This window comes from Bidens hawaiensis, unplaced genomic scaffold (assembly GCF_021521415.1).
Source record: "Bidens hawaiensis isolate Kalapana, Puna unplaced genomic scaffold, B.hawaiensis_p1.1 tig00013876_1, whole genome shotgun sequence".
Lineage (NCBI taxonomy): Eukaryota > Viridiplantae > Streptophyta > Magnoliopsida > Asterales > Asteraceae > Bidens > Bidens hawaiensis.
The window spans coordinates 412,575-473,522 of NW_027492189.1; the positions used below are offsets into that span (position 1 = coordinate 412,575).

Genomic DNA, 60,948 nt, shown 5'->3' on the forward strand with positions numbered 1-60,948 from the left:
GATCCGGAGAAAAAACTGACTATGGGTCGAACCGCTGAATCGGATCAGAAATTCGGTCTTGTTGACCTCTATACAATATTTTTTGACCCTACGAAAGAATCGGATCAATATTATGCCCTGACGCCACCATGCGGCCGGTTCGAAATTTTGCCATTATTGCCAAAGGGGTATGTTCACTGATCCGGAGAAAAAACTGATTATGGGTTGAAACGTTGAATCGGATCAGAAATTCGGTCTTGTTGACCTCCATACAATATTTGTTACTCTACGAAAGAATGGGATCAATAATTAAGCCCTGCCGCCACAATGCGGCCCGTTCTAAATTTTGCCGTTATTGCCAAAGAGGTATTTTAACTGATCCGGAGAAAAAACTGATTATGGGTCGAACTGCTGAATCGAATCATAAATTCGGTCTTGTTGACCTCCACACAATATTTTTTGACCGTACCAAAGTATCGGATCAATAATTATGCCCTGACGTCACCATGCGGCCTGTTCGAAATTTTGCCATTATTGCCAAAGTGTATGTTCACTAATCCGAAGAAAAAATTAACTATGTGTCGAACCACTTAATCGGATCAGAAATTTTGTCTTTATAACCTCCATACAATATTTTTTGACCCTACCAAAGAATCGGATCAATAATTATGCCCTGACGCCACCATGCGGCGCGTTCGAAATTTTGCCATTATTGCCAAAGGGGTATGTTTACTGATCCGGAGAAAAAACTGAGTATGGGTCGAACCACTAAATCGAATAAGAAATTCGGTCTTGGTGACCTCAATACAATATTTTATGACCCCACGAAAGAATCAGATCAATTGATATGCCCTGACGCCACAATGCAGCCCGTTCGAAATTTTACCATTATTGCCAAAGGGGTATGTTCACTGATCCGGAGAAATAACCTATTATGGGTCGAACCCCTGATCGGATCAGAAATTTGGTCTTGGTAACCTCAATACAATATTTTATGACCCTACGAAAGAATCGGATCAATGATTATGCCCTTAATACACGCCGAGGCCCGTTCGAAATTTTGCCCGTATGCCAAAGGGGTATGTTCACTGATCCAGAGAAAAAACTGACTATGGGTCGAACCGCTGAATCGGATCAGAAATTCGGTCTTTTGACCTCCATACAATATTTTTTGACCCTACGAAAGAATTGGATCAATAATTATGCCCTGACGCAACGATGCAGCCCGTTCGAAATTTTACCATTATTGCCAAAGGGGTATGTTCACTGATCCGGAGAAATATCCTATTATGGGTCGAACCCTTGAATCGGATCAGAAATTCGGTCTTGGTAACCTCCATACAGTATTTTTTGAACCTATGAAAGAATCAGATCAATAATTATGCCCTGACGCCACAATGCGGACCGTTCGAAATTTTACCATTATTGCCAAAGAGGTATGTTCACTGATCCGGAGAAAAACCTGAGCATGGGTCGAACCACTGAATTGAATCAGAAATTCAGTCTTGATGACCTCCATATAATATTTTATGACCCTATGAAAGAATCAGATCAATAATTATGCCCTGACGCCACCGTGTGGCCCGTTCGAAATTTTGCCATTATTGCCAAAAGAGTATGTTCACTAAACTAAAGAAAAAACTGAGTAAGGGTCGAACCGCTGAATCAGATCATAAATTCGTTCTTGGTGATCTCCATACAATATTTTATGACCCTAGAAAAGGATCGGATCAATGATTATGCCCTTAAGCCACGCCGCGGCTCGTTTGAAATTTTGCTAGTATGCCAAAGGGGTATGTTCACTGATCCGGAGAAAAAACTGACTATGGGTCGAACCGCTGAATCGGATCAGAAATTCGGTTTTGTTGACCTCTATACAATATTTTTTCACCCTATTAAAGAATCGGATAAATAGTTATGCCCTGACGCCACCATGCGGCCCGTTCTAAATTTTGCCATTATTGCCAAAGGGGTATGTTCACTGATCCGATGAAAAAACTGACTATGGGTCGAACCGCTTAATCGGATCAAAAATTCGGTCTTTTTGATCTTCACACAATATTTTTTGACCCTACGAAAGAATCGGATCAATAATTATGCCCTGACGCAACGATGCGGCCCGTTCGAAATTTTTGCCATTATTGCCAAAGGGGTATGTATGTTCACTGATCCGGAGAAAAATCTAAATATGAGTCGAGCCACTGAATCGGATCTGAAATACGGTTTTGGTGACCTCCATACAATATTTTATGACCCTATGAAAGAAATCAAATCGATAATTATGCCCTGACGCAACAATGCGGCCCGTTTGAAATTTTACCATTATTGCCAAAGAGGTATGTTCACTGATCCGGAGAAATAACCTATTATGGGTCGAACCCTTGAATCGGATCAGAATTTCGGTCTTGGTGACCTCCATACAGTATTTTATGACCCTTTGAAAGAATCTGATCAATAATTATGCCCTGACGCCACAATGCGGCCCGTTCGAAATTTTACCATTATTGCCAAAGAGGTATGTTCACTGATCCGGAGAAAAACCAGAGTATGGTTCGAACCACTGAATCGAATCAGAAATTCAGTCTTGATGACCTCCATACAATATTTTATGACCTTATGAAAGAATCAGATCAATAAATATGCCCTGACGCCACCGTGTGTCCCGTTCGAAATTTTGCCATTATTGCCAAAAGGGTATGTTCAGTAAACTAAAGAAAAAACTGAGTAAGAGTCGAACCGCTGAATCAGATCATAAATTCGTTCTTGATGATCTCTATACAATATTTTATGACCCTAAGAAAGGATCGGATCAATGATTATGCCCTGAAGCCACGCCGCGGCCTGTTTGAAATTTTGCTAGTTTGCAAAAGGGGTATGTTCACTGATCCGGAGAAAAAACTGACTGTGGATCGAACCGCTGAATCGGATCAGAAATTCGGTCTTGTTGACCTCTATACAATATTTTTTGACCCTACGAAAGAATCGGATCAATATTATGCCCTGACGCCACCATGCGGCCCGTTCGAAATTTTGCCATTATTGCCAAAGGGGTATGTTCACTGATCCGGAGAAAAAACTGATTATGGGTCGAAACGTTGAATCGGATCAGAAATTTGGTCTTGTTGACCTCCATACAATATTTTTTACTCTACGAAAGAATGGGATCAATAATTAAGCCCTGCCGCCACAATGCAGCCCGTTCTAAATTTTGCCGTTATTGCCAAAGAGGTATTTTAACTGATCCGGAGAAAAAACTGATTATGGGTCGAAACGCTTAATCGGATCAGAAATTCGGTCTTGTTGACCTCCATACAATATTTTTTACTCTACGAAAGAATGGGATCAATAATTATGCCCTGACGCCACAATGCGGCCCGTTCGAAATTTTGCCATTATTGCCAAAAGGGTATGTTCAATGATCCGGAGAAAAAACTGATTATGGGTCGAAACGTTGAATCGGATCAGAAATTCGGTCTTGTTGACCTCCATACAATATTTTTTACTCTACGAAAGAATGGGATCAATAATTAAGCCCTGCCGCCACAATGCAGCCCGTTCTAAATTTTGCCGTTATTGCCAAAGAGGTATTTTAACTGATCCGGAGAAAAAACTGATTATGGGTCGAAACGCTGAATCGGATCAGAAATTCGGTCTTGTTGACCTCCATACAATATTTTTTACTCTACGAAAGAATGGGATCAATAATTATGCCCTGACGCCACAATGCGGCCCGTTCGAAATTTTGCCATTATTGCCAAAAGGGTATGTTCAATGATCCGGAGAAAAAACCTATTACGGGTCGAACCCCTGAATCGGATCAGAAATTCGGTCTTGGTGATCTCCATACAGTATTTTATGACCCTACGAAAGAGTCGGATCAATGATTATGCCCTGAATACACGGCGTGGCCCGTTTGAAATTTTGCTAGTATGCAAAAGGGGTATGTTCACTGATCCGGAGAAAAAACTGACTATGGGTCGAACCGCCGAATCAGATCAGAAATTCGGTCTTGTTGACCTCTATACAATATTTTTTGACCCTACGAAAGAATCGGATCAATAATTATGCCCTAACGCCACCATGCGGCCCGTTCGAAATTTTGTCATTATTGGCAAATGGGTATGTTCACTTATCCGGAGAAAAAACTGATTATGGGTCGAAACGTTGAATCGGATCAGAAATTCGGTCTTGTTGACCTCCATACAATATTTTTTGACCCTACGAAATAATCGGATCAATAATTATGCCCTGACGCAACGATGCGGCCCGTTCGATATTTTACCATTGTTGCTAAAGGGGTGTGTTCACTGATCCGGAGAAAAAACTGATTATAGGTCGAAACGATGAATCGGATCAGAAATTCATTCTTCGTAAACTCAATACAATATTTCATGACCCTACGAAAGAATCGGATGAATGATTATGCCCTGACGCCACCATGCGGCCTGTTCGAAATTTTGCCATTATTGCCAAAGGGGTATGTTCATTGATCCGGAGAAAAAAAAGACTATGTGTCGAACCACTGAATCGGATCATAAATTCGGCCTTGGTGACCACAATACAATATTTCATACGAAAGAATCGGATGAATGATTATGCTCTGCTGCCACCATGCGGCCTTTTCGAAATTTTGCCATTATTGCCAAAGGGGTATGTTCTTTGATCCGAAGAAAAAACTGACTATGTGTCGAACCACTGAATCGGATCAGAAATTTTGTCTTGGTAACCTCCATACAATATTTTTTGACACTACGAAAAAATCGGATCAATAATTATGCCCTGACGCCACCATGCGGCCCGTTCTAAATTATGCCATTATTGCCAAAGGGGTATGTTTACTGATCCTGAGAAAAACTGAGTATGGGTCGAACCACTAAATCGAATCCGAAATTCGGTCTTTGTGACCTACATAAAATATTTTATGACCCTATGAAATAATCAGATCAATAGATATGCCTTGACGCCACAATGCGGCCCGTTCGAAATTTTACCATTATTGCCAAAGGGGTATGTTCACTGATCCGGAGAAAAAACTGACTATGGGTCGAACCGCCGAATCAGATCAGAAATTCGGTCTTGTTGACCTCTATACAATATTTTTTGACCCTACGAAAGAATCGGATCAATAATTATGCCCTGACGCCACCATGCGGCCAGTTCGAAATTTTGCCATTATTGCCAAAGGGGTATGTTCACTGATCCGGAGAAAAAACTTATTATGGGTCGAAACGCTGAATCGGATCAGAAATTCGGTCTTGGTGACCTCAATACAATATTTTATGACCCTACGAAAGAATCGGATGAATGATTATGCCCTGAATCCACGTCGTGGCCCGTTCAAAATTTTGCCAGTATACTAAAGGGGTATGTTCACTGATCCGGAGAAAAACTGACTATGGATCGAACCGCTGAATCTGATCAAAAATTCGGTCATGTTAACCTATATACAATATTTTTTGACCCTACGAAAGAATCGGATCAATAATTATGCCCTGACGCAACGTTGCGGCCCGTTCGAAATTTTTGCCACTATTGTCAAAGGGGTATGTATGTTCACTGATCCGGAGAAAAATCTAAGTATGGGTCGAACTACGAAAGAATCGGATCAATAATTATGCACTAAAGCCACGCCGCGGCCCGTTCGAAATTTTGCCAGTATGCCAAAGGGGTATGTTCACTGATCCGGAGAAAAAACTGAGTATGGGTCGAACCACTGAATTGAATCAGAAATACGGTCTTGGTGACCTCCATACAATATTTTATGACCCTATGAAAGAATCAAATCGATAATTATGTCTTGACGCCACAATGCGGCCCGTTCGAAATTTTACCATTATTGCCAAAGGGGTATTTTCACTGATCCGGAGAAAAAACTGATAATGGGTCGAACCGCTAAATCGAATCAGAAATTCGGTCTTGTTGACCTCCATACAATATTTTTTGACCGTACCAAATAATCGGATCAATAATTCTGCCCTGACGCCACCATGCGGCAAGTTCGAAATTTTGCCATTATTGCCAAAGGGGTATGTTTACTGATCCGGAGAAAAAACTGAGTATGGGTCGAACCACTGAATCAAATCAGAAATTCAGTCTTGGTGAGCTCAATACATTATTTTATGACCCTACGAAAGAATCGGATCAATGATTATGCCCTGAATCCACGCCGAGGCCCGTTCGAAATTTTGCCAGTATGCCAAAGGGGTATGTTCACTGATCCGGAGAAAAAACTGACTATGTGTCGAACCACTGAATCAGATCAGAAATTCTATCTTACTAACCTCCATACAATATTTTTTGACCATACGAAAGAATCGGATCAATAATTATGCCCTGACGCCACCATGCGGCCCGTTCGAAATTTGGCATTATTGCCAAAGGGGTATGTTCACTGATCCGGAGAAAAAACTGATTACGGATCGAACCACTGAATCGGATCAGAAATTCGGTCTTGGTGACCTCCATACAAAATTTACGACCATACGAAGAGATCGGATCAATAATTATGCCCTGACGTTATTATGCAGCCTGTTCGAAATTTTGCCAGTATTGCCAATTAGGTATGTACCCTGATCCGGAAAAAACCTCAGTATGGGTCGAACCGCTGAATCGGATCAGAAGTTCGGTCTTGGTGACCTCTATACAATATTTTATGTCCCTACGAAAGAATCAGATCAATGATTATGCACTAAAGCCACGCCGCGGCCCGTTCGAAATTTTGCCAGTATGCCAAAGGGGTATGTTCACTGATCCGGAGAAAAAACTGAGTATGGGTCGAACCACTGAATCGAATCAGAAATTCGGTCTTGGTGACCTCCATACAATATTTTATGACCCTATGAAAGAATCAGATCAATAATTATGCCCAGACGCCACCGTGTGGCCCGTTCGAAATTTTGCCATTATTGCCAAAGGGTATTTTCACTAAACCATAGAAAAAACTGAGTAAGGGTCGAATCGCTGAATCAGATCATAAATTCGTTCTGGGTGATATCCATACAATATTTTATGACCCTACGAAAGAATTGGATCAATGATTATGCCCTAAAGCCACGCCGCGGCCCGTTTGAAATTTAGCCAGTATGCCAAAGGGGTATGTCCACTGATCCGGAGAAAAAACTGTCTATGGGTCGAACCGCTGAATCGGATCTGAAATTCGGTCTTGTTGACCTCTATACAATATTTTTTGACCCTACGAAAGAATCGGATCAATAATTATAACCTGACGCCACCATGCGGCCCGTTCGAAATTTCACCATTATTACCAAAGGGGTATGTTCACTGATCCGGAGAAATAACTGATTACGGGTCGAACCGCTGAATCGGATCAGAAATTCGGTCTTTGTGACCTCCATACAATATTTTTTGACCGTACCAAAGAATCGAATCAATAATTATGCCCTGACACCACCATGCGGCCTTTTTGAAATTTTGACATTATTATTAAAGGAGTATGTTCACTGATCCGGAGAAAAACTGACTACGTGTCGAACCACTGAATCGGATCAGAAATTCGGTCTTGTTGACCTCTATACAATATTTTTTGACCCTACGAAAGAATCGAATCAATAATTATGCCCTGACGCCACCATGCGGCCCCTTCGAAATTTTGTCATTATTGCCAAAGGTTCACTGATCCGGAGAAAAAACTGATTATGGGTCGAAACGCTGAACTGGATCAGAAATTCGGTCTTGTTAACCTCCATACAATATTTTTTACTCTACGAAAGAATGGGATCAATAATTATGCCCTGACGCTATAATGCGGCCCGTTTGAAATTTTGCCATTATTGCCAAAGGGGTATCTTCACTGATCCGGAGAAAAAACTGATTATGGGTCGAAACGCTAAATCGGATCAGAAATTCGGTCTTTTTGACCTCCATATAATATTTTTTGACCGTACCAAAGAATCGGATCAATAATCATGCCCTGACGCCACCATGCGTCCTGTTCGAAATTTTGAAATTATTGCCAAAGGGGTATGTTCACAGCTCCGGAGAAAAACTGACTACGTGCGAACCACTGAATCGGATCAGATTTTCTGTCTTGGTAACTTCCATACGATATTTTTTGACCCTACGAAAGAATCGGATCAATAATTATGCCCTAACGCCACCATGCGTCCCGTTCGAAATTTAGCATTATTGCCAAAGGTGTATGTTTACTGATCCAAAGAAAAAACTGATTACGGGTCGAACCGCTGAATCGGATCAGAAATTCGGTCTTGGTGACCTCAATACAATATTTTATGACCCTACAAAAAGAATCGGATCAATGATTATGCCCTGAATCCACGCCGAGGCCCGTTCGAAATTTTGCCAGTATGCCAAAGGGGTATGTTCACTAATCCGGAGAAAAAACTAACTATGGGTCGAACCGCTGAATCGGATCAGAAATTCGGTCTTGTTGACATCCATACAATATTTTTTGACCCTACGAAAAAATCGGATACTTAACTATGCCCTGACGCCACTATGCGGCCGGTTCGAAATTTTGCCATTATTTCCAAAGGGGTATGTTCACTGATCCGGAGAAATAACTAATTGTGGGTCGAACCGCTGAGTCGGATTAGAATTTCGGTCTTGGTGACCTCCATACAATATTTTTTGACCGTACCAATGAACCGGGTCAATAATTATGCCCTGACGCCACCATGCGGCATGTTCGAAATTTTGCCATTATTGCCAAAGGGGTATGTTCAATGATCCGGAGAAAAAACTGACTATGTGTCGAACCACTAAATCGGATCAGAAATTCGGGACCTCTATACGGTATTTTTTGACCCTACGAAAGAATCGTATCAATATATATGCCATGACGCCACCATGCGGCCCGTTCGAAGTTTTGCCATTATTGCCAAAGGGGTATGTTCACTGATCCGGAAAAAAATTGATTATGGGTCGAACCGCTGAATCGGATCAGAAATTCGGTCTTGGTGACCTCGATATTTTTTGACATTACCAAATAATCAGATCAATAATTATGCCCTGACGCCACCCTGCGGCCTGTTCGAAATTTTGTCATTATTGCCAAAGGGGTATGTTCACTGTTCCGGAGAAAAAACTGACTATGGGTCGAACCGCTGAATCGGATCAGAAATTCGGTCTTGGTGACATCCATACAATATTTTATGACCCTACCAAATAATCGGATCAATAATTATGCACTGACGCCACCTCGCGACCCGTTCGAATAATTTTAGTATTGCTAAAGCGATATATTTACTGAGCCGGAGAAAAACCTGAGTATTGATCGAACCACTGAATCGGATCAGAAATTAGGTCTTGGTGACCTCCATACAATATTTTATAACTCTACGAAAGAATCGGATCAATAATTATGGTCTGACGCCAACTCGCGGCCCGTTCGAAATTTTGCCAGTATTGTCAATGAGGTATGTTCACTAAGCCGGAGAGAAAACTGAGTATGGGTTGAACCACTAAATCGGATCCGAAATTCGGTCTTAGTGATCTCCATACAATATTTTATGACCCTACGAAAGAATAGGATCAATAATTATGCCATGACGCCGCCCCGCGGCCCGTTCGAAATTTTGCTTGTATTGTTAAAGGGGTAGGTTCACTAAGCTAGAGAAAAATCTTAGTATGGTTCGAATCACTGATTCGGATCAGAAATTATGTGTTGGTGACCTCCATACAATATTTTATGACTTTATGAAAGAAAACAATAATTATGCACTGACGCCACCTTGCGGCTCGTACAAAATTTTTCCAATATTGCCTAAGGGGTATGTTAACTGAGGCGGAGAAAAAACTGAGTATGGGTCGAACCATCTAATCGGATTAGAAATTCAGTCTTGGTGACCTATAATATTTTATGACCCTACGAAAAAATTGGATCAATAATTATGCCTTGACGCCACCTCGCGGGCCGTTCGAAATTTTGCCAGTATTACCAAAGGGGTATGTTCACTGATCCGGAGAAAAAACTGAGTATGGGTAGAACCGCTGAATCGGATCAGGATTTCGGTCTTGGTGACCTCCATACAATATTTTTTGACCCTACGAAAGAATCGGATCAATAATTATGCCCTGACGCCACAGCGTGGCTTGTTTGAAATTTTGCTAGTATTACCAAAGGAGTATGTTCACTGAGCCGGAGAAAAAACTGAGTGTGGGTCGAACCACTGTATCGGATCAGAAATTCGTTGTTTTCCATACAATATTTCATAACCTTACGAAAGAATCGGATCAATAATTATGCCCTGACGCCACCACGCGGCCCGTTCGAAATTTTGCCAGTATTGCCAAAGGGGTATGTTCACTGAGGCGGAGAAAAATCTGAGTATGGGTCGAACCACTGAATCGGATCAGAATTTCGGTCCTGTTGACCTCCATACAATATTTTATAACCTTACGAAAGAATCTGATCAATAATTATGCCCTGACGCCACCCCGCGGCCCGTTCGAAATTTGCCAGTATTACTAAAAGGGTATATTCACTTAGCCGGATAAAAAACTTAGCATGGGTCGAATCACTGAATCGGATCCGAAATTCGGTCTTGGTGACCTCCATACAATATTTTATGACCCTACGAAATAATCGGATCGATAATTATACCCTGACGCCACCTCGCGGCTCGTTCGAAAATTTTCCAGTATTGCTAAAGGGGTATGTTAACTGAGCCGGAGAAAAAACTGAGTATGGGTCGAACCACTGAATCGGATCAGAAATTCGGTCTTTGTGACCTCCATACAATATTTTATGAACCTACGAAAAAATCGAATCAATAATTATGTCATGACGCCACTTCACTGCCCGTTCGAAATTTTGGTAGTATTGCCAAATGGGCAAATTATTAAATTTTCCATATTTTATATTTAATAAAAATAACGAGGGGCGCGCGTTACCTTTATAGGTCATCTAAAAATTGGTTTGTACACAGTAGATATGGCGAGGAAGTGAGGAGCGGTGGTCAGACGTTGCATTTGCATTTGGCCGTAAATCGTAATGGTTTGTACATTTCAACAGTTTACGTTGTCGGTGGTGTTCATATGTGTTCGAGTGTTCGACTATCGGTAGGTTTACAGCGATTGTAAGTTGTTTAACTTTTTTAATTTAGCAACTGGTGGTAACAATATTTTGTAACATTGATAGTCATTGCCAAATAGGTGGGTACTAAAACAGATAGTAAAATGCTTGCTTCTCGTATTTTTCCACCAATACATGTTTATCTATACACTCAAGCAGTACTATATATTGTGCTACCAAGGACACTTATTCTTTTTAAATCATCATCATCGTACTCAGTAAATCTCATCAATAGCAAAGCTATGGTAGGGTATGAGGAGGGTAAGATGTAGACAATCTTACCTCTATCCCGTAGGAAAAGAGAGGCTGCTTCCAGTGAGACCCCCGGCTCGATAGTAGTTTTGAATCAAGTCTTGGACATAAGGCATATAACACTCAACCATCAGAGCTGTCCTAGCTGACTGGTGTATGTACCATTGTCTTTCGGCTATCAACGCTACCACCTGATTAACCTTCCGCCACTTTTAACGTTATTTTCACGAAATTAGTAAAATAACGTCAAAATTAGTGCAATTTCACTTTTTCCCACCTGAGGGCCCGCACATATATGCGTTATATGCACGCACCGCAAGCAGGGCTAGTTCTTTTTAAAACGCGTCGCTAATTAAATTAATTAGACCATAATAACTTCTGGATGCTATCAACCTAAAGATGAAGGCATGATGATTAGGCTATGATAACATCAACGTAACATATCGTTTTCTCTATGAAGACGAAGTTTCTGCCTTTTTAGTTATCACCAACGTCTTCAACGTATTATGATTAGTCGTAAACAAATCGACATGTTGAAGTAAACTTCATATATATATAATTATGAAATTCGCCACGAAAGTCCAAAACAACTATGTTCTTCGGTTCTTCCTATACAACATAAAAAAAACAAAACGACACAAAAGAAACTCACGAAACTGTTTTTAACATTTGAGGTTGACGGTCCTCACTCCTCACAATCTTTGACAGATTTTGAATGTTGTTTAACCTCCAAAGCAACCGAATACCTTTTTTGGAACGGTGCCAGTAGCGCGATATTTGGCAGCCAATTCCTCAGCTTTCATATTATCTTCACTTTTCTGGGCCACAACCATGGCTCGTTTTTCCTCTGCTTGTTGATGAATCAACCCGACTTTGTTTTTCATCTTTTCTGCATATTCTGCTTTCTTCTTCTCATATTTCTCCTGCTCATATCAACATATAATGAGCATTTAATTTATATATGTTATAAGTTTCTCTAAAATGCTATGTTACAAAAATATGAAGGATGTTATTTAAGTTAAAGTAGTGTTTTTTATGCATAACGAGTACCTCGATTTGTTTCAGTTTAGCTTCGATATCCGCTTTCTTTGTGTTTTCCCATGCAGTTATAGAGGATAGCTCCTTCTGTGCCCTGTTGATATATTTACAAATTAGTCACTGTAACCATACACGATAAATATAATTCACTCGGTTAACACTTCTGCAGGCGAAAGTCATATGAAGACTCTATAACCATTTGATATCATAACACATCTTGAGATGAGGCTAATGCGTCGTTCTCCTTTTAACTCGAGTCAAATAAGTAACAACCAAAATTTCATAAACAAGTAAACTTACTTGTTTTCGGCCTTACTCTTTTCGGTTTCCTCCCACGCCTTGATAAAAGACAATTTCTTCTCCTTCTCAACCTCAGCTAACACGACATCTAAATAAAAAAATTCAAAAAAAAAAATCTTATCAAAATAAGCATCAAACGGAACATATATCTACAAACACCATGTAAATGGTGTTTGATATCCACGTGTAAGGGTGCAAACAAGTCGAGCTACTCGAGCCGAGCCTGAGGCTCTAATAAATTTTGTTTAGTCCTTCAGTTATCAAGCACGAGCACAAGCCTTTTATGGGAAGCTCGTTTAGGCTCGTCGAGCCTTAACAGGTTGCCTTGTGTATTTTCTTCAAGTTTTACGGACTTCTATGTATTAATTTCACACTACACACTTAAATAGCCAAGCTTTGCCTCATTTAAGATACTACACGAGCTCAAGCCAAGCTTAGGCTCGTTAGCTCGTTTAAGTTTTTTTTTTTTCAAAATATATAAAATAACTAAAAACGTATATAAGTTAATTAATAAATAAAAAACGAGCCGAGCCCGAGTTGCAAAAACAACTCATGAGCCGAGCTTTAGAAAAAGAGCTCGAAACGGGCTGAGTTCGAGCTCGAGCACTTGTAAGTCAAACAAGCCGAGCTCGAGCTTTCAAAAACAACTCATGAGATCAAGCTTTAGAAAAAGAGCTCGAAACGGGCTGAGTTCGAGCTCGAGCACTTGTAAGTCAAACGAGCCAAGCTCGAGCTTGCAAAAACAACTCATGAGATCAAGCTTTACAAAAAGAGCTTGAACTCGAACTCTCGTAAGTCAAACCGAGCCTAGTCAAGCTCATTCAAGGCTCGTTTACACCGCATGCTTACCTCTATCATGGGAGCTCTTTGAACCTTTCTTCTCCACAGGAGCTGCAGTCTCTAAGATCATATTACAAATCTCAAATTAATCAAAAACAAGTTTATAAACAAGAATCTTGACACCGAAAAATAATCATTTAATTTTGATCTTGCATACCTTTAATTGCAAGAGCCATAACTGATTATTACAGCAAACACTATAAGTTTCTATTTCTTTGTCAGTATGCTAATAATACTAACTAGAATGAACAAAGATCACTGTTTATAATGGCAACATATGCTTTCTATTATTTGACTTAATAAAGACTAATTTGTGGGGCTATATAATCTTTTGATAATCAATTTATTCTAGAATATAGAATTAATCCTATTTTTTTTTCAAAAGGTAGGGCATCAAACAGATACAAAGGTAGCATATTATTTGTCTAGAATCCAATACAGATAAGCAGCACCTTCTAGTGGCCATCAATTTATGAAAAGGTAGCATAATACATCTGTTAAATCTGATTGTAAAATCTAAATTTAGCTATAAAAAGTGAGAATTCAGATTCAAAAATCTGACAGAATAGTATTCGAATTTAAGTTCACAACTCGCTAAAATCGAAAAGTGTCATGCTATAGCTACACCACACCAATCTTATTTCATGACATCTAACGGCCATCCACTAAACACTCAGAATGTCGTTTTGAACAAAAAAAATCAAAACTTTGAAAATCATTGGTTAGAACGGCCGTTTGAACGATATTTGTACATCCGTTTTGATCATTATCTTATTTCATGTCATCAAACGGCCATCCATAAAACACTCAAGACAACCGTTTTGATCAAAAAAGTCAACTTTTTAAATTATTGGTTAGAACAACCGCTTGAACAATATTTGGACGATTGTCACGTCATCAAATGGCTATCCACTAGACACTCTGAAGGCCGTTTTGACGAGAAAAAGCCCAACTATCAAAATTGTTGGTCAAAACGGCCTTTTGAATGATATTGGACGATCGTTCTGACCACTAGAGGTCGAACTTTTGAAATTGTCTGCCATAATGACCATTATACCAATATCAGGATGACTAGGGGTGTGCAAGAAACCCAAAAAACCAAAAATCAACGGTTTTGTTTTATGTTTTGTTATGTTCGGTTTTGGTTTTGCATTTAATTAATCCGAACCGAATTTCTAGATTTTTATTTTTATTTTAAGTAATTTATAAGATTTATATAAATATGTAACTCAAATAATTTTAACAAAATATATAATAGTCAATTACTTAATAATCAACAAAATTATTCATACTTAATTTCTACCAACCTTTTTTTTTCAATCTAACATTTTTCAAGCTTAAATGACAAAACAGAAACAAACCAAAACAAGGTTTTAGCCCAAAACCGCATCCCCAACGACCGTCAAAATTTGAAAACTTTTGGTCAAAACAACCTTCCGACCTCTATCTGGACGTCTGTTTGAAATAATGTGAGATTAGATAATTTATAACATTTTTATAAACATGTAACTCAAATTTTGACCAAATATATAATCATCAATTAGTTAATAATCAACAAAAGTATTCATACCGAAATTCATTAATTTCTACCAACTTTTTTTTCAATCTAAACATTTTCAAGCTCAAATGACAAAACAACCAAAACGAGGTTTTAGCCCAAAACCGCACCGCAAACAATAGACCGTCAAAATCTACCTCTATCTAGACAGCTGTTTGAAATGATGTGAGATTAGATGTGTGTGATTTGATCAAAAAAGCATAAAAACTAAAACGCGGGAGGAAACGCATACTTTCAGTTACCGTCGGAGGATCCACCGGCTTCTCCGGCACAATCTCCACCGGCACCGGTACCGGTGCTGTTACAGGTACTTCAGTTGCCATGATAACAATAACAATAATAATAATAATAATAATAACAACAAGCGAATAACGAATTATTAAATTAAATGTATCGTTGGATAATAACAGATTCGCTGTGTTGGCGGAATATTATAAGAACTGTGGAAGCCGTGTGTGAGCCGTTAAAAAAGATATTAATAATAATAATAATGATGATGATCGGAGTGTGTGTGTATGTATATATGTGTCACGTTCTCCACTCTGTGTTATTGTTGCCGACAGGTAAAACGGGTAAAACACGCGGATTAACTCCGCCGAATGCGCCAATACGCCGTCGTTTCGGCTTTTTGAGTTGGTTGTATCGAGGATTATTCGTGTTTAAAGTTATTGGAGTTAAATCTTATCTTATTAAAATTAAAATTAAAATAAAAAAATAAGCTACATTAGAAAACGAGTGTAAATAGAAAAAAAATAAAATAAAAGTTTAGTAGGTCGGTCACCTCCATTTGATTTACGTTTTTAACTTTATTTCCATGATTTATTATTATTATTATTATTATTATTATTATTATTATACATGTCAATAACAAAATTGATGATTTGATTTTCTTTTTCTAAGTTATGGGGTAAACGAGCTAAGCTACTAGCTACTCTAGATATGTTCGATAAAAGCTTTAATCAAGTTGAGTTTTGAAGATTTGGGTGGATCGTCCTTCCTAGCGGCTAAGGTCAGCTTGCAAACAGATGAGCAGTTAACTACTAATTGGCTATATTTGAGAAGGAAGATTCGGGTGGATTGTCCTTCCTAGCGATTGCACTCTGACACGGGCCATTTATACACATGTATTAATTCTTATTTTGTAAAAATACATGATTGTGTTATTTATAAAGTTGGGATTAAAGTAACTAATTGTATATTTTTTAATATAAAATTACTATTTAAAATATAGAGTAATTAAATAACTAATAAATAGTAAACTAAAAGAGATCGAATCAAGCTCGTGCTTGAAATACTTAACGATTTAATTCGTTGACATGCCTACCCTATAATACCTCACAATATATAGTACATTAGTATGGAAAGAAAACTATCGTGTTCTTGGATGATCTAGAAGAATGTGAAACATATTCATAACATATATACCTTGAATAGTTGAACTCTTGAAGAGGATTGCTTGACAATTGTTTCTGACAACTTTGTATAACGTAGTATGTACATGATTAACATCATGTTTTTTACTTTGAAACTTTATATAATCTTAAGTTGTATTTTGTACAATCACAATGAGGTTAGTAAACATCATGTTTTATTAATTAGTTGGAAGCTTTATATAGTAATGTAAGGATAATCTAATTCATAAGTAACGTCATGGATTGTTGTAAGCAAATTGTACAAAAATATAATTTAAAAACATATACATGGAACACATGTTGTAAAATTCAAAGTTATTAAACATCAAAAGATAAACATTTGATACCATTATTATTAAACTTAATACTTTTATATGGTTGTATCATACATTTTCAACACTAACCAACATGTAAGTTAAAACTTAAAACACAATAGAAATTAGTGTACAAATGTTAGAGACGTGATGGACCTATGCATATTTTGTTTTGAAGTTAACATCAACTATGTTTATACTTGTTTATTTAACCAAAATAGATAAAACCGATGAAAACAGATAATCATGTTATCGCTTAGATGGTTGCCCTTCAATTAAAATATTTCTGGTTTGTTGAAACAAAAACCAGCAAAGTTTCGATTCTACTCAATAAGTGATTCTATCCTTCGAATTTAAAAAACCGTGTATGATTGTTAACCATGCATGGTGTTACAAGTTGAGAGAAAAAAATACCGACATTGATTGTTTTTTTCCTTAGATAGCGTAACATGTGCTCAATCAATCATAACCTTGGTTCCTACTTCCTATTAGTCTTTATGTCATATCATTTGGAACCCTTTTGACAATACAAAAACAAAACATGAATAAAGTTGATCAAAGTTAATATTTATAAACAGTTAAATCATCCTTAATTTTATTCATATAATTTAGTTAAAAATAGTTACTAATTGAATTTGTTTATCTTCTAAATCCCCGGAAATTCCTCATATTCATCTCTACTTAATTAAATAATACAAACATAAAATGAACAAGAGCATGGTGATTAAGGTGTTGTTTGTTTTGTGAAAAGACCTGCGCAACCTCTTTTAAACGTGTGACGCAGACATTACTGTCTGCATACTATTTATTTTCTCGAAAACGTTTCATTAAAAAACGTTTGCGTAAGCACTTTATGGTGCAGACTTGATCTATTCACTTCTGAGATCTTCTAAAGTCCGCAAAGGGTTAAAACACCACACCCAACCAACATTCACTGTCCACCACCACCTACCCATCATCCGCCCCACCACCACCCCCACCCACCATCGCCACCATCACTGTCCACCGCCACCCACTGTCTGCCACCCAGCTTCTACCCACCATCGTCAACCACCACCACCCACCACTACCACCATCACCATTCAACACCACCGTCACTCACTATCACAGTTCGTACACCACAATCAGTTTATCCTAGCAACTTACAGACGTTAAAAAATCAGTACTTCTTACAGACTGCAAAGGTTTGACCCATCTCCCTAATAAAGAGTTCTCTCATGATCCTCTCCCTATATGTATATATATATATATATATATATATATATATATATATATATATATATGTATGCATATGTGGTTCGTAGACTGCTGACATTTATCTCTAAAAACAAACAGCACACAAAACTTTGCTCTGAGACAAATAATCCGAGCATAAATACCGTTAAACCAAAAGCACGTTGGGGCATAAATTACTAGTTACACACTATATTTTTATTGATTGTAAACAACTTTAACAAATCAGAATTATAATTTCAAGCTATATCAAAAATAAGTTTGCAAAAAAACATGGAGCATCTTGGACAAATGTGAGTCATAAAAAATGATAAAAAAAATATCGTAAAACAAGAAAAGCAAAGTAGCAAATTACGTGTATCCCATACTCGGGGTTGTGAAGAAATTGGGTCCCGAAGATACATGATAGGTCATGACTCATGTGCACACCTCATTTAAATGACTAAATGCCATAAATTGTGTGATAGGGGTAGTTGTATTTTACGTTATAATAATATACACATTAAAATTTAAATAATTGCTTACAAAAAAATAAATTTACTTTTGATATAAAGAAAATTGGACCACTGTGTCAGTTTGGTCAAATGGAGGCTTCAACATGTTATATATCCCATTGAAGGTCACAAGAATAATATGTCCTCATCAATCGTAATGCATCCTCTTTGTTAGATACATTATACATATATAAAATATATAGAGCGGGTTTTTTGAAATAATATTATGTAAATAAACTGTAAGAATCACATAATATATTTTGTCTGTGTATGTTATATAGATTCACATAAATATAGATTAAACAAAGATCATCACGAGAATCGTATATTGTCACAGTTTTCACATTAATTATTTTGGTTCCACTAAAGGTCATCTGCTTTTGTTTTTGTATGCTTCAAAATTGTATTATGCTCGCTTGTAATCCTGCTTATTGAGGTGCGTCTACCCGTTGCAGTTTTGGCCTTTTTGTGATGCAGTTGAGGAAAAAGCGGGTCATATTTTCTTCGGTTGTAAATTCTCGGTTGTTGTTTGAAGTCCGTTTAGCTAATGGAGTGGTTTATTACAATATTCTTCGATCTATAGGTATGATCTCATCCGGATACTGATACTAGGGGTGTGCTCTTATATATCAGGTTTTTGGCTCATCTAAAAAACATTGAATATGCCGGTGTTTGGGAGAGAAACTTGTTTTTATACAAAGATGACGGATGATGTTAAACTTTCTTCGTTCAACTAGATTGAATATAGACGAACGTTTGTAATATATTTTGGTTAGATTGGTGTAAGTTCTTCGCGTAATTATTATATTTATTATTGTATGATAATTTAAATGTTGAATACATGTAAATACAACTTTTTAGGCTGTAAATATAATAAACTACTTTGATAAATATCTACACAAACTTATATTTAAAAACACTCGTATAGTTGTCGGCTGATTGGGTCCATGTATGCTCTCAATTGGACTAAACACTCCAAGCACGTCTAGTGGCCCATGTGTGGGCCCCATTGCCAACGAATCCAATGTGTCAAGTTTAATACCAACAAATTAATCTCCTCAATAATATCTTCTTGGGGCAATTTCATATATACCCTTACAAATATTGAAAATATCATATATACCCATGCAAAACTAAAAATATCATATATGCCCTTATAAAGTTATTAATATATCATATATACTCAATTCATTAAAAACCTTAAAAAATGACCATATTACTCTAGGTTGATTATATGCGATAAAAGGTTTTACAATGTAGACCATTCGATGTGATAAATCTTCGAATGGTTTGCAATTTTGAAAAAGTTACGAGAGACAATTTGGTTGTCGTTAAAGGCGAGAAACGTCGATTAAAATTAGAATAATAACATAGGGTATAAACAAATTATCTAATAGAAAGGGTAGAATGGTTTATTCGTTAAAATTGAGCATATATGAAAGTTAAAATTTTTAAAAATAACGGTAAATGATCATTTATTAAATTATTATTAATTATTAGGGGTATATATGATACTTTAATTGAGTTTATAAGGGCATAAATGATATTTTAGTTACTTTGTAAGGGTATATATGATATTTTAAGTTTTGCTTGGGTATATATAATATTTGTATTATTTGTAAGGGTATATATGAAATTAATCCTATCTTCTTTGGACCCCTATCATAATTATGGAGTTTTTTTACTAAAATGGGGTGAGAGGGAAAAATATTTACCAAAATAGGTTATTTAAAAAATATTTACCAAAATGGGGTTTCTTTATAAACTTATCTTTTTCCACTATCATTCTCATTAAATAAAACAATTTTTATATATAAACATAGATAAAAAAAATAAGTTAAAAATAATAAATTATATTTTTTATTTCATTTAAAACAAAAATATTCAAAAAAATGTTTTTGGAAACTGTGCTTCCCTATATTCATATTATTATTCTTTTTTCTTGGGTTTTTTCATTGCGTACATCTTGGACACACGATAAAGTAGACGCATACGTTGCACAACTACGGCGCAACGCGCTGGGGTCTACTAGTTACATTAAAGCAAACTCTATGAACATTACATGACTTTGAGTAACAACATAGACAACCGAACCACAATAACATTATATTAAATGTATGCAAGTATGAGGTGTCAAAAGAGTCTAGCCTCGTAAGTCGTAACTCAAGTAAAAAAAGCAAGTTGGTTCATTCACAAAGCTTTCCATAATCTTTTAATAACTAAATCACTAACACTAAACGACTTATAGTTATTAAAGATAGATCAAATACAACTGTAACATATAATAATAGAAAGAAACCAATAGCAAGAAATGCCTTATCAAAATATGTGATTTGGGGTTTCTAATGGGTTGCGATTTGAACTCATTGTCGTCTTTCTTCTTGCCTCTTGGTTGCAAATGGATCTGTCCCGAGAGATGAAGAACTTATGTTTCCTATCCGGACATGGACACTAGGGATGTATATTAATAGATGTATTCAATATCGTCCCGTTCTTATAGTTTTAATCCCTCAAATTGTTATCGATACAGTAGTGGAACCAAATAAAATATATTACGAAACTAAGGTTGAAATTTATGGTTTCGTAAAAGTAAGGAAAATGGTAAAAAAAAAATATATTAAAAAAATGAAATCATTTAAACATGCTAGTGCTAAAGTAGAAAAGAAGTTGATCACTCAATATAATTTTTCTAACAATATATAGTTGGTTGTTGGTAGTTAATAACTCAATACGTAAAAATTTGGTATTTTTCGGTATTAGCAATTTTAAAGTATATATCTCGACCCAATAAAAAGCCCACATAATATATTGGTAATGGGCCATTAAAATTTTGTAACAAGTGATCCATTTAAATTGAGCAATTAGTGGGTCAATACAATATGTTGGCATTGGATCCTATAAGTTACAACCCATTAGGCCATTAACAAATGACAATCAATCTATGATGACGTTATATAATCCTACAATGAAATCTAAGTTAACTCAATAACAAACGTTGAACCAAAAATAGAAAAATGGTATAATTCGATAATACGTGTAGTGCAAGTTAATCCCAAACATATTGCCTGACTAAATAAACGGGCCAGGTAGGCTATGGTGGATTTGGAATTATCTTTAACCAAAAGCGACCCACTGGTTATGTCGGTTATCTATTAAAATCGGTTCGGTTATGTCAGTTATGATCCGGTTAAGGATTATGTCGGTTATCTACTAAAATCAGTTCGGTTATGTCAGTTAGGATTTGGTTAACGATTATGCCGGTTAAGTTAGTCACGCCTAAATGTAGAGGTGCACAAAAACCCGAACCCGAAAAAAAAATTTGGAACCGGTTTTTAATAACTGGGTTTTTAATACCTAAACACGTACCCGACCCTACCGTTAAGGTACATATAGAGTATGCGTTTTAGTACCAAAACCTGTACCCGAACTGGACCCTAATTGTACGTGGTAATACCCGAAAACAAAAACCGGTTCCATACCAAGAACCGGGTTTTTCCAATACCCGAAAAACACCTGAAATGTACTCGAAAACTACACATAAAAAGTGAAATCCCTTAAAAAAATCAAATCTATACATGAAAAAAACTTGAAAAAACCCAAAAAATAGGGTTTTTTCAATACCCGGTTTAGAATACCAACCTTAACCCGATACATAGAGTATGGTTTTTAGAGAGAATACTTGGACGCGAACCCAACCCGAGTATTGCCAATACTTGATTTTTCAATACCTGGTCATACCCATATCCGAAACTAGGTATTTGATCTGCACACCTTACGGCTAAATGTATTAATAAATCATAACCGAACGCATTTGTTTATGAAATAAGAATAGTAGAACTAGAGGTGCTACTTGTGAAAATTACTATGACATATAAATAGTCAACTCACACTATCTATCAATATTATTATCCACTTTATCATCACCCTTCATTTCCCTCCATCACCATCCAATCCAATCCAATCCAATGGAGAAGAAGAAGAAAGAATGGGGAGAGAAGGTTTCGCAGACGGTGTTTACGGCGTATAACCGCCTCCCGAAGAAAGGAAAGCCTCAAGGCCGTGAAGTCACCGTCCTTGCAGCTTTCCTTACTTCTTCTCCCACTCAAGGTATACTCAATTACCTCCAAAACCTATAATTTTAATTTTAATTTCAATTTGTTATTAATTACATTGTTGTTTTATTGAATTGTCTAATTTAGGGAGAATTGAACTTTATTTGATGTTAGTGTTGTACAACTAGCTCCGGTGGTGGGGTACTGACTAACGATTAATCGGATTGGGATTGGGATTTTATATGTACTTTGTCAAACTTTTGTGTGCAAATTTTTTCAAAATGCTATATATAATTTTGAAAATTTGTTAATAGGATTGGGATTTTGTATGTAATTTTTCAACCTTATGTATATACTATATTTGTGCTATATATATAATACTATATTTGTGCCCTGCTTGCGGTGCGCGCATATAATGTATATATGTGTGAACCCTCGGGTGGGCAAAAGTAAAATTGCACTAATTTTGACGTTATTTTACTAATTTTGTGAAAATAACGTTAAAAGTGATGGAAGGTTAATCAGGCATCATGTAAGGGTACATGCACCAATCAGCCGGCGTCCCGATGATTGAGTGCTATGTGCCTTATGTAATATGTCCAAGGCTTGATGCAAAACTACTATCGAGCCGGGGGTCTCACCGGAAGCAGCCTCTCTATCCCCATGGGGTAGAGGTAAGGCTGTCTACATCTTACCCTCCTCAGACCCTACCATAGCTTTGCTATTGGTGGGATATACTGAGTACGATGATGATGATGATGATATATACAAAAAAATTTCAAAATTTTGTATATGATTTTTTAAAACTTATGTACAAAAATTTTATGTATAATTTTTTACTCAAACTGTAACATTATATGTAATTTTCGAACTTATGCATATATATATATACACAAAATTTTTTAAAAAATTATATATAATTTTTAAAAATTTTAATCGGATTGGAATTTTATATCTAATTTTCCAAAATTATGTATATATGTACACAAAAAATTTGATATTTTTTGTGTATAATTTTTTCTGAAATCTAAAATTAATATAATATTAATTCTATTCAACATTTGATTTTCAGTTTGTTATCGGTTATAGTGTAGTGTGATTGAATTCACTTGAGGATTTGCTTTAATTGTGATAAACTGGGGGAATTGAGGTTGAGCTGACGTGTGTTGTGAATTTGCAGAGTTGAAAGTGGTTGCACTGGGGACAGGAACAAAATGTATTGGGCGTTCGCGTCTTAGTGTTCGTGGTGATGTGCTGAATGATTCTCATGCTGAGATTGTAGCTAGAAGAGCTTTGTTAAGGTGTGTAAATTCTGTTTATTGGTTTTGTGACTGACTCTGTTTTTGGCTTTCATCATCATTAAAACTGTAAATATAGCACTTTCATCTAGGGGTGTAAACGAGCCAAGCCAAGCCCAGGCAGATTAATTTAATATTTATTTAACTATATCTATATATATTTTGAGAAAGCCTTAATGAGCCAAGCTCATGTGTGGTACCTTAAACGAGCCAAAGCTCAGATCGAGCTCGGCTATGCAGTGTGAAACTAATTCATAAAAGTTTAAAAGAGTTAAAATTTACAAATATACTTGGCTTGTTTAGGCTTGACGAGCCTAAACGATCTTCCCATATAAGGCTCGAGCTCGGCATCGATAACTAAACAAACTTTGTTTGAGGCTTGGGCTCGATAAGGATCAGCTCGTTTTAAGCTTTTTATCGATCTGATCTCGAGTTGCTCGGCTAGTTTGCACCCCTACTTTCATCCGATATCTTGGTTAATGCATTCTCACACTCTAAATTAGATATATGATTACTGATTTTATAAAAAAGGACAAACAATTGTAAATTCTGACTGCTTTTTTTTTTTGGATTTCATAGTCAGACAGATAAATATTGACTTCTAATTTATTTAACTGTTGAAAAATAGAAAGTTTGCAAAAGCTTAATTTATAAGTTCTCGGTAATTATTAGGCTATTAGTATTGACCAAAAAAGTCAAAACACTTACCTTTTATGTGAGTTTGTGTAATGATTTTGAGTACTTGACTGATTTAGCAATAACTGTCACAGCGTTATAGTTGGGAATACCGACTTTGTTTTTTCAAGTAGAAGATACTTGATAAATGATAAATTATAATAATAATATCTTATGTAACTTCATATATCGTTACTACTTCGATATTATCTTCACAAAACTGAAAAATCAATCTTTTGTCAGATACTTCTATACAGAGATTCAAGGTGCGGCTTCCACAGACTCCCTTTTCCATCAAGAAGCTGGTGGCAAATACAAAATGAGACCGGGCTGGCAGTTGCACTTATACATATCACAGTTGCCTTGTAAGTCATTTCATTTTTATTCTTTATTTTATTCAAACGTTTTATATATATATTTAACTTGTTGTAGGTGGAGACGCGTCCCTGAATTCACAGCTTTTCCCGTGCTTGAATAGTTCTGTAAAAGAAGGTTATGCAATATCCTCAACTAGCAAACTCAATGATCTTATGGAAGAATTCTTGGAGTCATCAATGAAGAACAATGGTATTTTTATATTTAAATATTTAAAAAATCAAGATTTTATTGCTTAACTATTTGAATTTTTAGGTGATTGTTCACATGCCATTGGCACTGTGCAAAGGAAACCAGGCCGAGGTGATGCAACTTTGTCAGTTAGCTGTTCTGATAAAATTTCTCGTTGGAACGTTGTTGGCGTCCAAGGTTCGTTATTTAAAATAATATTTTAGATAAAAAAGTATAATCTTAATAAAACCCTGTTTATGTGTTTTAGGGGCGTTACTGTCTCACTTTCTACAACCGGTTTACATTTCTTCAATAACCGTGGGACAGTCTCGTAATTATTCTGATACGGAAGTTGAAGAGCAGTTGACCAGGGCTTTGACTGACAGAGTGCTACCGTTATCAAAGAAACTAACAAGTCCTTTTAAAGTTAATAAGGTTGTAAGGTGCTTATTAGATAATCCTTTTAATTAATTTCTTCATTAATTAATCATTTAAAAATTATATCCCACTAAATATGGATTATGTTTATGCTTTTCGCAGCCATTATTTGCTGTAGCTTCAATACCTCTTGAGGTGTTTCGCCATGCTGAAACTGCTGCATCCACTTTAACTTGCGGGTACGGTTCGTCTAATTAGAGTTTAATTGTGAATAAGCTAAAACTTAAAACCTTTCTGTTATTCCTATTCTTAAAAGTGAATCACTGAATTCAGATATTCAATAAGCTGGAATAAATCTGGTCTGCATGAAGTTATTCTCGGAACCACTGGTCGAAAACAGGGGACCTCTGCAAAAGGCGCAATGCATGCTTCTTCAGAGTCAACTTTATGCAAGTAAGCTAACAACTTTGTTACTAGTATTTATGTATTTATGCTTTTGTAATTTTTTGTTTAACTTTAATTTTTGTTTTGTAAACCAGGAAGAGGATGTTGGATTCGTTCGTGTCACTGAGTCGATCGTTACACAATTTTCCGTCATATGACACGTCATACCAGAGGTTAAAAGTAAGAGTTTTAATGGCTCGGTTTACTATATGTAAAAATGTAAAAGTTCACTAGTTGAATTTTTTAGTTTATTATGTTTGTTTGATGGATTCAATCGTTTTACAGGAGAAGGCGGAAGAGTATAATTCAGCCTTGAAAGCATTTAAAGAAAGCCCACAGTTTAGCAATTGGCTTGTGAAGCCGTTACAGTTTGAGCCTCAAGCAGCTCTTATCGGATAGTGAGTTGAACTTCAGGTATTTCATTTTCTTCCAAAAAATCTAGCTAAAAGGGAACGTGTTAAATGGGTCAAACGGGTTATTAGAAATTATAAGCGAGTTTAACTTTGACAGTGAAATTTCACATTTTGTAGATGGGTGTTGGGATGACTTGTTTTCCAGGCCTCAAGTCTTTGCATCTTCTTTGCCATTTTCATTGTTATGTCATTCTTTTGGAGATCTTATGTTTTTATGTAATTTAAAGTTATTGTAATATCTACTTTGTCAAAAGAATACCTTTTGCAATTTAATTTAAATTAGTTTTTGTTTCCGGCCTTACATTGTTCAAAATTAGGTAGCGCTAGATATTGGTCGGTTTTTGGAAGACAAACGACCAGGTGGATGCTTGCCATGAATGTTACATTACACGGTTCCATTATAGTTGCTTTCTAATGTTGTGTTTGCCACGGATGCTACATTACACATCCGTTTTGGCTCGGTTTCTAAGGTTGTGTTTGTTTAGACGGTTGCCCATGGATATGAAAATGCGTGGGTTACTTCAAGTTATAAACTTTTTTCACCGCTTTCTAATTTGTAAGCTTTTTAAAAAAATAGAGAAAAACTTGAAAGAAGCTACCATAGGTAGTGCAACAAAATCCTCTTAGACGTGCACAAATCGGGTTCACCTTGAAAACCCGAACCGGTTCGGAACCGGTTTTTTTCAAACCGGGTAGAAAATGACACCGGTTCCAGTCAGGAACCGGTTCGGTTCCCGACCCGAACCGATGCCCAGAAATGCAAACTTTTAGGAACCGGGTAGGGTTGGAACCGGAACCGGTTTTTACGTAAAAACCGGTTCCACCGGTTTTTTTTGAAATTTAAATATTATAGCCGTTAGGAACCGGTTCCAACGGCTATATAGCCGTTTTTGACCGTTGGAACCGGTTTTTTAACTACAAATAGGTTATTTTCTTACTATAAATAGCAAGGTTTGTTTGTGTACTTGTTAAACCACTTTCAAAACTATAAAACACACTCCAAACCACAATTAACCTTAAATCGACAACAAATGGCAACTAATGATGACGTTATGGTGATCGAAACAACAAGATGCCCCGATGTTTGGGTTCATTACGATTTGTGTCTCATGACCGACTCACATGAGTTGGCACGTTGCAAATATTGCTCGAAGTTTCTTAAAGCAGAGTCCAACTCGACATTACGAAAACATACGAATAAGTATTGTCGAGAGAAAAGAAGTTTGGAAGCTAAAAAAACGGAAGTGGGAGAGTCGTCCGGCTCTACAACCCAAAAATAAGTATTCCCGGATTAAAACGACGGACTTTGTTTTTTATGTTTTAGTTGTTATGTTTAGTATCGTTTAGGTTTTAATAATGTTTGTAACAGTTATTTTTTAAATAAATAAAATGTTCGTCATTAAAAAAGTAACAAAAATTAATCATGAGTAACAAAAGTAATTATAATAAAACAAATCAAAACTAAATATTAGTTGAACAAGTTACAAATAATTTTACCAAAACAAATAATTACAACTCTTCTTCGTCTTCATTCTCGTCTTCACCCTCGTCTTCGTTATCGGAAGAAAACCCGTCCTCCGCCTCCTCATCATGAATATTACCGTTAGAACCGGTTCCAACGGATCTATTGTCTCAAAAACCGGTTCCAACGGCTATATTACCGTTGGAACCGGTTCCAACGGCTATATTACCGTTGGAACCGGTTCCAACGGCTAGTTTGACTTTTGTTTGACCCTTCAAAAAAAACCCGTCGGAACCGGTTTTTCCAGGTACGAACCGAACCGGTTCCAATTAAGAACCGGGTAGGAACCGGGTTGGAACTGATACTGACATACAAATAGGAGAACCGGGTACGATTTTCGGATACAAAAATACCCAAACCGGGTATTGTACCAACCGGGTTGGAACTGGAACCGGTTCCGGTTCGGTTCCACCAGTTAGGTTCCGGAACCGGTTTTTTTGTGCACGTCTAGGTGTGTATATACAATACATTCATCATCAATCCATTATTTTACGGGTACAATAAAACATTCACATTAACTAAAAAGCAATTACAAATACACGATAAACTTGATACGGGTAACTAGTAAATTTAACTTTGATGAAAACACGATCGAAAAAAAATAAGAATATACATTTTAAACATACTGCAAAGTTAAAACTCACATCTTTGGATCTTAATTTGAGAAGCAGATAACTTACCACAAAAAATACAAATACAAAATTTTGTAACATTTATTGCCACATTGTGCATTTTGCAAAAAAGCAAACACTACATTCAAACAACTAACAAATCTTTTAAGTTAAACAAAACAAGATTACATCTCTCTCGTTGTCGACTAGAAGGGGCAAGCTGACACGAGTACATTAATGTCATAGTTCAAAAAAGAGATCACCTCAAGTTATGGATTCTTTTGGCCGACAAAAGAGTGTTGGATAAAAGCATTGCTATCGTCATCGGCCCAACTCCACCAGGAACCGGGGTGATTGCTGAAGCCACCTTACTCGCCTCCTCATAACATATATCCCCCACCAACCGATATCCTCTCGCACATTCTGCATCCTGTAAACACAATAATAAACAAACTCGTGACTGTCATCTCATAACTCAAATAATTTCATAGCTTTAGTGCTTTACACTTTTTAATAAAAGTTAATCGGATACATGAACAAAAGAAATAAAAGAGTTAATTAAACAAATTGTCCATTCGGTTTGGGTACTAACTTCGAAAAGTTGCATGTTTGGGGTTCGGGGTTTTAATTTGGTCATGAGTTTGGGTATTAACACTAGCTTCTGTTAAGTCTATGACCAAAACACCCTTACTAACAAAAAAAACAAAAAATTAAAAAAGATTAAGAAAAACCCACTTTTCTGTTAACTTTTTTAAATTTTAGGGTTTTTTTTTTCTATTTTCTTTAAATCTTTTCATTTTTATTAGTAAGGGTGTTTGTTCATTTTATTTAAGACTTAACAGAAAAGTTAACATAAGTTAGTGGTAATATGTAAGACTTTAACAGAATAGCTAACATAAGTTAGTGTAATACTCAAAATCGTGACAAAACTAAAACCACGCAACTCAAAACATGCAGCTTTCAAAGTTAGTGCCTAAACCTGTTACTTTGCTCAAACCACAAATACCATCTATGTAATTAACTTGAAATGAAAAAACACTATTCGTTAATACTAACCTCAACAGGATTGATACCAACATCAATTAAAACCGCACCAGGTTTCACCCAACTACCCCTGACCATGTTCGGTTGCCCCACCGCTGATATAATAATATCAGCCTGTCTAGTGATCTCCTCTGGATTCTTCGTTCTTGAGTGAACAATACTCACAGTAGCATCTTCTCTCTACAACAATAAAAACAATATAAAATACGTTTAAGCATAACTTCAAACTGTTAACTTATTATTGACGCGTATGACTTACTTGAAGTAACAATGCAGCAGGCATTCCAACAATGTTGCTTCTTCCAATCACAACCGCTCGTTTCCCTTTAATAGGGATGTCATATCTATGCAACAACTCAATGCATCCTTTCGGTGTGCACGGGACAAACAATGGGTCTCTTCCTCGCATAGCTAAACGACCAATATTCAGAGGGTGGAATCCATCAACGTCTTTCTCTATGCAAACAGCATTTAAAACATTCTGCTCGTTCATATGCTGGTCCAGAAAACGCATTATATCTTATCAGAACAACGCAAATCAACAAAGAATGAAAGAAACAAACAATAAGAACATGAATTTAGAAGCTTACAGAAGGTAAAGGTAGTTGAACAAGTATTCCATGAACAGACGGGTCATCATTGAACTTCGAGATGTGGTTGAGGACTTCTTCTTCAGTGCAATCCTCAGGTAACCGTGCTTCATACGAGTTAATACCCACAGAGTCACATGCTTTCTTTTTGTTACGTACGTAAGTAGCAGAATCTTTTCTGTCTCCAACAAGAATAACTGCTAAACCAGGAACAATCCCGATCTCTTCCTTCATTTTGGATATTTCAACAGTAATCTCATCCCTTATGTCTTTTGCAACACGCTTTCCATCAATAACCTTTGCAGAGGTCTCGTTGTCTACCTGTATAGCTGCAAGATGAATAACTAGTGTCAAGTGAAGAGACACTTTTAAAAATCTATAACTCAAAAGGTATCTCAATGTTTATCTTGTAGGTATTTCGTTCTTAGCTCTAAGTCAAATGCATCTTGGTGAACATTTAGGCATATTCTAACTATTATGTCTTATTTCAGCCATCTGAGAGTATAAGCTTGCATCTTACTACAATTTTTGAGTCAGCGTTCATTTAGCCTGTTTTGATCTTGTTTCCTTCCGTTACTAGACCCAAAATCCATGGAAAAGTACCCAAATTGGTAGGAGGCACCCATAGAGAAGTGCCCAAATTCTTTTATTTTTCATATTTTAAATTTAAACTAAATTATTTATCTAAAAACACAAATATAAACAATTTTATTAAGTCAAAATAATTTAAAAAATTACAATAAAATAAATAAAAAATCATCTAAAATTTAAAATTAATATATATACCCAAAGTATCCAAATTCTATTTTTAAAATATTAAAATTAAGTTATATATTTAAAAAACCAAAAAAATAAATAAATAAATAAAGAGGATCCAAATTCTGTTTTATATCCTGTAATGATTTCCATCACTGACTGTTGAGCAGTTAGTAGGGCTGCAAACAAACCAAACATCCAGTGAACTGTTTGGCAGGAAGTTCATTTGTTTAATAAAAGAACGAACATGAAAAACAAATATCGTTCAATTAACTATATGAACGAACACGAACAGAGGCCATGTTCGTTCAATTGGGTTCGTAAACGTTCGATAATGTGCTCATTTACGCCTGTTTATGTTCGCTAATGTTTGTTCATTAAATATAATACTATTTAATGACTTTTCTAATCTTCTCATATAGATTTAAGCAAAAATATTAACTACAAAACAAAATTATATACATATAGTACGTGATAAATTTATATGTAAATTAATATATGTACCTGACTTAGTAGTCAGACCTAATTGTTGACACCGAACCATTTTTGGTTAGCAAAATCAAATATAACGTTGTATGTGTTCATTTCTGTCTGTAAACCGTTCACGAACAAGTTCATTTTCTTAACGAACGAAAACGAACAAAGCGTTGTTCGGTTCGTTTACAAATTACAACCCTAGCGATTAAAAGTAACAAACTCAATCAAATTGAGCTATGTTAACCGTACACAAGTACATGCAGGTTGAATTAAAACCAAAAATTAACTCCAAATTATTATTATTATTATTATTATCATAAAAGTAATTAAAAAGTTACCGCTTGCAGATGACGATGAACAGTGAGTGATGATGCTTCTGGAAGACGTACGGCTTGAGACACCAAACTGAACGGAATTAGAACTGCCAAAATATGAAATATTATTATTTGAAAGCTTCTTCTGATGTTTGGTGTGATTGAAAAGAAGAAGCCGTGCAGTTGAAGATGATGATGAACAGTCGGTGAAGATGGTAGTATTGATTAATGCCATTTTATTATTATGTAATAATTTACAGACTGATTGTAGCAGCCTCACACCTATAATTGCTCTGGAATTTAAGCTATTAGGGTTTAAGCTAGTTGAGTGAAGGTTAGGGTTTTGGAAAGTGGCGTAGAATCTTAACCATGGAAAAGATGTTATGTTATGCTCACAAATGTTGCAAATGCATTGGACTACTTGTACGGTACCGATATGTTTTTCTTTGTTTTGTTATTTGTATATTTCTCATATATTATTCCCTAATAATAATAATAATATTTCTCTAGCAAACTTGGTAAATTACTTAAATCGAAATAATGTTAGGGTACTAGGGGCATCCTTCGGGGTTTCCATCGGTTTATGATTGCCCCTCAAGCAAAGTCAGTTAAACCCGAATCTTTAAAAGTAAATGAATGATTATATGTATGATTGGTTGGAACACATTCGGGTAGTTTGGTATAGATGGAACTCCAGCCCATTAAATAATTATTGTTTTACTTTGGTAAATAGTGAGATGTCATAATTTGATTGGATGATGTTTATAGGGTAATTTGGGTAGTTCTCCATTGATCAGCTTATCGTTAGTTTCATTTTTAGGTTCCAAATTTTATATGAAGAGAAAAAAAAAAATCATATATGATGCTTTGTATTTAAATTCAATTCTCACGTAACAATTTTGTTATATGATATAATTATTGACAACTAAAATATAGTTTTCTAACATGAGGATCACTTCATTAAATTCACTAATACCAACCATTCTACCGGAGAGGTAGCCTTCACAAATAAGGAGTGTTAATATTCGCTTTATTTCTAGTTTTACCTTCTATTATATTATCATAAATAAATGTTGCTCGTCATTATAGAGTAAAAATAACGTACCACTTAAAGGAAACTCCGTTAAATACAAATATCTTATATTATGTTTTTTTTTGTAAACAATAAATTAGATGAATTGGTTTATAGTAGTAGTAATGTAGTATGTTGAAAGCAAAGATATATTAGTTTGTAGTTCTCAAAATATATGAACCTATATTATTCTCAAATTCCAATATGATATTTCTACTATTTGTTAGAAGATAGTATATATTTTTATAACTTATTCAGACTAAAACCTGGACTGTGAAGTTTATACTTTATATTTAAGTTCAAATTTTAACGATTAACAAAAGGTTTATTGTACAAAATGGTGTTGTTTCATGAAGCAATAAAGAATAAATTCAGCTGTATGCTTCTGTACAATCTGTACCGGAGGGGCAATGGATTGTTATCCACTGCATGAAAAATTCCGTTTCATTTCTCATTTTCTCTGTTCGGGTTTTTAGTTCATGCTGCTAGTGTTCCTTCACTGATCTGGTTATCATCAGACGAAGAATCTGACTGAGGTTTAGGTTTTGACATGATCCGTGAGAAACCGTAACCAAGAGAACTTCCGCTTGTTTCCGACAGCTGCATAATCATCACCAAACCAATATGGTCAACTTTTTTTCAAATTAATAATCATTTGTTGTAGACGTGACGACATCAACCCATTTAGTTACCTCTGATTTATGAATGAGTTGGTTCGAGTTATGTTATATCTCTAACCAGTAATATAGATCAAACGATTCAAAATGTATATTTAATGCATAAAACCTCCTAAAATTTTATATAAAAAAATAAAGTATCTAATGGACACTAATTATTTATAAAGAACTTGTTTTGACCCACCCGTTTTGAGATGCAACAGAGTAAGATTGGATACCTCGGTAAGCTCTGACAGGTGGCGGGATCTGAACTCATTGATAGCTGCTGCTATCTCTGACATTGGCAATTTAGCCTATAAAACAAAATGAGTTAAAAACATTCAAAAAGCAACCTTCAGAAACCAATAAAGATATTAATCATATTTTAAACAATAAACTACATGGCAAAAACCAAGATAAAAATATATAAAATCTAGATTTCCTATTTTGTTTGATCATATTTAGGCAAACCAACTAATTACTTACTTCTGCAAGAACAGCAGATGCTAACTGTAAGCTTGGTTCTAAGGTCTCGGGCACAACCTGCAACATTTTTTTAACTAAAAGTCAGCGGCATTACGTAACCTTGATCATGCTTTTCAACATTATTTTTTAATTTAAAAAAAAAAGGTAAGACGGTAACAGGAGAAATACCGCGGTAGCCCCAGCCTTTTCCAAATTAAGCCCATGATCGACATCATGAGCACGCACATATGTCTTGACATTTGGGAAATACTTGCTGAGAGCCCAAACGGTTCTGTAATTTGCACCAGGAGAATCTAAAGTTACCGCTGCAGCGCATGCTCTATGAGCACCAACTTTATGCAACACCTATATAGGTTCGGTGAACAGATAACCGGTTCAGAATTTGAGTTTTCAGATTGTGTTTTTTTTTACTTATAATTGCATATAGCTTCACCTCTCGACTACCAGCATCACCAAAATACACAGGTAGGTCAAGTGCACGTCCCACTGATACTCGATCACTTACCATTATAACAATATTTAGATGTTAGTATGCTTGCTATGTACTTAACTCGTGCTAATAAAATAAACAAATGACTTTATAGTTTAAACCTCTTCACATCAAGAGCAACGAATGGAATCAATCTTTCCGAAAGAAGCTGGGCAATGATCTGAAAGAACATTAAGTGGAAACATAAGTTATATAAAACATTAAATTCAAATACCAAAAAGTCGTGTTCGTGTTTGTTTTAATAATAAATGTAGCTGGCAATGGTGCTGCACCTGGCCAACACGACCGAACCCACATATAATGATATGATCTTGTAAATCATCTGTCTGAAAAAAGTGAAATAACAAAACCATATTAATACAATGAACCAGGAATAAATTACTGCACAAGTGAATAACAGCAGAAGTTACTCGATTTTACCTCACTCTCGTTAGGTAATAAACTACGGACATCATGCTGTTCAAAACGAGAGGCTATTAACTGGCCGCCAGCAGCTAACCATGGAGTAAGCGCCATTGAAATTCCGACCACAAGAAACAACAAAGAAGATAACTGAGGAGTCATTATACCCTGCAAAACGAAAGAATGGCAAATATTATTTTCAAATCTGAAAAAAGTAGTAGCATAAAAAATAAAATAAAAAAAACGTCTGCAACAGTGAGCAACTTAGACCGATGAGACTCACCTGATTCACAGCTTCACCAAAGGCAACAAATGCAAATTCTCCACCAGGTGCAAGTAAAAGACCAACTCTAATGGCGGATATTAATGAAACACCAAAAAGTCTACCAACTACAGCTACCAGTATGGTCTTCCCAGCAATTAGAACCCCTAATGACCCCATAATAACAGGAAAGTTTGAGACAAGAAGCTTTGGATCAATAGACATTCCAACCTGAGAAAAACAATGTGAGATTATTAGGAAAACAAAGAATACAAGTTTTTTTAACAAAGTATAAAAGAAATACCGTCATGAAGAAGAGGCCTAATAGAAGGCCACGATACGGAGCAATATCTGATTCGACTTGTAAAGAGAATTCAGTTTCTGCAAGTAGCAAACCAGCAAGAAAAGCTCCGAGTGCCATTGAAAGACCAGCCTGTACATTTGTTATGGAAAAAAAAGATATTAACATTGTGTCATTACATATGCAATGACCAATGATGTAATCTACTTACACGGGCAGTGAGTAGACTAGTACCCAGAATAACCAAAAGCGTATTTGCAGAAAATATTTCAGCATTTTGCATCTCTGCTATTTGCTTGTAAATTGGGCGAAGCAGCTGCAAACAGCACCAGAGAGAAACTTATTTACTTTATTAAGCTGTTTAACTGTAGCAACCCAGTGAGTTAAGTATATATATCAATCAATCAATCATACCCAGTAAAGTCCCACCAATAGCATAGCTATAAGTAGGGTCTGGGGAGGGTGGGATGTAGGCACACCGTACCTCTATCCACATGGATAAAGAGGTGGCTTCTAGAGAGACCCTCAGCTCTAAAGTACATAAGTATGGATCAATACTTATGTTGGTGCTTCAAATAGAATTCAGTTGGTCAGTACTTTCAGAACTTACCAATCGTCCTCCAGCAATAATGGCACTGATAGCAACAAGTGCCTTTACAGCAGCCAATCCAAGAGCTTCGGCAATCGCAAAGAAGCCAATCTATAAAATCAAAAACATGAATAATGTCAAAGAATAAAACAACATAGGAACCAAAATGAAGTGTGTAGATCTTTCATTTGCAGATGGCGTGTATTAAAGTACATATTTACCCCTCCTTTAGATGAATTTGGTGAAATGAGAGGTATGAGAATCAGCAGGACAACAACGGCTAAATCCTGGCAGAAAAAGACCATTTTAGATGCGATGTTTTTCAAAAATGTTATAAAACTTATAAAAAATTTACTCTCACACAAATAAACATAAGTTCAGATGATCTGATTGGATGCGTATACCTGGAAAAGTAAAACAGAAAATGTGGCTCGTCCATGACGTGATGTGCTTTCCCCTCGCTCCTGCAATACCTGTAATACAATTTCATCTTGTAAAACTATATGATAAGGAAAAACTATAAACGCATAATTGCAGTACTATATTTTCCTTTGCTTACCTGAAGGACAACTGCTGTAGAAGATAATGCCAAACCATTACCAATGACAATTGCAGCAGGTCCTAGCTGTCCAAATCCAAAATGAGCAACTAATCCTAACACAACAGCTGTCACCAACACCTGTGTCACCAACAAAGGTTTAAATGTCTGGCAATACAACAGCAAATTAATAAATTATAATGCAGAATATATATTGCAATTACCTGAGCAGAACCCAATCCAAAAACATATTTCTTCATGGAACTCAGCCTTTCAACAGAAAGCTGTAAACAATATATAGTTTCAATTTTCAGCTCTCTGATTATGTGAATGTAACTATGTAATATACAATTAAAATCTCAAAATAGACTTTTATTTAAACCTCAAGGCCGATGTTAAAAAGAAGAAAAACTACTCCAAACTCGGCTATTGCTTTTGTCGCATGAACATTACGTATAATTGAAAGACCGTAAGGTCCAATCAGGATGCCAGCTGTTAAATACCCAAGAACAGGACTTCCTGAAAAGGATGGGCCCCGTTAGTGATCAGACGAAATATTTTAATATTAAATTAATATTGAAGTACCTCCAGGAAGTTTCTGAAATATGGGCACGAATATTACACTGCCCAACAATAACCACAACATATCAAAAAGAGAAGCTTCTTCCTCATTAACCTGCAGATATTAAACACAAAATAAAACAGAAGATAAATATTACATTAGAGATCATTAAAGACAAATGTGCTTGTTAAGCAAGGAGCATCAAACCTCTTGGTGTGGAAGCATTTCAATTAGTTTTTTAGCTTTTTCAGGTAACTTCATAATCCGTCTAACCAATGGCTGAGCATTTGATGAAACTTCATCCAGATTGGTAGTTATAATGTTTGGCTGCTGAAATATTTTACCAATCCGTTCTCGTTTAGCGTAGAAAGTAAAACTGTCAATATACCATAAATATTCTACAAATTAGTAGCCAATAATGTTTAACAGGCATTCTCCTAATTTCATTTAATTCTTCATACATGTTAGTCAGAAAATTTAATTATACCTTGCACCAACAAGCAAAGACCAAACTAACAGTTTAGGCAAATTCTTTCTTGCAGATTCACCAAGCTCCTGAAATACTTGAGCTGGTGTAAACTCAATACCATCTCCTTCCAATGAGAAAAAGGATGCTTGAAAGAAACGAGAGGATTTCATCAGTAACGCTTTTGGTGAATCTGATTGAGAGCTGTCCTTTGTGAAATCTTTTTGTGTTTCTTGTTTTTTTGTTTGAGCCACACTTTTCTTCTTTTCTATATCACTTTCATTGTCTTTAGATGTTTGTTCACTCCCTTTGTCATTAACATCAGAAAGTCTAGAATCTTCTGACATCTGACCAAGAAAACCTAGCCCGTTATCTTGTATGGGCCCACTCAAAGGATCTTCAATTGTTCCATCACTGTCTTTGTCAGCTATGATTTCAACTGAAGTCCCTTCAAGGGCATTTTCGTCACCGAGTGTTTCCCCATCTGAAACTATACTCTCAGAAGTATCTACAAGGGACTTGGCAAGAACTTTTTCAGCTTTTTGTAATGCGATTTCAGCATCACTAACACGTTTCAAAGCCTCGAGTTCAAAAGCAACAGCTTCTTCTGCTAGAAGCATTATGTTAGCCACATCTTCTTCGGCTTTTAACGCATCCGCTTGTGCTTTCTCTGCAAGATCATTCAGTATCACAACTTCTTTTTGCAACTCATCTTTTCTATTTTGCAACCGAATCAATACTGTCTCACAATTTTCCAAATTCGCCCTACACTCCTTCATATCCTTCTGAGCAGATCTTAGAGTTTCTTCTTCTTTATATAAATTTTCATATTCATTTTCATTTTTCTCTTTTGCAACTATCAATGATTCAAGGGCCACTTGATGCCTAGCTTCAGCTAAAGAAAGGGCCATTTTGGCTCTCTTAATGGATTCTTTAACGGGATCCTCTTCTTTAATGACCTCTTCAATAGCAATTAAAGCTGAATTGACATCATCCCATGCAGTTAAAGCTTTGTCTTTTAGTGCTATTGCTGCTTCTGATATCCTTTGAGCTTTATCCTCAAACATGATACTATTAAGTTGTGCTATCTCCAATTCTTTACGTGCCTTTTGTAACAACTCCTTTAACTCATCTAAAGTGGGTCCCACCACTTCTGCTTCCTCTCCCTTGTCTCTTGAATCATTTTTAGCTGCTTCTTTTGAATTCTCTACATTTTTAATCTCGGTAGATTCTAGATCCCTTCCATTCCCATTCATAAAGGTGAGTGAATCATTTCCCTGACAAGCTGTTTTTAGATTCCTCCTTGAACTGAAACCTTCATGAATTTTAATTGAACTGAAACCATATTTACTAGAAGTAATAAGTTTCTTTCGAGAGCAAACTTTTGACACAGGTCGTGGATTTCTTAAAAAACTATAGCCAAAACTTGACTGCAAATTTAACTGCTCAAATGTTCCATGACTAATACTTTGACAACCACCAATCTGGAAACTAGATGATACAGTCATATCTCGCCTTGTTTCCTCAGTTTTTAACTACTAACTGGTTGTAAAAGAATTACACATCAGGCTGTAAGATCAAACTCCTGCAATACAAGCACATAACATAACAAATCAGTTACCATTGTGACCTGTTACTTTCAGTCGACCACGACCCTTTAGTTTCATGTTTCTTCACCACACTTAACCACATTTATAGATGTCCTATTAACATACTTTCAGTCGACCAAAAGATAACACATAAAATTAACTAATCGTACCTTCACCCAATGTAAGTTCAATACAAGAAGACAATTCCTAGAATGTAAAAAGTATCCATCATGCATGATGCATGAGATGTCTGAAGATCAAAATCAAATTCCAGTTACCATAAATATTGTTCCTGGTCTGTTAACTCATCATATTTATATGCGACCTTATAAGAAAATTCAACAGTCTAAGGGTACTTCTCTCATTTAGACCTCATTATCTACTAAATGCAGACTCAATGTCAATTGAGTTTCCAATCTAAGACCGCTGTAAGCAGTTATCCTAGATTCTATTCCAAAAAGGCCTACACGCTGTCAAATTAAACTCCACTAATCTAAAATCCAGTTTCTAATGAGTCTACTTCAGTGTTAAGTCAAACTTTACCTAGATACATTAAAATAATCAATTGTTCAAGATCAACCATATCCATACATGTCCTAAGCATATAATTAATTTAAATCACCTGACTTCTAATTTCAGCATTATACTCAAATGTCTACTAAATGTGCACACTGTCTCAACTGATTTGACTGTAACAACTTAACTTACGAAACCTTAGCAAATATTTACAGTACACACTATACACTACTCCAAATTAGCCAAACGCAGTACGCACATACATCTGTGCTCATACAATGTGTGTCAGATTCTCAAATCAAGTTTTAATAACCTAAATTCTAATTCTAATTCTAATAAATCAACTCTCAACTATTTATCAAAAATGCACCTTAGAAACATTACGCCAACCAATTACTCAAACTGAATCACACATATATCGTATAAATACGAATACACACCAATACACACAAACAAACATATCTGTGCTCATTAGTCATTATCATTACACGCGTGCCAGATTCTCAAATCAAAGTTCAATAACCTAAATTCAAATTCTAATCAATCGACACTTAAATCTCAATTATTCCTCAAAATGTTCCCTAGAAACACTACAACAACTAATTACTCAAGCTAAATTACACACATCGTATAAGTACAAATATACACCTATACACACAAACAACACATACCTGTGCTCAATTTAAAATTCTAATCAATCGAGTTTCAATTATTCCTCAAAATGTGCCCTAGAAACATTACAACAACCAAATGACTCAAACGTAATTACACTAGTATCGTATAAGTACAATTACACACCTATACACACAAAATTGCACAACCGTGCGTGATACTACAGATGTACGAGTGTTTAAATGAAGTAATGAGGAGTTAACACTTACCTGATTGATCGCAACAGATACTAGTGAGCATAATATTGAGCTTGAAGCACAATCAATGGCGGATTATTACAGTAAGAGCCAGGTTAGATATGGAAAACAAATAACAGTCGATGCCGTAAGAGCGAGAGAGAGTATCAGATTCTCAAATCAAATTTCAATAACCTAATTTCAATTTCTAATGAATCTAATCCATCGAATTTCACTTATTCCTCAAAATGTAACCTAATAACATTACTCAAGCTAAATTACACATGTATCATTTGTTTAAGTACAATTACAGTACTGCACACCTATACACACAAAATAGCATAACCGTGCGTGATAAAACATATGTATGAGTGTTTAAATGAAGTAATGAGGAGTTAACACTTACCTGATTGATCGTAACAGATACTAGTGAGCATAACTTTGAGCTTGAAGCACAATCAATGGCGGAATATAGAGGAAAAAAAAACGGTTGATGAATGATGACGTAAGAGAGAGAGTTTCAGTTAGCAAGTGGTTTGTTAGTTGCCTGAAGCAACAAGCAATGAAGGATTAACCGTTTTCTAGTGTTCGCTGATATTTTGTTGATTGGGTTTGTATTGTGATGAAGAAAGCTGAAACCAAAATTTTGGGTGGTGGGAAAGAGAGTAAATATAATAAAAAGTATGTGTATGTACTGAAATGCCCTTGGGAGTAGAGACTAATTACTTAAAAGTTTAAAAGTTGTTTGTTTGTGGAAGGTTATTTACGGAAACTAATGTAATGTAACGGTCAGACGGAGGAGTAGTTATAGTCGGTAGGGTTGAGATCGGGACCGTACTGGTACCGACCGGTCCTGGTCTTAAAAATCGTGAATTTTTTATACCGGTCTTGAAAATCATCATATACTGATTTTGTTCATCCCTAGTAGTCAGTAGTGTACACGAATATTGTTCGGTGTTCCGGCGCTCTCGTGACTATTCAAACCGATTTCACATTCCGTTGGCTTCATTTTGGCTTTTGTTCTTTGGGATCTTGGGGTAGCTACTTCATTTTGGCGGTACTAGTGGCTATCCCGACCCATTCTGTCTACCCTAATCCGATTAATGGATAAATGATGTCCGGGTTAGTTAAGCATGTGATTTAAATATATGAATCTATTAACATGTTTAATGGCAAACTGAATTTTAATAATCTCAACTTAATGCAGTTGACCGATAATAATAGCAACTTAGAAAATAGTTGTCAGCGGTTCCAACTTTCACACAATTTGTTTTTGTTGGACTTCCATTAAAAAAAACTTAACGACATTAAGTTTTTTCTTTTTTCAAATTTTAAACTGATATTTTAGGGTTTTTGATCGGAATGAGGATACGGGTCAATTTATGTAAAACTTACCTCAAAACGGTGGTCCAAACAACTAAATGATGTTTCAATTCCGGTGTTTAAACTTTTAATAAACAAAAATCAAGCTGTTTGGAGAACCGCTTCGAGTTATGTTTTACATCAATCGATTCGTATTCTCGTTCCAATCAAGAGCCCTAAAACATGAATTTGAAATTTGGAAAAAAACTTGACGTTAAGTTTTTTATTAACGGGGGTCAAATGAAAACAAATAGTGTTAAAGTTAGGAACGGTGACAGTTATTTTCTAAGTTGAAATTATTATCAGCCAACTACACTAAGTTGAGATTATTAAAATCCAATTTGCCAATATTAAATGATAAAAAAAATATTTTTTTCGAAGCTCAACTCGTTTAATCATTTGTTGCAACATGTTTACAAGTTGGTCATAACTTGTGAATCAAGGGGCGGTTCGACTAGAGGCAGTAACAAAGCTTGGGCCAAAACTCCGAGGGGGTCAGGTGAAAATGTGTATAAAAAATTCCATAAACGAAGGGGGGGTATTCATATTTTAGAGTGAAAACATGTAAGTTATACTACGTATACAAATTTTCGGATGAAAATGAGTAAATTTACACTATTGAGCAAAAACACAGAGTAGGTCGGGGACACCCTGGCCTAAAAAAAGCTTCGCCCATGACTATTAGAAACCGAGTTTGTCGGGGACCTCCTGGCCCTAAAGAAGCTTCGCCCATTACTATAAGAATAAGTTGAGGCTTGAAACTTAATATATTTGAATAATTTATTTTTTACTAAAACTCACGTAAACTCTAATACATGTGATCATATGTATTTTATAAATTGTATAAAAAATGTATGTTTTTATACTTCTAGGTGTTCAGCAAAGTATATTTGTATTTTTATAAAAGAGCCCTTAGCCTCTTATACAAAAGTCCCCTTGGATCAAGTTTCTAAAATGGTTGAGCCGAGCATGTGTCACTAGTTTAAATAACTTAGGGTCTGTTTGGTATGACGTAATGGAATCAACGAATGAATGGAATAGAGAATGGAATGGAATAGACAAAGGAATGAAATGAATCATTACCATTCTATTATCTTGTTTGGTTACCACATAAGAATGAAATAAATAATCACTTTATTATTATTTTATTATTAAATAGTAAACTATATACACATATTATTTTTTTTAGTTAATGAAACGATAATAACATAATACGATATAATAATAAAAAATATAATAATTATTATAATTAAATAATAGTTATACTATAAGAGAATAATAATAATAATAATAATAATAATAATAATAATACTAATAATAATAATTGTTGATCATTTCATTTCATTCCTTGAAGGAATGAAAAGAAAAGCACCTCTTACTAAGGAATAAAAAATGTTATAAATGGAAGGTTTTTCATTCCTTAGTGATAATTCATTCAATTGATAAAGACAACCAAACATATTTTATTTTATTCCTTTGAAATGATCAATTCCATTCCACCCACCATTACTTCATACCAAACGCTACATTAGTCATAGAGGTTGTCTTTGAGTTATACATTATTTTTTATTTTTTAGTTTGTTGTTGCTGAAAATACCAAGAAAAAAAATATCATTTTCTTCTATGTGAAACATGTGATTTGTATAACATCAACCAAGGATCATAAACATCAATATCGCAAAATAAGAATCTTAAAATAGGATATTCTTCTATAGTTCTATTATCAAATCATCATTTATTTTCTGTTTATAGTGTTGGAGTAAATTACCATGGATGATTCTTGGTTTTGTTAAAATTTTGGATTAACTAGCTTCATATAAATGATTAAAAAAATATAGTGAAAATAGAATAATTAACTAGCTTTGATGGCTAAATGAACGTATCCAATTATAATTACTAAGGTTATGGGGTATGGGTTATGAAAGACTCTTGAATGATCTTACGTGGCATGCTCCCTCTTTCAAGGGTGAAAGAGGAGCATTGCGCTGTCCAAATTATCAAGTGTGAAATCACGAGAATGAGGGTGGTCATGCGCATCCTTTAAAGGATGGTGGAGAACAATCCAATGAGATTTTTTTTTGTTTTTTTTTCTTTTTCATTCTTTTAAATTATTAAATAATATAATGATGGAGAATGTGGGTGAACAATAATAAGGATTGAGTGGCGAAGTTGAATGATGAAAGAAAAACTAAGTTGACACTAAAGTGACGCAAATATGACGAATGATAGAAAATAAGGAGAATGACTTATAACACATTATCAAATAAATACAATGTAAGAGATTATTGTTACTATTGTGTGTTGGTATTGTTTATACACAACATGGGCTGTAGGAAATTATAAGAGATTAATACCATGTTCGCAAGGTAGCTCGTATATGATTTATACCTCACTAATTCCCTTGTTAATTGAACCAAAAATATATAAAAGATCTTCATTCAAGTAAATAAATTAGGAGTGGAAATTTTCAACTCGACATAAGCTTAATACGAAGCTCATGGGTTTACTTTAGTCATAATGAGTTTCGGTTCAAGTCAGCTTGGGTCGTGAACATGCTTGGAAAACACATCATTTTGGGGCCAACCAAATGGTTTAAGGGGTTGACTGTTTTATAATCTTAAGGTTGAAATTTCATTTGTGTTTTTCTGATGCGAATCTTTCATTTATAGTAAATTAAATATGTAAAGAAAACGCAAAGGTTGAAAAGATTGTCATCGTATCAACTCACGACTACATAAATCATTTCAGGTTTTTATGTCTAGCATGTTTGTGTGGTCCGTGTATCATGTCCGGATAATAGCCCCAAATACACCACAAACCGTCCAAAAAAGTGAGGAAAATGATGTACAATAGAAGGTGACACTATATGATATGACTTACCCCTAACTCTTCAAGCCCTCCAAAGGACCCTTAAAAAACTCCCATTCACTTACTCAAATAGCCCCAAAATTTTAACATACAATAAACTAAGGACATTTTTAGTATATTTTTTTGTTGTAATCATTTTTTTTAAATACATAAATTCAATTGATATGTAATCATTAAACAATTTATAAGAATTCAACCTAAACTCACATAGTGACTAGAACTCACCAAGCTTATGAAATAAGGACTAAAATGTTTAACAAGATATCACTGTTTATACAATTATTTTTTATTTATTTACTTGTCAACTAATAACATAATTGTAAATAGTAGTTTTAAGGTGGTTTAATACATAACCAATTTTAAGTAGAGAATGACTTATATTATTCGATTACACAACCAACTTATGTATACAATTAAAGTAAATAAAATACATGCATGCGTTTATACAATTCCTGCTATTCTCTCTAAAATATTTTGCATTTTAACTTCCTCTACATAAATACATAATCACACTCTAAATAAGGTTTCATGTACATGATGAAATTGTCATTAATTCATGTATATCAAAGTTTTACATATATACATACATCAAAACTGGAAATTTATTTGTGACCATCATATGTCTCACACTCTAGTTAGTGATCAAGAAATATAAAGAACTTAAAGGTGTTTCCCTTTATGGGAATTAATGTGAATTCTTTTTCTTATATATACAAACTAATCCATGTGATTGTGACTTTTTGTATTGGTGTAGGATTAATCTGTTTTGGATTGCTCCTCTTCTTTTTCATTTTCTTCTTCTTTTTCTTCCCTTTCCGGTTGTTCATCCTCCGGTGCTGGCGTTGGTGCCGGTGGTGATTGTGGTGCTTCGGGTTGGTTATCATTAGCGGCTTCACCTTCATCAGCTGTTGGTTGTTGCTCTGGTTTCTCTTCTGATGAGGTGGGCCCATTTTTCTTTTGGTTTGCCGCCTCGAGGACATGAGAATAAGTACCTTTCTCCATGAAAAGTTGGGCAAAATGATGCCTACAATATAAAACACCATCAAGGGCAGCATATGATGAGTGTGTTAGAGGACACCCTCCATGAGCACATTTGAAGCAACACTTGTGGTATGGTTCTCCTTCCATTGTCACCTACGATCACAACACCATTCATGCATTAGCATGTTGTACCATGGAATGTATAGGTTAATGTCGGTCTTTTGGGACATATTTATAAGAGCATCCATAGCCATGAACCGTCACATAAGCTCCACATGAATTTCAAATCAGATTCCAAACCGTATTCAAAAACCTTCTAAACAAATCCCATACTGCGTATAACTTGCAATGCACAATGTACAACTAGGGATGCACAATATACAAATCGTTACAACATGACTTTGTGGACAACCTACAACGTACAACTTTTGATACACAAGGTGCAAATTGGTATAGCATGATGGCATTGGTTAACATTGCTAGGCCAATTAATATAATCGTTTTATTAGTCCTTGAGACCTTGACTTAGCACAGGACCATCGTGGGCCCTAAAACTATTTTTAATTTGTTAAAACGTATGTTAAGTTTTTTTTTCAAATACATATATATTTTAGGGGCCTATTTTTTCTACTTTATTGGGCCACCGAACTCTTGGGGATGACCGACTTGATGGAACACAAAGTATAAGTTTCAATGCATAGTACAAACCTTTTCAAGAGGATAAACGGTCTTATTACAAGCTCTACATTTGTCTTGAGTTCCGCAAAACATTTGAGATAGTTTGCTATTAGTCCTTGTCTACATTACATTATTAAATAGGTTAGATTTAAAAAAAATAAAGTTAATTTCTAAACATTATAAAATATATGAACATACCAGTTCTCTTTCTGGTTTTGCTGCTGCAAGATTGAAGAAAAATGTTTAGGTGAACATAAACAAAGAACCATGGCAATTTAGGATGCGCTATAAAAAAAAAGTAAGCTTCGGTTCGCCGCCTTCAAATTTTTACGCTTTGAAATATTTGATTCTTTTTTATTGGTCGCAGCCTACTCATCTTTTAATCTCTTTAAAACTTTTGTGATTTTGTGAAATCGTATATAAAAAAATCGTGTCACATTCCAATGTGTTAAAATCTTAAGAATTTTTTTCCCTTTTTCATGAAAAAGACCTTGATTTTTAGAATTGACTTAAAAAAAACTCCTAAAATTGTTTAGTTTGCTGACATAGCCGGTGATTGTACAATTATTATTATTTAATATTGTTTATATAATTTTTTTAAAATTACTTACTTTTTTTTTTGTTTTTGTATATAGTTTGTTATAAAAGAATAAGGAAAAAACAAATTGATATAGAAGATTAACTTTTGAAAAAAAGTTACTGCTAAAAAAATAAATACTAATAAGAAAAACTCACTAGTTTGAAAGTTCTTGCTAAAATTCCCAGATTCCTTAAAAAGTTGTTCAAAATGAGTCTTGCAATAGAGGACTCCATCCATGGAAGAGTAGTTGCTCATCTGCCAAAAGAAGTTTATATTAATTTCATTATATATAATTAATAATAATAGATTACATATTATTTTTATGTTTAGTTTTTAATTCATATTAATTTCTCCATTGTTTTTATGCATGAAAAACAATATTGAACCACACAACATGAGAGAGACTAAAATTATCGGTACAAGTATACGTTATTTTTATAAAAATAAAAATACAAGCTACATACATATATAATTAATTTAATTAATTAATATAGAGCTAATCAAGAGAGAGAAGGGATTGAAACACGAACCACGAGCGTTCCATTGCAATGGCTACATTTGAAGCATGTTTTATGGAAAGTGGCTCCATCCGCAGTCAATAAATCAACAAAATAAACCGTTTTATCACAAGCTTTGCATTTGTCTGTAGTTCCCGTGAACGACATTTTCTTGGCTTTCGGTTTTGTTGTTTGGTTTTCAAACAAGATAAAATGTTGTTAACAATAGGAAAGGAACAATTGAATAAGTCCTTTCCTTTTGAATGGACAAAAAGGAATACAAATCACACAAAAACAATTTGGTTTTATTGTTTAGAGGTTGAATTCTCAATGAATTTATAAAGAACCAACACGTGATTGGAGATTTTAATCATTTTTGAGAAAATAACGGACAATTTGTTCGATTTTTATGCAATGAAAATAGGATGGTGTTTTCTATTTTTCAAAGATATTATTAATAAAAAAAACATATATGTCACTTTATTTTGTCTTCTTTCCAAAATATAAACACAAAATAAATGTGTATTTTTGTATTCACAGAAATGATATTTAATTTTATGTGAATATCTTGTGACTTTTAATAAAATTAAATTTTATGTCAATTTTAGACGTTTAAGATTGACGAATGGCGAAATAGAAACACATAAACATTGTCAAAATCCGTCAAAACATTTTATCTCCTCCTTTTACTCACAAAAACTCGTTTGAGGGTGTTATGTCACAAACAGACCCTCTCTCCCACACATCATACTCTTCATTTTCAAAAACACGTCAAAACCAACTACTAAAGATGCTCTTATATAACCATATTTGAAGAATTTATAAACTTGTAATATATCGTAAACCTTAAACTATAAATCAATATGTTCATTAAGCTTGAAGCTCACAACACATTTGTTCAGTTTAGAGGTGCACAAAGCGGGTATTTTTAGAAACCGGAACCGACTCCGGGTATGGTCTACAACAATCAAAACCGGGTCAGGTAGGAACTGGTTCTGGGTATAATCGAGCTTAGAGGTGCACAAAGCGGGTATTTTTAGGAACCAGAACCAGTTCCGGGTATGGTCAACAAAAGTCAAAACCGGGCCTGGTGGAAACTTGTTCCAGGTATAGTCGGGTATTTGACTGGGTTTTAACCGGGCTTTTTTTCGGATAAAGTCGGGTCAGGTTTTGACCGGGTATTACCGGTACTGGTTCCGGCTCCGACTCGAGGAGAAATCTAATATCAGGTCGTACCCGCGGGTCAGGTATGGGTAGGAACCAGTTCCGGGTCGGGTCAGGTCTGGAACCGGGTATTTTGTGCACCTCTAGTTCAGTTACATTCATTTTTGCATTTCATAATTAGACCAACAATCACAACAGTTAAAATGGTGCATCAAGCCACATGAAAGTCAAATCATAATTTATAATTCATATATACAATATAGTGATATACTACACAACAGTTGATCATATGGGCAACACAACCTCTTGGCATAGTATGAGATCAGATATAGTTTTCCCATGCCTGTCAATTCTTCTAGAACAGTTAACACCGCCGTCTAGAACGTTCCTCACGACAACATTTAAGGAAGAGATACCTCGTACCTCATAGACCTCCACACTAACATGTTCATCGACCCATTTGTCTCTCGCTTCTATATCATCCACTTTCGGGAAAGATGACTGGTTTAGAAGAGGTGAAACAACTCTTTTGACCCAATCTGGTGTTATGACGGTTTTGAGACGTTTTATGTCTGGTGGGAAATGTGGGATTATGGAGAAGTTTATGTCGTTACCTTTGTCACCGGCTCGACTATGAGCTATGTCATATAGATGGACCTTTTGGTTTGATGGTGCAGGTGCAGGTGCAGGTGCAGGTGCAGGTGAAGGTGAAGGTGAAGGTGAGACGTGAGTCTCGAGAGATGATAACGCGTTTAGATGATTAGATTTCGGTTCTGTATGGTGTATGTTGATTTGATCGCTTGATTTTGTTAGTTGGTTTTGCTTTGCTGATATTTTCCAGTAAATATGTTCACGCCCGACCTGATTATTTAAACAAATAAACAATAGTCAGTAACTTACAATTGCTGATTACTGTTAATACTATAAGTTAAATAGTGATGATTATTACACATACCAATCCTTTTTCAAGCAGGATCTCTTTCTTGTGCCCGGTGCTGCATTTTGTAATACACGAGTTTAACATTTTCATGAGAAAAGATAGAATACAATAACTGCTTAACGTACATTAGGTACAAGAATACTTATATTCATGAAATTGATCCATGAAATCACATCACAAGATCTCGAAATCGTCAATACATATCCAATTAATCATTGGTTCACCGAAATATACAGTTTTGGATCGTTAATCGATCAATTTTTTACTTTTCTTCACAAAAACCGTTTTTGAGCGTTTCGCGTACCTATCGTGCGTTAAGCAATTATTGTACAGCAACCTCACCCGCATTTTCATTATGCGGGTCCCATTAACATTAATATGCGATTAATGTTAAAATGAAGTGAGAAATGGGTCAGACCTGATACCACCACCACCAGCCGGTCCATTCGTGTAAAGAGCTGTGAACTCTTTGGTAAACTGAACAGCATGTTTTTCTTGCTCAAATAAACCATCCATTCTTAACCGAATGTCGTTGGTTGCTAAAGGGATATTTTTAAGACTAGTTGTTTTGAGGCTGTCTAATCCGATTATATACGACATTATACACGCACTAGTGCCTGGATATACTTCTTCCATCCATGCCTTCACCTACCAAATTAGTAACATACAATTATGTCACATAAGCAGTGGGACCGTATTATATTCATTATATATGGAGTTTAAAATACCAATAATTCAGCAGCCTTTGCCCTTTCCACACATTTATATCCACCATATGATATCTCTCCCCAACCTTTCCATCCGGCTTCCTAAAAGCAAACACACGGCAAGAGCAAGATTCTAGTTAATCCTTGTAGATTCTAAACCAACAAACTGATTAATCATGTATTACAATTATTTATTCACTACAAGTAGGCCTGTAAACGAACCAAACGTTTAGTGTACAGTCTGTGAATCGTTCAGCTGGAAGTTCGTTTAACTAATTAACAAACGGACATGAACATAATATTTGTTCATTGAGTTAATTGAACGAACATGGACACGTGTCTCATTCGTTCATTTATGTTCGTGAATGTTCATTCATCTAAATTCGTGTATGCCCATTCATTTATTTTCATTTATGTTCGTTAGTTTAGTTTGTTAAGTTCGTTCATTTACGTTCGCTAATATACTCATTTAAACTTTTTTAGGCCAATTACAACTTAGTCTAGTTTGAATAGCTTATAAGGCCAAAACATTGTTATTCACATTACTTTTAACTGGATTTAGCTTGGTTATGTTCGTTCATTTACTTTCAGTTACGTTCGTCCGTTTATAGTATAAACGAACATGAACATGTTCATTTTAATAACGAATGGACACGAACAAGAAAACCCTGTTCATTTAATTGTTCGTGTTCGTTTGGTTCGTTTACACGCCTAACTACAAGAATCACATTTTGATTTGGATACAAATATTTAAGACTTCCTAACTTGTTTATAATGTTATTTCACGGTTTTTAACTTATCGGTTACAAAGAATGAGATTCCAGACTGAAAAAGAAAATAATATTCCAATAATACCTTTGAAGCTAGTGCTAAAAGATTATCGGGTACAGAGGTTGCAGCTGGTTTTGCTCCAGTACAAGCAACTTTATCAGTTGATAACGAGTGAAACGAAACGTCTTGGAAGTCTATAACCTGCTTCCAGAATTTTTCGATCAGTTCATTTTCTTTTATATTCAATTAATAAATAAAAAATAGGATGTAGAGATGCAACTCACCACATCGGGTGTAATATAAGCACCTGGATCCCCAACTTCATAAAGAAGTTGTTGAGCACAAGTACTCAAATTTAATACGCCACCGCTCCCGTTTGCTTTTGCTACACACACTTTCCCATCGTAACTAACTTCAGCAAAGGGAAGAGAAAGTTCTAGCAGATTTTGAAAAGACATGTTTCTGTACTTGTCTCCTGCAATCACAATATAAATTTGACTTTTTAGGTCAAAACATCAATTCTTCAACTTCACACTAAAGAAGTATCGCTAGACTTTTGAATGTATTGTTCGCATACATTAGACGGTTATAATAGACTACAAATATAAATTATTTCTGGAACTACAAATTTACTAACCGATATCGTTATAAAAAAAAATAACAATCGGTTTGACCATAAAAGTCAAAGTGCGTGCATTTGAAAGAACTAGTCACCTGGATGCATAAAATATCCTCCAGTGAGCTGGCAGCCACATTCTAGAAGGTGTCCAGCTAACGAGCCTTGGGCTAGCAGTTGGTATTCATCCCAGTTCCACCCTAGCTCATAAACCTTGAAAAACACCAACAAAGACGATGATTTCTTTTAAAATGATAAACATGTCATATATAAGGGAAAAAAATCATTTTATACCATTGGAGCTAGAAATAAGGACGCATCAGCAACCCTAGAAGTGATGACAACATTGGGATTGTACTTATCGAGACACTCCACAATAGGCGCTGCTCCTAGGTACATGCTTATACCCTGTATGCGGTAAATATGAATGTAGCCAGTAGTAATCATGATATTCAAAATTACTGCTAAATGAGGTTATAATACAAGAGTCAAGAGTACTGAATTCTTACATTGTTTACATTTCTCAAGTTAGAACAAAGACCTGAATATGCATTAAATTTTTAAAGAATATGGTCAGTGATGAAATATATTTAAATAAAAAAAAAGATCTTGCATATGTAAACTATAAGAATGAAATTAGACATTTAGACCTGCTTTGGCAATATCAAACTGGTGAGCTACACCTACAGTAATCTTAATACTCAACCTGCTTGCAATTTCCAAAACCTTATCCTGAGCAGCCGATGCATTTGCTTTCAAGAAAAACAAAAGGCGCATTTAAAAAAGCCGACAAAAGATTAAGCGCTCGAAAGCGTTGAGGCTGGGTCTAGCGCCCAGGCGATAAGCGCAAAAAAAGCGCCCGATTTAAAAAAAACGCACATTAAAAAAACAAATGTTTTAACTTAGATAGAACATCTTATGAAGAACACATACATTCATTCTTCAAATAGTTTATAAAACAACCAAAAACCAAAATCCAAAACATGAAGTAGTACCAAGTACATCATAATAATCAGAAAAACCAAAATGGTTTTTAAAACGCATGGAACAAGTTTTTAAATGGAGTTTTAGGGACTCCTAGATAATAGAAACATGTTTTTAAATGGTATTTAATACACATGTGAAGGTTTGGGAAAAGATGACTGCGCTATAAATGTCTGTGGCATGCAAATCGCAATTAATGCGCCTGACGCTTTAAATGCGCTTAAGCGCAAAAAACGCTCGCTTTTAATAACTATGGATTAAAGAACATAACAAAATATGATTAATGTTTCTTACTTGCACCCATATTAGTAATAATGCAAACTCCTTTCTCAACTGCCAAAGGAAGAAGCAACTGCATCCACTCCGAAACTGCAAACAGAAACAGAAAATGGTCAATGGATATGTAATGTATATATTTCTTATATCTACAATTTAATAGAGAAAAAATGTGGTGAACAAAAACATACTACGGGGGTCAAAACCATCACCGCCTGACATCAACGCCTGGTAGCGATCAGCAAGGGTGCGTTCCGCTAAGCATTCAAGTACAAGGTAGTTAAGATCATTGACTTTTTGAAGTAACTTAAGAGCTGCCAATGGTCTATCACCACCAAAACCAGCTCCACAACCAACATATACTTTTTCCCTTCGCCTCGTAGGATTTATTCTCTGCATTTCAATACCAACTTATTGTAATAAGATATATAACTTTTTCATCCAAAACACCAATGAAAGATAAATATAACTTATTGTACATGCAAATATGCTTTACTAAAGGTTACTATATACTAACCAGCTTGATCTCACAGTTACGAGTCTCGGGTTCACCAACATCAATGTATCCATCTGACTGCTGCAAATATTCAAGTAAGCTTGCATTACTTAAACAGAAATCATATGGATGCGCATTTTGAATGTGAATATGTGATATTGGAGAAGAAAATCACATCTATTAATAATCATTTTCAAAACAAAAACTATACAGTAACATTTCGAGAGTTACAGCAACTGATTCTGGGGTGTGCACGACTGCACGGTTCGGTTTGGGTCAGTTTTTGGCAAAAATATAACCAAAAACCAAAACCTCGGTTTAATCTTGAAAACCATCAATTTCTGTTTTGGTTTTCGGTTTTTGGCTTGTGTTCTGTTTAGGGCTGTAAACGAGTCGAGCCAGCGTGGGTTCGAGCTCAAACTCGAACTCAAACGAGCCAGCTCGACTCAGCTCGAGCTCGAGTTCAAGCTTGAAGTTAAAGAAGCCTAAGAGCGGGCCAACGAACCAAGACATGAGCCGATCTGAGCTACCTCTGCTTGGTTACAAAAATGAGCCAACTCGGCGCAGGTCGTATTAAATAAAGTTTTTTAGCTAGCTTAATTTGAGCTTTTATCGAGCAAGCTACGGAAAAAAAAAACAAATATTGGCCCACAATAATAAATATGGGCCGAAATAATGTTGTTAATAAATATTAAATTCTTATAAATTATTTAAAATAATAAATAATTAAATTCTTATAAATTATTTAAAAATTTTGGGCTGAAATAATTATTTATTACATTTTGGTTAAAATATATGAGTTGCATATTTATATTAAATTCTTATAAATCATTTTTTTTTAAATAAAGTTCTATTTATTTAGAAACATAAATTATTTATAATTTTATTTTAAATTATAAATCATTTAAAATAAAATAAAAAAACCGAAAATCTATAAATTCGGTTAGTCTTTTTTCGGTTTCTATTACATGCAAAACCAAAAACAAACGGTAAGTTCAGTGTTTACAAAAACATAAAACCAAACCGTCGGTTTCCGTTCGGTCTTTCCGGTTACCGGTTTTCCAGTTACTGATTACAGAAAACAAAAGTTCAATTGATTACAATTTGTTCAATTGTAATAACTTCATATCAACAAACGAAGACTAAATTCGACCTAATTTCACCAAACACATACCGAATTAAATACGAAATATAAACATAATTCAATTCAATTGAGTCAATTACAATTCACAATCACTAATTAAAGCATAAATAATAGAAAATTGGCTAATTCTAACAATATAATTAGCAGCTTACAGGTTTATAATTTTCAACCATAGCTTTGAGTTGTAAATGAAGCTGAATGAATTTAATTATATTTTATAATTAATGATTATTTGATTATGATCAACAGCATTTTGTATCGGATAATAACAATTTCAGTCCTTGCTTATTTGTTTAATTACAAATTAGTCCTTGACAAGCGTTGCCGTTACAACGAACTACACACGATTATGTTCTTGGTAGCGAGAGATGTTGTCCTCGTGGCACGTTATTTGTACTCGTTTACAGGGGTGCTCATGGTCTGGTTTAACTAGTTTTGACGAAAATTCAAGGCTAAAGTGAACCGGATGACCAGCAGTATTCAGCGGGTTAATTGTTTGGCTTTAATTGTTGTGAACTGTATTTAAAATTTTTCCTCAATATTGTTCATTTGTGTTAGTTTTTTTTACATGATAAAGACGTTAATGGTTATAATACATGTACAAAACTAAATAATATTAAAATGTTTTTTTTCTTTTATTCGGCTCATGCCAAACCGTCCCAGGCCTATCATGAGAAAGATGAATCAGCCTCACTCAGCGGATATTAAAATGTTTTGGGAGACCATATTGACGGACATTGCAAGTGAAAATTCAAGTTTGGAGTAGACTTGACATAAAGAAAGTGAAAAACACGCTACTCCTATAGATTCAAAGGACGCGGTGTATTTTAATTATCCCGTATCATGTGATTTGGTGTTTCCTTTGAAGTCCTGGAATTATCCTATGGACTATTTGTGTATGTACGTAACACTTGACTATTAGAGTCTAGTTATGTTTTAGCTTGAACAGTTCGGTAGGTTTTAACTACTTTGATGAAATCTCTAGATTCATCCAATAAGATAAATCGCTGAAGAAAACATTACCAGTTAAAGTTACTATTTTTTTATAAAATCAATACAAGAATCAGTGTATGAAAAGATTCGACCTTTCTAGCAAGAGATCGTTGTCTCTTAGCCGGTTAGCCACGCTTTATTATTGTTTTTATAGAAAATGCAACGCGCCAAGAGTTCTCACACTTCTTTACCAATGTTGGGTTTGCAACCCAAGTGGTCAAAGATGGACAAACTTGTCTACTTCGTCACATACAACTTTACGATGTATACACGTATACGTATGAATTCACACATACGAAAATATGTATGTGTGTGATTAAAACAACTGCATAATTAAAAAGTTAGATACATGTTTCTTCCCATTCAACTCATTGTCAACTTAAAATGCAATATAAGTGCATTACTCTTGTTCTGACTTTTATATAATTACCAAAACCGAAAAAACCAACCTCAGTTATAATATGAAGCAAAAAGATTACATACGACGACAGACGACTTTTCTTCCCAAACCTTACGATGTTAAAATCGTAAAGAACAATGAGTCGGGTATCTCAGACTTGCTTGTTGAGGAACAAAGTAGTACATTGACTCAGAGTATCATCGGGACTCGTAACTGAAAAGCAAACAACAGGATGGCAAGTTTTAGTGTCATTCGACCCAAAACTAGGGGTGTAAACGAGCCGTGCCCGAGCTTGGCTCATTTTGACTTACTAGACCTCGAGCTCGGCTCGTGAATTTTTTTTCAAGCTCGGGCTCGAATTGTTTATTATTTGTTAAATAATTTATATACATTTTTAATTATTTTTATATACTTTTTAAAAACTTTTAAACGAGCCAAAGCTCGGCTCGACTCGGCTATGCAGTGTGAAATTTATATATAGAAGTCTAAAATAGGTAAAACTTAGAAATACACAAAGCTCGTTAAGGCTCGACAAGCCTAAACGAGCTAATGATGCAAGGCTCGAGCTCTAGCTTGATAACTGAATGAGCTTTATTTGAGGCTCAGGCTCGGCTCTAGCTCAAAAAAGCTTGGCATTTTTCGAGCTTTTTATCGATTTGAGCTCGAGCAGCTCACGAGCAGCCCGGCTCGTTTGCACCCCTACCCAAAACTAGAAGTTAGATCAGATTTTGTGATGAAAATGAAATATGCTAACCTGTGTGACCAACGGTTCGTTCGGATTCATAAATCTCATGGTCATTTCCCCCCTGCCAAAAAAGTTAATGAACATTATATTCAAGTGTCAGGCAATTACATTTACTAGTAGTCTTATAAAAACATATTAAAAAAATGTAATGGGAACTAAAAAGAGTTACCTTGTAAGTCTTGTCTCCAAAGAAGTGAATCTCTTGAAATTCTTCCAAGTATTTCAAACAATATGTTTTGTCCCAACCTTGAGGGAAGGCCTATTAAAACCATTTTTCATAAGAAATTAACCAATAAAATAAATAATAATCTCATGTTTGTTTATAAATTAGAAGTTACTCACATCAAAGCTAATTTGGCCACCAATGGAGAATGTAAGATTAAGATGAGCAAATTTTTCTCGAAGGACTTCCACCATTTTCGGGCGTATATTATGGACCTGAATTGTAATTTATTATCAAAATTAATTTTAAATATTGGTATAATGTCCTTTGTTCCAAATGAAGAAAAGTTTTGTACCTTATCATATCTCTCAAACTCATCTCTTTCTTCCTGACTGCAGTTTCGCCCGATTGGTGAAACATTAATCATCCCACTTCGAAACTCAATGAAAGTTCCCCTGTAATTATGATTCAAGAGGTTATACTATGATGCTAAATAGATGATTAATTGTTGCAATAATTAATTTAGTTTTCACTCACCTTTTTATTGGGATATCTAAGTCAGCAATGTAATGAAGGGTGAAATTAACAAACTCCTGCATCATGGTGTGTATGTTTAATCATTACAAATATAAAAAAATGAAATAAGACATATGATTATGACTTTTATTTTTTTGACTATTTAGAGTTAACAGTAGCTAATTTTGATATTTCAAGTCGCAATGACTCAAACGGCCCCTAAGTTTCTAAGAACACTTTGTAGACCTATAAAGAAACGGAAGAAAACTCTTTACCTTGATATTTTCCTCTCCTAGAAATTTCTTCAGGCTCTGCACAAGGGAAGAAGTGATCAATTAATATAAAAATAGTACATAAAGAAAATTAGTTTCTAAGATTTGTAACACGTGTAATGACTAAAAACAGTAAGTTTTATTGGGAAAGATTGAACTTGATGTTTTCGATGCTTTTAAAACAGTACCTGTGTTCCAACCAGCTTTCCATCCTTGTAGGCCACAAGGCCATTCTCAGCAAACACATAATCATAGTCATTTATAACTGCATAGACATAGGTGACATATTTTAAACACCGATAAATATTTTATAAGATCAGCTACATCCAAAAATTTCATATGTATTCACTAAAGTTGGAAGAAAAAAGGAGCACACGGTTAACCTGTTGACCCTAGCTGTTCTGAGATCTTAACAAGATCAGATCCTCCAACAACACCAACATTAACAACCTGCAAGAAAATAACCAAGACATGATTAAATAGAGATAACATAAGTAAATAAATAAATAAATCAAGAGTGCAGGGCATAATAATAATTCATGTACCTTTCGCAAATCCTGTATGAATTTGAACATCTTTGGAGTAACACCCTGCAATTTTGAAGTGCTTTAAATACAAATTTCATTGTATTCAGAAGTAACAAATGAATACTTCATTTGAAAACAGAGCTTTTATGGTATAATGACTATAATCAATCAGATAAACCGCTTAGTTCTTACGGAAAATGCCTTTTTAATATCAACATCCGATTATATTGGCAAGAGTCTCTAATAGTAAACCGGGTTTGATAAAAAGGATCATAATGTTCTACCATACCTTCATAAACAAAATCATATTTAAAGGAAGCTTATTGGGCTCCTTCAAATGTCATAGTGATTAAAACAAAGACATACCTTCCTTGGAGCAGTAAGAGTGCAATCCATATCAAATAAAGCAATTAAACCAGGTTTCCTCAAAGCCATCCTCAATCAAAGTCTTACTGCAAAAAACACACAATTATACAACAAAATGAATCAAGTTTTGTAAGATCAACGAAGATGCATCAATAATGCATTATATCAAACCAACCAAATTCTTCCTGTCTGCTATGCTAATTGGTTGTGGTACCGTGTTTTTAGATCTATAAATGTATTCAATCCAATGGATAGATTACGACCGCTAAATAATGACATATGAAGTTGAATACCAATCCGCCACAACTCATATGTCAGCATTAATGCTTTTACTACCATCACTCTCAAAAAAAGAAGGTAACTTATTTAGATTTTCTATGTTTATCATTCAATTAGTAATCCATCCAACTTTTCCCCTTTTAATTCTTACATATCGATCATCTACATTTTCCAATGGGGCATAAGACCCCTCACATTCTTTTCTTCATTTCAATCTATATAAGTTAGCTAAAAACATCATTTTTTCACGAATTTTGTTTATATTCAAAAAATAACTCACATCAATGTTCTATTGTTATCTATATCTTACTCACAAACACTTCTTTTATTGTTTTTTTTTCTCTTTCCTACACACATAATAATAAAGAGTGGCGAATAGTTACCCTCTATATATAGAGAGTTACTATTGCTCTCTACTATATATTTTAAAGTATGCGCTATGTAGTGTGGGATGTGAATGCTCTTAAGTCATACTTTGAACTTGATATTTCAACTTTAATCTGAAACGGAATCAAGCGGTGTTCCACCGCCTTTATATTATATAGATCTATATCACAATCCAATCAACGTTGAAGATGAATGAAATCCCCAATTACTACAATTTCACTTAAATTCTGAATTTTCTTTCCAAATGCTACAATCATATCCAACCTTTATTCAGATTCAAATTTCTAGCCTGACATTTCATTTTATAAGCTTAAATAATCATTAGTTATCTTATACAGATCGATAACATATATGAATAACAAACAGCCCTAGAGTTCAAAGTTCTTCAAGTGATCTACACAAAATGCTAGAAATCTGTTCCAATTATGACAAACCTAAACATATACATTCAAATGCTAGAATTCAGAATTCACTTGAACTTCAGTTGATCTACTCAAAATGCAATAAATCTGTTCCAGTTTTCACAAACATAAACATATACATTCAATCAGGATACAATGTTGCCATTTTAATAATTAAATAAGCTCTAAAACCTAGGTTACTGTACTAGGTACTGGATCAACAGCAGAAAAGAGTTGAAAATGAACGAAATGTTACCACGCAAATTGAAGATGAATTCAATCTCGTTAACAAAAATTCGGTTATCAGAATCCAAATGCAGGATGTTTAGATCTATAACACGAGCAAATTAATAGCATATACAGACAAGTAGACAACAGCTCTAGACTTTAAAATTCAGGTAAAATTCAATCGATGTACTCAAAACACTACAAATCTGTTCCAATTCTCACAAACCTAAACATATACATTCAAATCAATTTTCACAAACCTAAACATAACTTATATGAACAACAAACAGCTCTAGAACTCAAAATTCACTTGAACTTCAATCAATCTACTCAAAAGACTACAAATATGATCCAATTTTCACAAACCTAAATGTATACATTCAATCAGGATACATATTGTGATTTCAATAATCAATTAAGCTCTAACACCTTAAGTTACTGTCTTAGATACTAGATCAACGAAATATTACGGCGCAAATTGAAGATCAGTTGAATCCCGTTGACGTGATTTGGTTATCAGAATCCAAATGCAGGATGTTTAGATCTATAACACAATCAAATTGATAGCATATATAAACAACAGCTCTAGAATTTAACTTTCAGTTAAACTTCAACTGGCGTACTCAATATGATTCAAATCGATTCCAATTTTCACAAACCTAAACATATACATTCAAATTGATAACATATATGAACAACAACAACAGCTCTAGAATTCAAAATTCAGGTAACCTTCAACTGATCTACTCAAAACGCTACAAATCTGTTCTAATTATCACAAACCTATACATATGCATTCAATGAGAATACAATAATATGATGTAACTGATCAATTAAGTTATAAAACAGTAAAAACCCTAGGCTACTGTAGTATATACTATATCAACGGTAGATAAGAGTTGAAAATGAAATCGTACCGTGCAGATTGAAGATGAACTGACGTGAATTGAATAATTAGGTTATCGGAATCCAAATGCAGGATGTTATTTAGATCTGATTGATATAAAGAAGGTGAGATTGCTGAAGTGAGACTCAAAGGTGCTGACTGATAACTTGTACTTGTGCCAAACTTACTGACTGAGTTTGTTTTGACCGTTGAATGTTGAAACGAACCAAACAATAAAATATTCTTTCTAGAACGCCTTTCTTTTGTGTTTACGATCATATTATTTTAATCGTATTCTCGCAAGCTTTCGGAATTTAGCTTAGACGTGCCTTTAGAAAATTATATCATAGT

At 35.0% G+C, this 60,948-nt stretch overlaps 7 protein-coding genes across 11 annotated transcripts; 1 reads left to right on the forward strand and 6 right to left on the reverse strand.

The window, feature by feature from the left end:
- Positions 1-11,815: 11,815 nt before the first annotated feature.
- On the reverse strand, positions 11,816-15,345 carry LOC143545286 (remorin-like). 2 transcript variants are annotated; one of them, XM_077037205.1, is made up of 5 exons: positions 15,247-15,345; positions 13,472-13,522; positions 12,623-12,710; positions 12,335-12,416; positions 11,816-12,207 (listed from the first exon to the last, which is right to left on the reverse strand). In XM_077037205.1, the coding sequence occupies exons 1-5, from the start codon at positions 15,341-15,343 to the stop codon at positions 12,007-12,009; spliced, it is 519 nt and encodes a 172-aa protein (XP_076893320.1). In that variant the 5' UTR covers positions 15,344-15,345; the 3' UTR covers positions 11,816-12,006. The 2 variants fall into 2 exon arrangements, with proteins under 2 accessions (XP_076893320.1, XP_076893321.1); XM_077037206.1 differs by lacking the exon at positions 15,247-15,345 and adding an exon at positions 13,620-14,098.
- A 7,048-nt stretch (positions 15,346-22,393) lies between these two features.
- On the forward strand, positions 22,394-26,531 carry LOC143545255 (tRNA-specific adenosine deaminase TAD1-like). The gene is made up of 11 exons (XM_077037172.1): positions 22,394-22,580; positions 23,706-23,826; positions 24,742-24,863; positions 24,931-25,065; positions 25,129-25,242; positions 25,313-25,479; positions 25,585-25,661; positions 25,756-25,875; positions 25,962-26,046; positions 26,152-26,280; positions 26,397-26,531. Exons 1-10 carry the CDS (start codon positions 22,439-22,441, stop codon positions 26,263-26,265), a joined length of 1,197 nt encoding a protein of 398 aa, XP_076893287.1. The 5' UTR covers positions 22,394-22,438; the 3' UTR covers positions 26,266-26,280; positions 26,397-26,531.
- A 2,051-nt stretch (positions 26,532-28,582) lies between these two features.
- LOC143545256 (bifunctional protein FolD 4, chloroplastic-like) lies at positions 28,583-31,859 on the reverse strand. Its single transcript, XM_077037173.1, has 5 exons — positions 31,618-31,859; positions 30,047-30,375; positions 29,716-29,952; positions 29,469-29,636; positions 28,583-28,842 (listed from the first exon to the last, which is right to left on the reverse strand). The coding sequence occupies exons 1-5, from the start codon at positions 31,826-31,828 to the stop codon at positions 28,672-28,674; spliced, it is 1,116 nt and encodes a 371-aa protein (XP_076893288.1). The 5' UTR covers positions 31,829-31,859; the 3' UTR covers positions 28,583-28,671.
- Positions 31,860-33,030: 1,171 nt separating this feature from the next.
- LOC143545287 (K(+) efflux antiporter 2, chloroplastic-like) lies at positions 33,031-40,867 on the reverse strand. The gene is made up of 21 exons (XM_077037207.1): positions 40,777-40,867; positions 37,439-39,002; positions 37,159-37,327; positions 36,975-37,065; positions 36,772-36,908; positions 36,614-36,673; positions 36,411-36,530; positions 36,256-36,324; positions 36,073-36,138; positions 35,873-35,962; positions 35,474-35,578; positions 35,266-35,394; positions 34,983-35,192; positions 34,718-34,867; positions 34,570-34,623; positions 34,399-34,457; positions 34,241-34,307; positions 33,976-34,152; positions 33,808-33,864; positions 33,561-33,635; positions 33,031-33,265 (listed from the first exon to the last, which is right to left on the reverse strand). Exons 2-21 carry the CDS (start codon positions 38,923-38,925, stop codon positions 33,143-33,145), a joined length of 3,495 nt encoding a protein of 1,164 aa, XP_076893322.1. The 5' UTR covers positions 38,926-39,002; positions 40,777-40,867; the 3' UTR covers positions 33,031-33,142.
- A 4,489-nt stretch (positions 40,868-45,356) lies between these two features.
- Positions 45,357-47,804, reverse strand: LOC143545239 (LIM domain-containing protein PLIM2b-like). Its single transcript, XM_077037155.1, has 5 exons — positions 47,370-47,804; positions 46,995-47,094; positions 46,458-46,480; positions 46,290-46,379; positions 45,357-45,734 (listed from the first exon to the last, which is right to left on the reverse strand). The coding sequence occupies exons 1-5, from the start codon at positions 47,502-47,504 to the stop codon at positions 45,357-45,359; spliced, it is 726 nt and encodes a 241-aa protein (XP_076893270.1). The 5' UTR covers positions 47,505-47,804.
- A 969-nt stretch (positions 47,805-48,773) lies between these two features.
- LOC143545257 (uncharacterized) lies at positions 48,774-54,632 on the reverse strand. The gene is made up of 14 exons (XM_077037174.1): positions 54,605-54,632; positions 53,312-53,371; positions 52,986-53,187; positions 52,813-52,887; positions 52,185-52,286; positions 52,044-52,075; positions 51,829-51,942; positions 51,633-51,747; positions 51,203-51,393; positions 51,003-51,119; positions 50,169-50,249; positions 49,859-50,088; positions 49,456-49,495; positions 48,774-49,361 (listed from the first exon to the last, which is right to left on the reverse strand). Exons 1-14 carry the CDS (start codon positions 54,605-54,607, stop codon positions 48,786-48,788), a joined length of 1,938 nt encoding a protein of 645 aa, XP_076893289.1. The 5' UTR covers positions 54,608-54,632; the 3' UTR covers positions 48,774-48,785.
- Positions 54,633-55,759: 1,127 nt separating this feature from the next.
- LOC143545259 (phosphomannomutase-like) lies at positions 55,760-60,711 on the reverse strand. Of its 4 annotated transcripts, none has more exons than XM_077037176.1 (12): positions 60,629-60,711; positions 58,417-58,502; positions 58,069-58,113; positions 57,907-57,973; positions 57,712-57,788; positions 57,527-57,562; positions 57,273-57,328; positions 57,091-57,190; positions 56,915-57,010; positions 56,742-56,831; positions 56,582-56,633; positions 55,760-56,040 (listed from the first exon to the last, which is right to left on the reverse strand). In XM_077037176.1, the coding sequence occupies exons 2-12, from the start codon at positions 58,483-58,485 to the stop codon at positions 55,979-55,981; spliced, it is 750 nt and encodes a 249-aa protein (XP_076893291.1). In that variant the 5' UTR covers positions 58,486-58,502; positions 60,629-60,711; the 3' UTR covers positions 55,760-55,978. The 4 variants fall into 4 exon arrangements, with proteins under 4 accessions (XP_076893291.1, XP_076893290.1, XP_076893293.1 ...); XM_077037175.1 differs by lacking the exon at positions 60,629-60,711 and adding an exon at positions 60,182-60,256; XM_077037178.1 differs by lacking the exon at positions 60,629-60,711 and adding an exon at positions 60,182-60,202 and having other exon boundaries at positions 58,417-58,498.
- Positions 60,712-60,948: the final 237 nt, after the last annotated feature.

What these genes read in the sequence shown, in the direction of transcription:
- LOC143545286 (XM_077037205.1), bottom strand. Translation starts at nt 15,343, where the DNA reads ATGGCAACTGAAGTACCTGTAACAGCACCGGTACCGGTGCCGGTGGAG. An exon ending in AAAGAGCTCCCATGATAGAG is followed by an intron (nt 12,711 to 13,471) that starts GTAAGCATGCGG and finishes TTTTTTATTTAG; the next exon opens with ATGTCGTGTTAGCTGAGGTT. An exon ending in CTAAACTGAAACAAATCGAG is followed by an intron (nt 12,208 to 12,334) that starts GTACTCGTTATG and finishes TGATATGAGCAG; the next exon opens with GAGAAATATGAGAAGAAGAA.
- LOC143545255 (XM_077037172.1), top strand. Translation starts at nt 22,439, where the DNA reads ATGGAGAAGAAGAAGAAAGAATGGGGAGAGAAGGTTTCGCAGACGGTG. An exon ending in ATACATATCACAGTTGCCTT is followed by an intron (nt 24,864 to 24,930) that starts GTAAGTCATTTC and finishes AACTTGTTGTAG; the next exon opens with GTGGAGACGCGTCCCTGAAT. An exon ending in GAACGTTGTTGGCGTCCAAG is followed by an intron (nt 25,243 to 25,312) that starts GTTCGTTATTTA and finishes TATGTGTTTTAG; the next exon opens with GGGCGTTACTGTCTCACTTT.
- LOC143545256 (XM_077037173.1), bottom strand. Translation starts at nt 31,828, where the DNA reads ATGGCATTAATCAATACTACCATCTTCACCGACTGTTCATCATCATCT. An exon ending in TTCATCGTCATCTGCAAGCG is followed by an intron (nt 30,376 to 31,617) that starts GTAACTTTTTAA and finishes TTCATCTTGCAG; the next exon opens with CTATACAGGTAGACAACGAG. An exon ending in CTGCTGCATTGTTACTTCAA is followed by an intron (nt 29,637 to 29,715) that starts GTAAGTCATACG and finishes TTATTGTTGTAG; the next exon opens with AGAGAAGATGCTACTGTGAG.
- LOC143545287 (XM_077037207.1), bottom strand. Translation starts at nt 38,925, where the DNA reads ATGACTGTATCATCTAGTTTCCAGATTGGTGGTTGTCAAAGTATTAGT. An exon ending in AAAAGGCTGGGGCTACCGCG is followed by an intron (nt 33,865 to 33,975) that starts GTATTTCTCCTG and finishes AAAATGTTGCAG; the next exon opens with GTTGTGCCCGAGACCTTAGA. An exon ending in CATCTGCTGTTCTTGCAGAA is followed by an intron (nt 33,636 to 33,807) that starts GTAAGTAATTAG and finishes TTTGTTTTATAG; the next exon opens with GCTAAATTGCCAATGTCAGA.
- LOC143545239 (XM_077037155.1), bottom strand. Translation starts at nt 47,504, where the DNA reads ATGTCGTTCACGGGAACTACAGACAAATGCAAAGCTTGTGATAAAACG. An exon ending in ATTGCAATGGAACGCTCGTG is followed by an intron (nt 47,095 to 47,369) that starts GTTCGTGTTTCA and finishes TTCTTTTGGCAG; the next exon opens with ATGAGCAACTACTCTTCCAT. An exon ending in CCGTTTATCCTCTTGAAAAG is followed by an intron (nt 45,735 to 46,289) that starts GTTTGTACTATG and finishes TTGTGATCGTAG; the next exon opens with GTGACAATGGAAGGAGAACC.
- LOC143545257 (XM_077037174.1), bottom strand. An exon ending in GTAACTGTGAGATCAAGCTG is followed by an intron (nt 53,188 to 53,311) that starts GTTAGTATATAG and finishes ATTGAAATGCAG; the next exon opens with AGAATAAATCCTACGAGGCG. An exon ending in GCTGGTGGTGGTGGTATCAG is followed by an intron (nt 49,496 to 49,858) that starts GTCTGACCCATT and finishes TACAAAATGCAG; the next exon opens with CACCGGGCACAAGAAAGAGA.
- LOC143545259 (XM_077037176.1), bottom strand. Translation starts at nt 58,485, where the DNA reads ATGGCTTTGAGGAAACCTGGTTTAATTGCTTTATTTGATATGGATTGC. An exon ending in GAAAGCTGGTTGGAACACAG is followed by an intron (nt 57,563 to 57,711) that starts GTACTGTTTTAA and finishes TCCCTTGTGCAG; the next exon opens with AGCCTGAAGAAATTTCTAGG. An exon ending in GTGGCCAAATTAGCTTTGAT is followed by an intron (nt 56,832 to 56,914) that starts GTGAGTAACTTC and finishes TGGTTTTAATAG; the next exon opens with GCCTTCCCTCAAGGTTGGGA.